A 72,089-nucleotide genomic window follows, 5' to 3' on the forward strand; every position below is an offset into this window, starting at 1 on the left:
TTTTTGCAGGGTATGCTTGTGATGTGATATGGCCAATGATGTGATGTGATATATTGGATGTATGAGATGATCATGTTGTAATAGAAATATCGACTTGCACGTCGATGGTACGGCAACCGGCAGGAGCCATAGGGTTGTCTTTATACTAACGTGTGTGCTTGCAGATGCGTTTACTATTTTGCTAGGATGTAGCTTTAGTAGTAATAGCATGAGTAGCACGACAACCCCGATGGCAACACGTTGATGGAGATCATGGTGTGGCGCCGGTGACAAGAAGATCGTGCCGGTGCTTTGGTGATGGAGATCAAGAAGCACGTGATGATGGCCATATCATGTCACTTATGAATTGCATGTGATGTTAATCCTTTTATGCACCTTATTTTGCTTAGAACGACGATAGCATTATGAGGTGATCTCTCACTAAAATTTCAAGACGAAATTGTGTTCTCCCCGACTGTGCACCGTTGCTACAGTTCGTCGTTTCGAGACACCACGTGATGATCGGGTGTGATAGACTCAACGTTCACATACAACGGGTGCAAAACAGTTGCGCACGCGGAACACTCGGGTTAAGCTTGACGAGCCTAGCATGTGCAGACATGGCCTCAGAACACATGAGACCGAAAGGTCGATCATGAATCATATAGATGATATGATTAGCATAGGGATGCTTACCACTGAAACTATACTCAACTCACGTGATGATCGGACTTGAGCTAGTGTAAGTGGATCATGAACCACTCAAATGACTAGAGAGATGTACTTTTTGAGTGGGAGTTTAGCGAATAATTTGATTAAGTTAAACTCTAATTATCTTGAACATAGTCTAAGTCCACTTTGAATATATTTGTGTTGTAGATCATGGCTCACGCGACAGTCATCCTGAATTTTAATACGTTCCTAGAGAAAGCTAAGTTGAAAGATGATGGAAGCAACTTTGTAGACTGGGCTCGTAATCTTAAGCTAATCTTACAAGCTGGGAAGAAGGATTATGTCCTTAATGCTGCGTTAGGAGATGAACCACCCGCTACGGCTGATCAGGATGTTAATAACGCTTGGTTAGCACGTAAGGAGGACTACTCAATAGTTCAGTGTGCAGTCTTGTATGGCTTAGAACCGGGACTTCAACGTCGCTTTGAGCGTCATGGAGCATTTGAGATGTTCCAGGAGTTGGAGTTTATCTTTCAGAAGAACGCCCGGATCGAGAGGTATGAGACCTCCGATAAATTCTATGCTTGCAAGATGGAGGAAAACTCATCTGTCAGTGAACATGTGCTCAAAATGTCTGGGTACTCAAACCGTCTAGCTGAGCTGGGGATTGAACTCCCGCAAGAAGCTATCACTGACAGAATCCTTCAATCACTGCCACCAAGCTATAAAGGCTTTGTGTTGAACTACAACATGCAAGGGATGAACAAGTCTCCCGGCGAGTTGTTTGCGATGCTGAAAGTCGCAGAGTCTGAACTCCGTAAAGAGCATCAAGTGTTGATGGTGAATAAGACCACTAGTTTCAAGAGAAACGGCAAAGGCAAGAAGGGAAATTCGAAGAAGAGCGGCAAGCCTGTTGCCAATCCGACGAAGAAACCCAAACTTGGACCTAAGCCGGAAACGGAGTGTTACTATTGCAAGGGTATGGGTCACTGGAAGCGCAATTGCCCCAAGTATCTGGCAGATAAGAAGGCGGGCAAAGAAAAATCAGGTATATTTGATATACATGTTATTGATGTGTACTTAACCGGCTCTCGTAGTAGTGCCTGGGTATTCGATACCGGTTCTGTTGCTCATATTTGCAACTCGAAACAGGAACTGCGGAATAGGCGAAGGCTGGCGAAAGATGAAGTGACGATGCGCGTAGGAAATGGTTCCAAGGTTGATGCAGTCGCCGTCGGCACAGTGTCACTTCAGTTACCGTCAGGATTAGTGGTGAACTTAAATCATTGTTATTTAGTGCCTGCGTTAAGCATGAACATTATATCTGGATCTTGTTTATTGCGAGACGGTTACTCTTTTAAGTCAGAGAATAATGGTTGTTCTATTTCTATGAGTAACATCTTTTATGGTCATGCACCGAATGTGAGAGGATTGTTCATATTGAATCTTGATAGCGATACGCATATACATAACATTGAGACCAAAAGAGTTAGAGTTAACAATGATAGCGCCATATTTTTGTGGCACTGTCGCTTAGGTCATATTGGTGTAAAGCGCATGAAGAAACTCCATGCTGATGGACTTTTGGAGTCACTTGACTTTGATTCACTTGACACGTGCGAACCATGCCTCATGGGCAAGATGACTAAGACTCCGTTCTCCGGAACAATGGAGCGTGCAAGTGACTTGTTGGAAATCATACATACCGATGCGTGTGGTCCGATGAGCGTGGAGGCACGCGGCGGATATCGTTATTTTCTCACCTTCACTGACGATTTAAGTAGATATGGTTATGTCTACTTGATGAAACACAAGTCTGAAACATTTGAAAAGTTCAAGCAATTTCAGAGTGAAGTGGAAAATCATCGTAACAAGAAGATCAAGTTCCTACGGTCTGATCGTGGGGGTGAATATCTGAGTTTCGAGTTTGGTACTCACTTAAGACAGTGTGGAATTGTTTCACAGTTAACACCGCCTAGAACACCACAGCGTAATGGTGTGTCCGAACGTCGTAATCGTACTCTATTAGAGATGGTGCGATCTATGATGTCTCTTACTGATTTGCCGTTATCATTTTGGGGCTATGCATTAGAAACAGCTGCATTCACTTTAAATAGGGCACCATCAAAATCCGTTGAGACGACACCATACGAACTGTGGTATGGCAAAAGGCCAAAGTTGTCGTTTCTTAAAGTTTGGGGATGTGATGCCTATGTCAAAAAGCTTCAGCCTGAAAAGCTGGAACCCAAAGCGGAAAAGTGCGTCTTCATAGGTTACCCAAAAGAGACAGTTGGGTACACCTTCTATCTCAAATCCGAGGGCAAAGTGTTTGTTGCTAAAAATGGAGCTTTTCTCGAGAAGGAGTTTCTCTCGAGAGAATTGAGTGGGAGGAAGATAGAACTTGACGAGGTTGTCGAACCTCTCATCCCTCTGGATGGTGGCGCAGGGCAAGGGGAAACCTCTGTCATTGCGACGCCGGTTGAGGAGGAAGTTAATGATGATGATCATGAAACTCCAGTTCAAGTTTCTGTCGAACCATGCAGGTCGACAAGACCACGTGCTGCTCCAGAGTGGTACGGTAATCCCGTCTTATCAATCATGTTGTTAGACAACAATGAACCTGTGAATTATGAAGAAGCAATGGTGGGCCCAGATTCCAACAAATGGCTGGAAGCCATGAAGTCCGAGATAGGATCCATGTATGAGAACAAAGTGTGGACTTTGGAGGTACTGCCTGAGGGCCGCAAGGCCATTCAGAACAAATGGATCTTTAAGAGGAAGACGGACGCTGACGGTAATGTGACCGTTTATAAAGCTCGACTTGTGGCAAAGGGTTTTTCACAAGTTCAAGGAGTTGACTACGATGAGACTTTCTCACCCGTAGCGATGCTTAAGTCCGTCAGAATCATGTTAGCAATAGCTGCATTTTTTGATTATGAAATCTGGCAGATGGATGTCAAAACGGCGTTCCTTAACGGTTTCCTTAAGGAAGAGTTGTATATGATACAACCCGAAGGTTTTGTCGATCCTAAGAATGCTAACAAGGTGTGCAAGCTCCAGCGATCCATTTATGGACTGGTGCAAGCATCTCGGAGTTGGAACAAACGCTTTGATGAGGTGATCAAAGCATTTGGGTTTATACAAGTGGTTGGAGAATCTTGTATTTACAGGAAAGTGAGTGGGAGCTCTGTGGCGTTTCTAATATTATATGTGGATGACATATTACTGATTGGAAACAACGCAGAGTTTTTAGAGAGCATAAAGGATTACTTGAATAAAAGTTTCTCTATGAAGGACCTAGGAGAAGCTGCTTACATTCTAGGCATTAAGATCTATAGGGATAGATCAAAACGCCTGATAGGACTTTCACAAAGCACATACCTTGATAAAGTTTTGAAGAGGTTCAAAATGGAACAGTCGAAGAAAGGGTTCTTGCCAGTTCTACAAGGTACGAGATTGAGTAAGACTCAGTGCCCAGCAACTGATGAAGATAGAGAGCATATGCGCTCCGTCCCCTATGCTTCAGCCATAGGTTCTATCGTGTATGCGATGCTGTGCACTAGACCGGATGTTAGCCTCGCCATAAGTATGGCAGGTAGATTCCAGAGTAATCCAGGAGTGGATCACTGGACAGCGGTCAAGAATATCCTGAAGTACCTGAAAAGGACTAAGGAGATGTTTCTCGTGTATGGAGGTGACGAAGAGCTCGCCGTAAAAGGTTACTCGATGCAAGCTTTGACACAGATCCGGACGACTCTAAGTCGCAAACCGGATACGTATTTATTCTTAATGGGGGTGCAGTAAGCTGGTGCAGTTCCAAGCAAAGCGTCGTAGAAGATTCTACATGTGAAGCGGAGTACATGGCTGCCTCGGAGGCGGCTAAGGAGGGTGTCTGGATGAAGCAATTCATGACGGATCTTGGAGTGGTGCCAAGCGCACTGAATCCAATAACCTTGTTCTGTGACAACACTGGTGTCATTGCCTTAGCAAAGGAACCACGGTTTCACAAGAAGACCAGACACATCAAACGACGCTTCAACCTCATCCGCGACTACGTCGAGGGAGAGGACGTGAATATATGCAAAGTGCACACGGGTCTGAATGACCCGCTGACTAAACCTCTTCCCCGGCCAAAGCATGATCAACACCAGAACTGTATGGGTGTTAGATTTATTACAATGTAATTCACATGGTGATGTGAGGGCTAGATTATTGACTCTAGTGCAAGTGGGAGACTGTTGGAATTATGCCCTAGAGGCAATAATACATATAGTTATTATTATAATTCCTATATCAAGATAATCATTTATTGTCCATGCTATAATTGTATTGAATGAAGACTCATTTACATGTGTGGATACATAGACAAAACACCGTCCCTAGCAAGCCTCTAGTTGGCTAGCCAGTTGATCAAAGATAGTCAGTGTCTTCTGATTATGAACAAGGTGTTGTTGCTTGATAACTGGATCACGTCATTAGGAGAATCACGTGATGGACTAGACCCAAACTAATAGACGTAGCATGTTGATCGTGTCATTTTGTTGTTACTGTTTTCTGCGTGTCAAGTATTTATTCCTATGACCATGAGATCATATAACTCACTGACACCGGAGGAATGCTTTGTGTGTATCAAACGTCGCAACGTAACTGGGTGACTATAAAGATGCTCTACAGGTATCTCCGAAGGTGTTAGTTGAGTTAGTATGGATCAAGACTGGGATTTGTCACTCCGTGTGAACGGAGAGGTATCTCGGGGCCCACTCGGTAATACAACATCACACACAAGCCTTGCAAGCAATGTAACTTAGTGTAAGTTGCGGGATCTTGTATTACAGAACGAGTAAAGAGACTTGCCGGTAAACGAGATTGAAATAGGTATACGGATACTGACGATCGAATCTCGGGTAAGTAACATACCGAAGGACAAAGGGAATGACATACGGGATTATATGAATCCTTGGCACTGAGGTTCAAACGATAAGATCTTCGTAGAATATGTAGGATCCAATATGGGCATCCATGTCCCGCTATTGGATATTGATCGAAGAGTCTCTCGGGTCATGTCTACATAGTTCTCGAACCCGCGGGGTCTGCACACTTAAGGTTCGACGTTGTTTTATGCGTATTTGAGTTATATGGTTGGTTACCGAATGTTGTTCGGAGTCCCGGATGAGATCACGGACGTCACGAGGGTTTCCGGAATAGTCCGGAGACGAAGATTGATATATAGGATGACCTCATTTGATTACCGGAAGGTTTTCGGAGTTACCGGGAATGTACCGGGAATGACGAATGGGTTCCGGGAGTTCACCGGGGGGGCAACCCACCCCGGGGAAGCCCATAGGCCTTGAGGGTGGCACACCAGCCCTTAGTGGGCTGGTGGGACAGCCCAAAAGGGCTCTATGCGCCAAGAAGAGAAAATCAAGAGAAAAGAAAAAAAAAGGAGGAGGTGGGAAGGAAGGGGGACTCCCTCCCACCAAACCAAGTCCAACTCGGTTTAGGGGGGAGTCCTCCCCCCTTGGACTCGACCGACCCCCTTGGGGCTCCTTGAGCCCCAAGGCAAGGTCCCCTCCCTCCCACCTATATATATGGAGGTTTTAGGGCTGATTTGAGACGACTTTTCCACGGCAGCCCGACCACATACCTCCACGGTTTTTCCTCTAGATCGCGTTTCTGCGGAGCTCGGGCGGAGCCCTGCTGAGACAAGGTCATCACCAACCTCCGGAGCGCCGTCACGCTGCCGGAGAACTCTTCTACCTCTCCGTCTCTCTTGCTGGATCAAGAAGGCCGAGATCATCGTCGAGCTGTACGTGTGCTGAAAGCGGAGGTGTCGTCCGTTCGGTACTAGATCGTGGGACTGATCGCGGGATTGTTCGCGGGGCGGATCGAGGGACGTGAGGACGTTCCACTACATCAACCGCGTTCACTAACGCTTCTGCTGTACGATCTACAAGGGTACGTAGATCACTCATCCCCTCTCGTAGATGGACATCATCATGATAGGTCTTCGTGCGTGTAGGAAAATTTTTGTTTCCCATGCGACGTTCCCCAACATTTCCCACATACATGCAACCACTGGCCTCGCTTGCTGTCAGGTTATTTCCTTACAACAAGACTCGGCATATACATATGTGTTTATTTGTAGAACAAAAACATCAATCTGCGTGTGCATGCATGCGCATATGAGCACATTCCTAATAGCCATCATTTCATGTCGAAACCACCGATGATGTAGAGCTAATGACGGTAGTTAGTTGGCTATGACGTTGACCGGTTGCGCCTGCTGGTTTCATATATGTACATAGCTGATATCCTGCTAGCTGTGAGCTATGCATTGATATGCATGTTTTGCATGTAGTTGAGATTCCAGTGTGGGTGCCACAAACCCCGCTCAAACCCTCGGGTGGACGGATCAATAAAACAAGAGTGACTGAGACGAGTAGTATGGACGGACGAAGCTTAATGCATGCAATGATTCAAAAAAGAGCTGAGTACTGCGGAGCTAGTTTAATGAAATGATCTGACGGATACAACAGGAGCGACCGAGACAGGTAGTATGGACCAACGAAACTTAATGAAATGAGTTTGGTATGTACGTAGCTGAAATCCTAGTTGTGAGCTAAGCGCTGATATGTGTCTTGCATGTAGTTGAGATCTCAGTGGGTGCCACAAACCCCACTCGAAACATCGGGTGAACAACCCAATAAAAAAAAGAGTGACCGACACACGGGCAGTATATAGACCAACAATGCTTAATGCAATGATTCAAAAAAGAGTAGAGAACCATAGAGCTTAATGATATGATTCGGCCAATAAAACAAGAGCGAAGGAATCGGGCAGTATGGATTGAAGTAGTCTCATGAAACAAGAGCGACCGAGATGGGTAGTATAGACTGACGAAGCTTAATGCAATGATTCAAAAAAAGAGCCAAACATGATTCGGCTGATAAAAAAAGAGTGATCGAGACGGGCGGTATAGGCCGACGAAGCTTATGCAATGATTAAAAAAGAATCGAGCAACATGGAGCTTAATGAAATGATGTGGATAAAACAAGAGTGATCGAGACGGACAGTGTCAAAAGGGAGCCACGTGGTCAGCAATGCTCCCTTTTATGATGAAAGAAAGTGTCGCTATGAAACGTATATGACCATCATAAGCATATCAGGTCAGCTTATGTTAGGTAGAGAAGCTTCATAAAGACAGTCATATCTTCCACAAAGGGTGCAATGAAGAACGCAACTTACTGCTTCTAGACGAGGCAGCAATTTAACGTGGTCTTGTCATTCCTCAAGTTGCGAGGTGAGACTAAACACAAGTCCAAGATCATAAGTTCGCCGGGTTCTTTCTATCGGGAACTCGCCAAATATATGACCTATTACATTCCAATTATGACAATGAATATAGGAAAATGTTTGCCGAGTTGCCGTTAGTCAAAACCCGGCAAATGAAGGTCACCGTCACGGCTCCTGTCAGACGTGGCCCACATGTTGTTCGTCGAGTTGTTTCTGTCGGGAACTCGGAGAAATGTTTTGTTCATCGAGTTATTTTTGTTTGCCGAGTCATTTTTTGTTGGAACCTGGCAAACGACACTACTCTACCGAGTTACCAATTACCGTCGAGTTTAATTTCGGATCAAACTTGACAGACAAAAATTCGTCGAGTGCCCGACAGAATGCACTCGGTGAAGAATTGAAGCTCGGGACAAAATGTGATTCTTAGTAGTAATGTGTCATGCAAAACATAAGTGAGATAGTATAAAATACTAATTTAGAATATCATGCACTATGAAATATGACACGCTATTATCATATGTATACTATAATATTCGCCATCATGAATGGAGTTTATTTCTTGAAAAGTAATAAAGGGGGTTGACTTTAATTAATGAGTTAAACAAACGGTTCCTATCAAAAAAACGGATAGGTCGATGCCGGCAGAGAAAATAGAACCATCATGTGTACGTGTATGATTGAATCTTTTGTTCATGAGAAATAATTGCACTTGTTAACTCAAGTTGACTTCATCATCATCAGAAAAAGAAAGAAAAAGAGGGCAGTTGACTAAAATGGCCGACCAAGCGGCGCATGCGGTGAGGATTGGCTTTGGCTACCTGATGGCAAACATGACGCGATTTTTTTACATACATTATTTCTTCGCGTGTCATTTTCGATGTCTGAATGTCAACTTATAACTTGGTGTCCCGCAAAAAATGATAAAAATGTCAATTATGAGCATGGTGGCCATGCTTAGAGCTCGGGTACAGTTCAACTTGGCATTCCAGCTCCCGAATAGCCAGCGTCCATACCAAATGTGTCTGTTCGCCGGAAGCGCACGTTGAGGTCCACACTCCACGGTCTACTCTATTGCTGACTAGAAATAAGTGACCGGGAACAAATTAACGGCTCAACGGTAGCACATATCCATCGCATTGAAGTCATATACGGCATCTATACCTAAATATTTGTACTCTAGTTGTAATTGAAGAGAACTATAATTCTCTTTAACTGTAAGCATTGTTGACGAAATCAATATCTGCTCGGTTGCTGGCGAGTAGAGGATTAATAGGTTAATCGGTAAGTTAATAGATCATTTAATTAGTTAATCAGGCGATTTATCAATTAATCGGCTATTCGATGACATAACGAATAGGATTAATCGACAAATTAACTGGTTAGTCGTATAAATTCTTAAACAGGGACTATAAGTACTCCATCTGTCTTAAAATAAGTGTCATAAATTTAATACTAAATTAATGCAAATTTTATACTAAACCAATAATATTTATTTTGGGACGGAAAAGTATTTAGGTACCGAGAGGAAGTAACTGTTTATGTCTCTGTGGAGCGCGTCGGCATCTCGTCGGTCGTCAAGATCTCATGGAGCATGGGACAACGTCTGAGTTGATCTAGATGAGAACACTGGACAGTCGGTTGTCACAAGGGCTTTGTCTTTGCCATTCCGCTCTATCCAGTTGTTGGCAATCCAATTAGTTGGCCATGCATCTCGGGAAGACTTTGGGGCTCGTGGGGCCGTCCATGGATAGAGATGCTACTGCAAAGATTTTGAGTATCTTTTTCCAGCGACTTTATCAACATTTTTGATATTTTTCTGATTTTATATTACATAATATATATCCAACTCATAATTTTACATATTTTATCAAAGCAGTATAGTAATATGGCACGTTTCTCTTATTACCAATGTTGCAAAAAAAAAGACTTCTAGTTCTTCATCAGCAAATCTGAGTTTATTGTTCGGCGCACAAGCAGCCGCCGCGTCTTCCTCCAAAAAAAAAAAGCTAGGACCCCTTTATCTCCTATCAGTGCTGGCGCCGGTCTGTCTCCTCTCTAGTGGCTATAGGACAATGGGGCCAAGATGGATTATGTCCCTTGTCGACGGGAGAGCTATGTTTTTTAGATGTTTCTTTGGTTTTGTTAGAATTTGTGCCATGTTCAGAAAGACAAGACGACGGTGATTTCTGAAGATTAAATAAGATTTCTTCCGCCTAGCCCTCGTTTCAGTGATGTGTCTAGCGTCGTTGAAGAATGTGTGGAGGTGTGTCTTCGGTAGATCTCGCATGATCCAATTGATGGTTTTCTTCAGTGGATCTACTCGGATCCGGTCTATATTCATGTGTCTTCGGGTTCGATCCTTTTGACATAGGTGTCTCTTCAAGAGTGGCGGTTGTTCTGATACCTTTGTCCTATAGGGCATTAGCACGATGACTTTTCGGCTGTCTACTATAACAAATTTTGTCCGGCTGCGATGAGGGACAGAAGATGATGGCGGCCCGTCTTCGATTCACTTCAGTGCTTGCAATTGTCGTTAGATGGTCTAGGAATTTGAATGTAAATTTGATTATTTTGTATGTCCGTTGTACTACCATGAGTAAAGATGATTAGATTGAAGATTTTCCCCAAAACAAAAATCAAGTTTGTTGCTTCTCTTGACAAGATTCAGATTTATGCCCCCTCCATTCACAAATACTAGTAAGCTTGCACGTGCAATGCACGTCTTAACTCCATCGGATAATTATGAAAATAGTTGTGTGGTTTTACATAGTTTTCATATGCACATGTTCACTAAAAAATAGTACTCCCTCTGTTCACCTTTGTAAGTCGTTTTGAACAACTAAGATTAAGCTAATTTGCACATTGTCTGAAATTTCTACAACGCCTTATAAAAATGAACACATGGAGTATTTGTATGGGTGGAATAGAAAATAAATTGCATGGACAAAAAAAACAGGGTGTAAATAATATGCTCACTGCTTGTGGAAGAAGACCATACTTTAAAGGGCGGAGATAACATAAGCTGAAAAATCAATTGTATGAATTACCTAGTTTTATATCTTTGATTTTTATGTCACTGCTTGTGTTCATGTTCTCTTCTCTCCAATTTAATTTATTGAATGTTGTTCTTAAGAGATTTACTTTCTAATCATACTCTAAAGGGCGTAGATTCTTTTTTGTTGTCGTGTACTTAGATATTCTGAGAACACTAACATTGGTATTCATTTTCAGAAATTATATATACCCTATCAACCCAAACTTTATTTTTCTCAAGTAGAAGAAGAATGATAGTGATATGTCATCAAACAATTTGATCAAAGTTCCTATGGAGCAATCTTCATAACACACTCCACAAGTACCTCCAGTTAAACTCCAAACAAGCATAAGAAGGATTCTTCGAAAAATACCTTCATCCATGCAAAGAGAAAACAATACAAAGATAGGATAACCGACCTCTATGAAATAGATTCTACACCCCGAGACTTGACATAAGAACTTGTCCATCATATTTAATAAAATGCACCTGATTTCTACAATGTTCTCTTTTGGGGAAATAATTAATGAAGTGACAACAACAAAAGTACACGGATGGTGGTGACCATCTACAAACAATCATGCTAACCGAAACACGTCTCATCCTAATCAAACTGGAATGAATAATTGGAGGAAAAGAAGGAGCAAAATTTGGCCTTGAATTCATAGTCAAAGAAAGTTTTGCCTTAGCAGCTTTACCAAGTTCTTTGTGTACTAATATATCTCCTTGTACGACTGCTAATGAACCTTCTCGCCACATGTGGGCATGAATGAATGATTGTGCGAGACTCTGTGCTTAGTAATGTGCCACCCCTTGTCTGATGTGTGGAAAGTCGAACCAATGTTGGGTATTCACAGCGGCAAGACATAATGTTCTCCTATGTAGGCCTCTCCTGTGCGGATATAAATTTCCATTATCAGCACCGGTGAACCTGAACTTGATTCTATACCAACCCAGTTAAGATACAGAGCAACCACAAACTTTTTTTGCAAGCATTTCATCTTCTCTGTGTTTAGCTGACTTTTTTCATAGTGAATTATAAAACCATGCTCCCAGAAATACAAGTTATATAAATCATATGGCTCTCCTAATGAATCAAATGGATGAAAAGCTCAAGAACATGGTCACCCAACTTGTCTGTGTACCCTGATTGGCTCTTCTCAAGTGCACAACCCTCTCCGGACATGGGGTCCTATCCGGTGGATGACTCTCCCTACTCCAGTCCTGCACAATCAGTGACGTGTAGAACAATTTACTTCACATCCCACAATGTTTGTCTTGGAATATAATTATACTAACACAGGAAAACAAAAGCTAAGGCACTCTGCCTCATTGAGTCCCTCGTGTTTGCTTTGTGAATCCAGTTTATTGTTAAATGTTCACGTATCTAATCACCTAATCCTAGCCGACGATAAGCATATGCACAAATTTGAACCATTTACCTCTTCATACACCCAGGGGCATGAGGTCCATCTTCCCCATGGACATACAGAACAAGAAGGGCCCAATGCTTCAATATTATTGAGCAAAACAATATAAGAATATGACACTATCCTCACCAGTATGACAAGAATCTCATTGCACGGTTCTCTTGTGATTTACACCCTGGGTTTTTTTAGAAAAGGAGGCATGGCCCCGGCCTCTGCATCGAGTGATGCATGCAGCCTTTTATTAAAACATAACGAAACCAGTCTCAACAAAGTACATATAGGTCTTAGAAAAGAAATAAAAGATGCAAGGCGTCTGTCGCGCCACAACCGGGAATGGTAATAGGCCTAGATGACTATCCAACTATCCTATTAATATGTCGTCATCCAAACCGGTTGAACATACTCTGAGCTACAATCTCCTAGCGAGCACACCCAGTAACCAAAGGCTCCTTGGCTTCCGCAGGAGTGAGTAAGGACCACGTGCGAATCAAGTCAGTAGCCCTGAAGATAACCTGCAAAAAGTGAACATAGCTTTGTCTGTTAAACACTACGTCATTTCTGCAGTTCCATGCAGCCCAAAATAGTGCACAGGTTCCTATACGAGTAAGTTGCGCAGATTCAACATCAACCCCCTTTAACCACGCCCCAAATAACGTGGTTATGCTATTAGGTTGACTGATATTGAAAGCAATGTGAATCGAGCGTCATAAAAGTTTAGCCATAGGACAATCTAGAAAGAGGTGCTTAATAGAAATATATACACAAAGGTAGTTTTAAGGAACCTTGTAATGATGTGTGAACAGATCATATTGTCAAAAATAACTACAGTAGGCAGGCATGATACTCGTGTTCGACTGAATTAATATTGTACAATCTATTTTTCTAGGCGGGATAGACAAAAAAATTGTGAGATAAGCAGCCTCCACAAAGATCAGAAAGACATAGATATCTTTAAATATATTGGGGTTGGGTCAGGATAAAGATTAGGGGGCAGTAAAATATTTAAATCCAGTTTCCTCGGATGTATAGCTTTGCTCTAAATCAAAAGCTTTGCAATGCTGCTAACGGGATATCGCACCAGCGAAGCAAGTCTTTCAATATATCTTGGAATGAAATGAATAAACAAAAAAATCCATTAATGTGCATTATCCAAATTTTTAGACCTTAGTTTTTGTGAAGCCACTCCTAACAGGTTAGTTTTTACATCCTTATATTCTTCTACCCTTTGTTCCCTTGAGCACCTACTCCCTTATTGACTTCATTGCATCGAATTTGTTAGCTTTTCGCTTCAGGAGATAATCTAGCACAACAACACATAAGTAATATTCTATTTTCCATCTTCTATGTGCTTATCTTAAGCTCAACAATTCATAACACTTATCCCTGCCCAGCAAGAACAATAAAAAATAATAGGCATTGTCAAATATATAGTCCCTCCACCCGGAGTTACTTGTCGGTCAAATTGATGTATCTAGCATATTCGTTTGAGCGGCAAGTAATTACGTACTAAGAAATTTGTGTCAATATTTAAGATATTTGATCAGACCAAACTTTTCAAATATTATTTTTGGGGAATTTGGGCTAACCGGAGCGAATTGCTTTCACTATATGGTCAAGAAAAATTAGATATTTGGGCTCCGGTAGCACCACCAGGGAAAGGTGTCCTGAAATAGAATCCCATATATAAGCTATAAGCATAAATCCATCACGTATGTGTAGCACATAATATTTTTAGGAAATCAGAATCACCTCAATAACCAAGAAGCTGATGCTAGATGCATCTTCACTCCACATACCAGACAACCATCTTACAGAACACATTGAGCTCTTCCATTCCGCCGCCGTCGTAGCCATCCATGGTGAAGCGCTACCTTGTTGGATTTGAAGATTAATTCATGCTATTCTCCACCCCATCCATCTGAATCGTAGGCCACTATCACCATCATTATCAGCGTAGAACATATCTGAAGTATCAACCTCTCTTTCCCAATTCATCATAGTGCTTATCCTCTTGTGAATCATGATGACAACCCAGTCATCACAATCTGAAATAATCGTAAAACAAAATGATAAATGCTATGATTTCCAAAAGTAGACTGCCATATAACCTACTTTCATCACATGACTTTCGGCTTCAGTGTTTCATATGTCTACACATGGGTAAGGTAAAATTCAGTTTAAATGTAACATGCACATCTCCTTGTAAAATATACATGATTGATGTGAATGCGAGCATGGATACATCAGTATAAATGTACAATATGAAGGTGCATTCAGCCCTTACACTCCATCGCTCATGCTCCTATTTTAATCAAAAATGGCCTGCAGTTTTCAGAGTTGGAGACAACAATGTAGTTTCAACATGTCTAGTAGAGGCAGCACAAAATGTAGTTGGAGACAACAATGTAGTTTCAACATGTCCAGATGTAAGCTTCACGCGCATTACACAAACTATGGAGAATATCAGTGTGCCGCACCCCAGGTCCTCAAGCAGGATGATCCACACTTCTGAAATAAACGCCTTATATTGTATAAAGCGTTCATGAGTAAGCTTGCAAGTTTGTGATTAAACAGAATTTGTAAGCCGTTCAATATAAGTTATATGGCTTGCAAGTTTTATTTAGCTACCTTAAACAGTCACCATCCAAACATGCATATTATATTTCAAAATTGACATTTTCATTTATGTACGACACAAATTTCACGTCCCATGTGTACACATAGATGCGGGAGGCCACCCGTGTCTACACAACACAAGTCTCTCTGCTGCTTGAGGTACTCAGGCAACAAATTTGATAACATCTCAAGACGACGACAATTGTATGTGATATGAACGAAGTGTTCTACTCACCACCGCAGAGCCTTGTTGGTTACGGTTGTCAAGGGCTGCATTGATGGTCGGTTCTTTGGCTAGCGGTGCTTTCTGCAGTTATACCCACTCCATGATCACGCCCGCCCTATACAGCAGACTCACCACCACAAGTCATATGTAGAGGTCGGTGGCATCTCCCTGTCATGATCATGCTCGATAGTAACTTCTTACAGTATAAATATTGGAGTGATATACATGTTAACGACAAACTGGAACACCATGACAAAAGAACTCTTGATATTCTTACTACATCAGAAAGTTAAATATTCGCAACTATATAAGATTTTAAAGTATGTTGCAGGACATTGGTGTGTGAGCCTTAATTACATACCAGAAGATTTTCAAATCAGTTACAAAAACTACACAGTTGAAAGATAAAAATATGTAGGTGAATTTCATCACCTTGAAAGCTGGTTGTGTGTTTACATCAAAGATTCCATAGATGGATCCCCTTTGTTCTGCGTAGAGCTATAGATGACTTCAATTCCAACACGAATCGATCTTTCTTCCTTACAAAAAAGATTTGATGAAGTTTGGGTGAGCGAGGGGTCGTGTACTGCAACGGGAAAAAATGACTTGAATGGAATTGTAGCACAATACTTGAGCAACATCATCACAACTGTTTTGCATCATCGCAAGTGTTATACTATTATCATACATTCACATTGCATATGTTAATATTAAGAAATTCATTCATAGAGATGGATGCTTTATAAATGAGCATTGAAACATCTCCATGGGTGTACATATCATCAAAAATTCAGATAACAAATAGATGTATCATACCAGGATTCCCTACAAAAAAAGGTATCACTGAACATATTAGATCCGATCTTCACCAAGTGGTAGCTCAAATTGCCTTGTACAGAGTTTGCAGCCAGTAACCGGAAGTCCTATAAAAGTAAAATATATAAGAAATTGCATACCAACACTCGAGTCCAATAGCATTGGACTGTGCCTTGTATGCTGAAGCTTATTGTTTGTGAGTGACTGGAAGTATTACCATCAGCACTGGAGTGTATCCAGATTTAGGCATGTGTATCTATTACACCTCAAATATAAAATTACCTTGCATGCAAAAGAAAATTTGACCTTAAACAAATTGTACTCTACAATACCTAATATTGTATTATTTTGAAGATCTCTAGAGCAGGTTTTTATTCCTTGGTCGTGTGTCTAAGTGTACTGATTAATTAGGTCATACCACTCAATTATAATCGAACAAATTATTGTAATTTGTGGGGTGGGAGAGAAGTACCACTCACCAAAGCATAGGAATAGGCTTGGGTAATGACGTCCTTGACAACTACAAATCATGATGTCAAAGCACATCTGGGATTGCCGCATCTTCCTGCTCACTAATTAAAGTGTGCTCTTTGCTGCAGCATACAATGGCCACCGGGATGTGGAGGGCTATCTCCCCTATCTATATATTGTCATAACATTCTGATATAAAAAAATCCTTGAATAGCATAGAAATGACTTCCAAGAGAATCATTGGAAAAGTCTTACTATCCTCCTTATTTCTGCATGTAAGCCAACACAAACATGAACACCACGTCCAGTGATCCCTCCATCAACTTAAATGGACATTCCCTGTTTCTGACCTCTATTGAAGCCCGCCACAGCCTGTCGATGCATCGGCTGAGACTGGGCTGCTCGTCGATGCTTGATGATGGCGGCTCCATCTTTTTGTTGAATAGAAACCTCTGTCTCTACTTCCTCCAAAAAGCTCACTGTATACCACCTATGCTTCTGCGATGATGGACATTGTGCTGCATCAAGGAGAAGTAAAATAGTTGGATAATCTTTTAGGTACCAGCAAAAGCAGATTGAAATGGAAATCTTAATCATGTGATATGAAAATAGTTGGATAATCTTTTAGGTACCAGCAAAACCAGACCAAAGTCTGAGAATTGTACAGAGTAGACTGCATCATGCCCACAGTACAAAAGATTAGAGACAACTGTGACTAACCAGAATTTGCAAGTTAAACAGAATTTGTAAACTTGTAAATTTGTGATTAAACAGAATTTGTAAGCCGTATAAATAAAACTTGCAAACAGAATTTGTGATTAAACGACTTATATTTGTAAGCCGTTCAAGGTAGCTAATTAAACTTTGATCCACAATTTCAAAACGAAGCACCGATAAGTTACCACCGGTGGGTGATGAAAATACTCGTTGCCGTGGCTGGACGTCGTGGTCATCTTGCAGTCTTGTTCAATGTGGGCGGCGGCCGCTTGCTCGAGGTAGGGCGATGTGGGCTAAGGCCGCTTGCTCGAGGTTCAGCGATCTGGGCGACGACCGCTTGCTCGAAGTTCTTCGAAGGGCGAATGCGGGGCAGGCAGCGAGGGGGGAGGAGGGGGCGGCAGTTGACGGAATGATGGGGTGCGGGGGCGGCATGGGACAGGTGGCGCGGTGGGCGCACGAGGTCGAGGGCGGCGGCGCCGGTTGGAGCCGCTATGCGCCTCGTCGACGTCGTCGTTGTCCATGGCGAGCGGCAAATCAGAGGGCGTCCCGGGTGGGAGGGGTGTGGTTCTGCGGAGACCGGCGCGACGGGGCGAGGGGGCGGAGACCGGCGCGGCGCTGCGAGGGGGCGGCGACCGGCACAGGCGGGGCGAGTCGCCAGTTAACGCGCGGACGAGGTGGGCAGGCGAGACGACGTGCGAGGTGAGCGAGCCATTCGATTAGCTTTAACTATACACGGGCACGTGCGTTAGTATGTCAGTATATACTAATCAAACGTAACATAATACAAGGAAAAATTTAATATCATATTAACCACAACAATGCTCGTCAAGGCCGTCACGCCCCTGCCCTTCCTTCTGTTCTTCTATATATCTCCTCCTCACCTTTGAAGTTGTGTCTCCTTGGAACTGCAGCAGGCCATGGAGAAGCTCAGCAACCGTCGCAGTCCATCCGACTCGCCGGAGCCGTCTGTCGTACATACATCATTTAATGGCAACCAAATCTGCATATAACCCTGCATGATTTAGTACCTTAGCTGTGCTCTATTATAATAGTTGATTAGAGTGATTAAACCCCCAAGAGTATACATAAGCTATACCTGTTCCCGAAGTTGCAATCATTAGGTTGAGAAGGAACAAAATCAAATGAGATGCTTTCACACTGATCATATTAAATAAACAGGTCATGTTAAGCACCATGTTTTCAGTATTTGAGACCCATTGAAGCAAAGGATTATTTGGAGGTTGGCAAATCATTAGTGTTCTAACTTATCTGTTTGCTACATTACCTGGTTTATATTTCCAGGTATGGAGAATAGCCTGTTTCACAATTTGCATCTCCATCAGGATGCCCAGTTGCACGAAGGAGTGGATCAAGCTGATTGTACTCAACATTGATAACCATTGTTCTACCTACATATAAGAACGTATCCAAGTCAAATTTGACAGACAGGAAATACAAAACAGTTGTACAGAAGTCAAAAAATACACGTGAAAATGCATTCTTCCATCAGAATTGATAGGTCAGATGGCACTGGCAGTACAGAACAAGCTGAAGAATAGGGTTCACATAGATCTTTTTAGACAAATAATGATGTTTTTTGTTGATTCCAGCAGTACTGATGTACTCTGTAATCACAATTGATTCATAATATTATTGACCCCACAATCAGAAAAGCATCAAAAGTTCCTGTATGTATACCCATAAATAACTCCCATGGAATGTGATGAAAGTGGCTAATTTACCATCAAGATGAGTAAGCTTGGTTATTACACCAATGGCTTCCTTTGCCTTTCGAGGAACTGCAAGAGAATTAACATTGTAGCCCTTGGTGGCACTGACACCTAATGCCGATGGTATTGCCTATAAAAAGATGGTATAAATAAGTTCTCGGCCCCCTACAGTACTCCTAATTATAATACGTAGAAAAGGTGGTTTACAAACATTAAAGAGCAATCCATTTGTGTCCTGGAAAAAGAGAACCCATCTCCATCCTGTACTCTTTCGGTCAAAAGAATGTGAAGTATTATAAAATATATACCCATAAATATTATTTATGGAGTATATCCTAAGATTTTATGTGCAGAGCTGAAGTTTGATTGATTAATTTACTAAACTATTTCAAATAAATCAATGATAACAGTTAACTGCCTTCAAAAAGGCAAAGTTGTCTGATTCAGGAAGTCAACAAAAAGAATACACCCAGTTCCTTAACCAACAGGCATACCATTGCTCAAGTAATCCACTTGAATAAAGAAGAGAATGAACATTTCCATGCCCATGTGGCTTTGTCTGCCGAAACACAAAACCAGAAGTAAGAGAAGTGCAAACTCAAGAAGATGAAAACAACAATACTTAATACTCCTAGTATAAGCCATCATATGAAATTATCAACCTGGATCTTGTACTTGTCATTTGGATCTAATGCAAGCCTTGCATCGTTGTCAGCCAGACATGCTACTTTTTCCTAAAACAAATAAGCATTAGTCGGCACCAAAAGCAACAACTGTGTATGTTTTTAGCGCCTTAAGAAACACATGGAAAAAGGCAAAATAGAAAGCCACCTGCTTTAGAATTTTCACTTGTGATGGTTTCATCCAAAATAGGAGTTTGATTCCAAAAGCTTGATGGTCAGTGCATTTGTATCATCAGAAGTCATAATAGAAAATGGGATCTTCGTATGGCATTCACCTGCACACTCAAAGAATGAAAATTTGATCAATTAAAGCAATGCCTGGATTTTCTTGAGGCCCTGGATAAGAGAATTTTGACATAATGAAGATAAACAGTTAAAATCATGCTGGATGAGCCATTCATGGGAAACAAAAAATTACGTTTCTATATTCAACATGTTCTCTAAAGTTCTATCAGGTTGGGAAAAGGAGAGGTAGAATTGCACTCTATCAATGTGCAGATTGAATTCAGAAACTGGAGACCAAACAGAACTGGTTTAACTTATCTGATTCAGGCCTTTAATCTGGCCTAAAATCATGTTGGTCTAGTCTATATAAGTAAATAATATCAAATTAATAGTACTAATCCAAAGGTGTACCTCAACCTCACATACTAAGTGATATATATTTGAACGACATCTTTTTTATACATACTAATAATAGCCATTCAAGGTACTTCTACGGGCTGACGGCAGCTCATTCGGGCAGCCACACCAACCAACAGAAACTGTACCAAGAACATCATTGTACAGAATGGTAGTTCATTTCAAGAAAATTTTAAACTAAACTGAAATGATCAACAATGGCAGGTATCATAGGAAGTATACAAATACTGCCATACTGGTGAGAAAACTAATCAATAATGACAAGCATCATAGTCTACATACCCTCTATTTTGCAGCTCGCCTCTTGTAAAGACAAAATAGACTGTATGTAATGTCGAAGAAAACATTTCCCAGTGGTTGTCTCCCTGGGGAGTGCTACCTGCGCGATGAAATAGTTAACAAAATCTGTGACATGGTACTTTCAGAAGTTTTGCTAGATGTCAAGGTCGCCCAACAGAACAATACATTTCCATGGGGAATAGGTTCCGTGTTCATATTGTGAACTACATATGAAATAAGACCTACACAAATTTCCTGCCGTGCAGTCTAAAAAGTTCTGTGTTTGGCATGATGTGTAATACTGCTATCCAACAAGTGTTGAAAATGTATTGTAGCACAGTGTGTGAAAGTGGAAATATTATGATAAAATAACACAAAACAGTACCATAGCTGCATGACAGCAAAAAAATCTGCTAAGAGCATCCACATCCCAATTGTCTCTAAAAATTGAGTGCCAAGGTGGATAAATCAGATTTCTATATATACACTTCTTTAAGTATTTTCTACCACATCCCATAGCGCCAACTATAGATGCTATGTTCTTCAGTTTTGTCATTTAAATTGCAATTTCATATACATAAGCGAATTAAAAGTAATTTATTTGGCGTAGCATTGATGCTAAAAAAAATTCCTAGCATCTATTCTCACATTCCTTAGCACTGGTGCTAGCCAGTTCCTCCGCCCTTAGTGTCTGCTTACCACCTAGGGATATGGATGCTCTAAAGCATGATTTTGTCGAGCAAATTGATGTATATACCTGCTACCATTGCAAATCATGAATACAAAATTTTAACTGTGATACGTCAACACGACAGTCTTTCCAATTCTTGGTTGTAAATACACTATTAGGAACTCGAACCACATTACCTTAATTCCTTTGTAACCAAGTCTTTCACCAAGACCACCAGCTACAAGAACAAATGCAGCATTGCGTGCTTCTTTTACCCCAGCTGCTTTTCTGAATGTCAATGACGCTGATTGTACTCTCCTAGAATCTGATGTTGTCCGGTCGGGATAAGTGAGGGGAGAGGGAGCAGGACATACCTGACCGCGACGCCGTCCGGTCTGGAACCGTCGTCACCGCTGTCCCTTCGTTTAGGGTGGAGGATCAGAGATGGAAGGTTATCATCCAAGGTACACCCTCTAGCAGCTTTACCTATTCATGATTGCACTGACAATAAGACCATGGCAGGAATCTCAAAGAGTAATGGAAAGTGCACATTTCCGCTAGATCTAAACGTGGTGGATGATGCAGATATAAACTCGGTGGATGATGCAGCGACTGGAAATAACATGACCGTTCAGTCTGAAGATTTACCTGAACAGAACACACAGGATCTCAAGCCAGCACTGGGGGACAACACATCTTCTAGAAAACCGATGGTTGAAGAAAAGTGGAATAAAGGAGATACACCGCCTACTGATATGTCAGGCGCTCTGTCTCTCTCCCTTGCTTTTCCAGCATCAAAGGAACAATAGGCTGGTAAAATGCAACCGGAATCGCAAAGAGGCCTCAGATTAGCAGTAGGAATTACTCGTTTTCGATTATCCAGTGATGATAGCTCCTTGCGTTTGCATTCCTGATGTCTTGTAAGATGGATCTTCGTAGCATCAACCCACTGCACAAGGAGTCTGGTGAAGACACAACTATCTTGTCAATGTGCAAATAGATGGCATCTTTTAGAGTGCATTTTGACGACTTTACATGCTCCTGTCGGCACACCCATGTTGAGTATTGAATTGCGACGAACTTGAGAGAGTGGATCATGGCTTGTTTTGGTACAGGAAACATACATATATATTCATCTGCTCTTCCAAACATCGATAGAGATTTGAGCAGAGCTTCAGACTCTGCATTTGAAGTACCATCCAATCTCTGCATGTTAAATAAATCTCATGTCAGTTTTTGTCTTTAGCTTGCAACAGTGCGATATACTCTGGGGGAATGGTGGTGTAAACGCCTAAAATTGGCACATAACACTTAACTTTTCTGTTTCCTTAAAATTGCCTCTGGGATATCTAAATTTACTGATGAAATCGCTAGTTCAGGTAATACCCATTGCAGAAGATAACTCCCTGTCCCAGACTCTTCTGATGGTGAGAAGTGAGGGGAGAGGGAGCAGGACATACCTGACCGCGACGCCGTCCGGTCTGGAACCGTCGTCGCTGTTGTCCCTTCGTTTAGGGTGGAGGAGGAGGTCCGTTGAGCGGCGGGAGGAGGCACGGTGGCGGGGGGAGGCGAGGCTGGCGATGGTGAGGCCGGAGAGGAGGTCGAACTTGAACTTGTCGAGGCCGTAGTGGGGCACCCACTCTAGCGCGGGCACGAAGTACTTGAGCGAGCCCCACGCCACGGGAGGGGCGAGCGGGAGCGGCGCGCGGGGGCCCAGGCGATGGAGGCGAAGGCGGCGAGCTCGGAGACGAGGTGCGGGTTGGGGAGCGCAGTGAGGTACTCGGCGTCGCAGGAGGCGTCCGGCAGGAGGAGGAGGACCTCGAGCAGGCGCGCGGAGAAGCTGACCCAGGAGGCCGTGGCGAAGGAGCAGCCCAGTGGGAAGGCGGCGAGCGCGAGCGGGTTGCGGCCGGAGGCCGGGTGACGGAGGAGGGCGACGAGGAGCTGGTCGCGGAGGATGAAGGCGCCACGGGCGAGCAGGACCATGAGCGCCACCAGGCACTTGAGGGCCACGGCGGCGTCGCCGCTGCCGGAGGCGGCGGCGCGCAGGCGGTCCGTGAACGCCTCCTCGAGCGCCGCGGCGGAGAGGCGCGAGCCGCGGCCGAAGGCGAGGAGCGCGTCCAGGTGGTGCGCGTACAACGGGGCCGCCGACGGGTGGTGCGCCGTCGCCCGCAGGACCGCACTCTGCGCGTCCGCGCGCGGAGGCCCCCGGGGAGAGGAGCGTCGCCGCGAGCCGCAGGAGCTTGAGGCCCATGGCGATTGGCGTCGGCGTGCCGCGCGGGGGCGAGCGCCGGCCGAGCGGGGCGAGCGGGAGCGGGAGCAGCGCGCGGGGGCGAGCTGGAGCGGCGCGGGGCCGGCGGGCGATCGGGGTGAGCGGGGGTTTGCGGGAGCAGTTCCAGAGAGAGATCGATCGGGAGTTTTTGTTAGCCACGAGGAGTTTTCGTTAGCGACGAAGTTTCGTTAATAACATAATTAGATCATTGATTAAGTGATTAGACGGTTGAGATTGTGATTTGAATCTGTCCTCTCGTGCTTTTATTAGTAGAGATAAAGATTCGTTAGTTTTGTTAACCAAGATTTTAGAGCATTAATTTAATGATTAGAGGGTTCAGATTTAGATTTGAATCTGCCCTCTCTTGCTTTTTTAATGATAGTAGATAAGACATTTTGATAGTTTAATTTAAACTGCTAAAACGTTTTACATTTATGAGCAGAGGGAGTAACGGGGTTGCTGGTGTGGAAAGGCATGGCGGACCATAAACCAGAAATTAGGCTTGAGTCGACGAGTATTCTCCAAACGAGAAAATGTTTTTTCCTGCGGTATTTTCCTCTAAGCTTGTTTTATCTTACATTTTATGTTTCTTTTTTCGAAAAAGCTTGAGAACGGCCGGCTGATCCGGCATGGGCGTCCGCCGTCTTCAATGTGTGGTGTGTGTCTTGTGTATGGCCTGTGCATCATCGTATTATTTTAAACTACAACTTATAAAAAAAATTATAATAAAAGTCTTTCCGCAATAATACATATGTTGTAAAAAATGAGACACAAAAAAAAGTTGTGCAACAGACCTATATTGCAAAAAAAATGCAAGAAAACATATATTGCAAAAATAGAATCTGTAGCACAGCCTTTGTTGTAAATGTTTTGCCACTTCAATTGATGTACTCGCAACTCCCAAGTTTAACTCAAATATGATCGGCCCTTCTTATTAATTACTTCCCCCTTGTCTTCATCGCTTTTGTCTCCAATGGATAGCACAAAATTTACACTTTGTCGTTGGAACATTCGTGGTCTAGGCCAAGTCCAAAAATGTAACCATGTTCTGGATGAACTTATTTTCTTTAAACCCCATGCTTGTTTCCTTCAAGAAACAAAACTAAATGCCCCTCATTCTATAAGGCCCTGTTTGATAACAAAGTAGTAAAAAAACTAAAGTATTAAAAACTGCAGTAATTTTACGTGTAGATAGAAAATACCATGGTTTTAATGTAACAACATTTTTTGCAGTATTTACAATGTAGAGAAACTGTTTGATTACGCCACATATTACTGCAGTTTAGATCGAGCAAGTACACGGAAAGAAGATAACGACGTCCCACCCCTTCTTTTCGCCTTCTCTGTTTTTTAAAAAGAGGTCTGGGGTTCTTTTTTTTATGCAGAGAAAAAATCACAGTTTTTTCAATACTGCAGTTTTAAAATCACAATTCTTAGAGGCAACCAAACACCTCATTGTAAATAAAACTATGATAATCTCCAAAACTGCAGTATTCTAAAAATACTACGAAAATTCTTTGTTATCAAACAGGGCCTAAAACTCAAGTCCATTATTCCAAGACAGCTAGACCTCGCCTTCCACAAGGACGCAATTGGTTCATTTGGTGGCCTTCTTGCAGCTCTATCGTCTAAACACTTCACCAATATATCGCATGCATAATCTTGCTTCTTCCACTCTATCACCCTACACTCTCTAGTCCCCCCCCTACCGCTTCTTGTCACTAATGTTTATGTCCCCACTAACCACTCCCTCAAAAAAACTTCCTCAATGAGTTAGCAGCCGATGTGCCATACCCAAACTTTCTCTTGTTGGTATGCAGGGATTTTAACCTAATGAGGTTTCCCACGATAAGTAATGACTCTTTCTGTGAGACCAAAGGTGATATTTTCAACCTTCGTATTAATAATCTTGCCCTCATTGAGCTCCCCCTTCTCAGTCGTCGGTTTACTTGGCCAAACAAGTGAGACAAACCAACTCTGGAACACCTTGATCGGGTATCCGTTAAGGATGTGTGTGATCAAATTTTTCCGGACTCCTCTGTTTCAAGCTTAACCCATTTTGTCTCACACAGCATCCCTCTAATCATCTCTTTAAGCACTACAATTCCATGTCCCACGCTTTTTAGATTCGAACTAGGTTTGGCCCAAACCTCGGTTGCGCCTCCGCTTGGGCCTCGGGCCCCCAACAAACGAACGCGTTGCTCCCTCTAATTCGCGCTCTTAAAATATGTCGCTTCGCTCTCAAGTCTTGGCGTAAACAAACTATAGATATCAACTCACGTGAATCAAACTGTAAAGTTCTTATTCATCTCCTAGATACCATCGAAGAAGGATGTTTTTTCTCTCTCCTTGAGCTTGCCCTTAGACGAGTTATCATTAAACTGCTTCGCTACACTGTTCGTGGAAAGATGATTTATTGGTGCCTCCAGTCAAAAATTAAAATGTCCATCGATGGAGATGAAAATTCTCGTTACTTCCATGCTTCGGCCTCTCAACGTCACCAACACAACAAGATACACTTCATTACCCATAATAACCAGGTGTTCACGACTCATGAGGCTAAAAGTCAGATACCCACCTCAATCTACTTGTAGTTCCCCAGATGTAAACCTTGCCATATTTGAAACCTATTGCATGTGGGTCCACCTTGTCAGTGATTTGATGTATCCAATTGTGCCATGACCTCATGTGGTGTCCCTTGTATTTTCCTTCCTTCCCATGTATGCATGCATAGCATATCATTGCATGTTCTTGTCTTGTGTTGTTGCCATATGATCTTAGCATTTCATGTGGTGGTGGTGATCTTGTGGTTGCACCTTGTGATGCCTTGTGATGATGTGCATGTGATGTATAGTTTATGTGGGGTGTGCATGTGATAGTATATGCTTAGGTTTCAAAACCATCTCCACCCCTCCTCTCTATTTCTCCTATGTCAAGATTCTCTTCTCCCTTCCCTCTTTTAAAAATGCCCATGTATTAGTGTATTTTGTGGAGGATGCCAAGATGTGTTTTTGCTGTTTTGTATCTTAGTTTTAAGGGTGCAAATAAATCCAAAACAGTAAATAAATTGCTGTTTTTCATTTAATCAAATTGCTCCAAATATTTCTTTTCTATTTTATTCAAATAGGTCATATTTTTATATGACCAGGGGGTATTTCCTTTGGAATTTATCCCAGTAGTTTGCCTTGTGTCTTTTTCCTTTCTGTGTTGTTTTCTAAAATAGAAAACCCCCCAGCAATTTATTTCTTTCCCCTGGCGTAGCATGGGCCTTCCCCCTTCGGTGTGGCCCATGTCCCTCCCTGTCCAGCGAGAGCCCAGCTCACTCCTTCTCTTCCACCTGACGCCGTTCCCTCCCAGTGCCTCCTTTCCGTCAGTACCCGTGAGAGAGGAAGTTGACGCCGTGCACGAACGTCGAGGTCCCCCCCATATAACCTGGGCGTCCGAGCCCCCCTCGGCCTAGGGTTCCTCTCCATCCCTCCTGCCGCCGCCACCTCTCCTCTCCCCCATCTCCATCTCTCTTCTTCCTCCTTTCCTGGTAAGTATCTGTAGGGTAGCAGAGAGAACAGAGAGCTCCACGCCGCGTCTACCCCGCCATCGACGACGATCCGCGCCATCCGCCATGTCCAGGAGCTCGGGCCTCGAGCCCGCGCTCCATTCCCATCATCGGTAGGGTCGGGAAGCGTCCACACCGACGAGCTTGACCTCGTCAACGGCGCGCCCGCGGTGCTCCTTCCCCTACCTCGGTTCTGCAGATCAGGGCGTCCTCGTCGCCTCCGGCCGGGCCCTCTTCTCCGATCGGCTCTCCCTCCTTCCTCAAGGTGAGGTTCAACCTCCCCTTCCTCCTAGATCGGTCGGATCCGTCATGTGTTCGCCGTGTCTTCCGTCTGGTGCAGTTCCTTCAGGTCCAGTAGGTTGTCGCCGGCTAGCTAGGCTTAGCGCGCTAGATGTAGTAGCAGCAGGGCTTCTCCCCCTCGTAGTAGCAGTGCCGAGGCTGTGTGGTTCCCCCTTGCCGTCGGTGAGCCGTGGTGGACCAGCACCACGTTTCTCTATCGCCGTAATCTTCTCCCGTAGCGCAGCAGTAGCCCGCTGTAGTTTGCGTGTTCCTCTCTGTCGTTGTGCATGTGTGTAGCAGTAGCAGGGCAACCTTCCCCCGCCCCTCCCCGCGTAGCCGTCGAGCAGCAGCAGCAGGCGCTGTCCTTTTGTGGAGCAGCAGCAGTGGCTCTACCCAGCGACCCTGTCATCGGCGAGCAGCAGAGCACGCGCAGGTGCAAAGCAAGTCCGTTGAGGTGCTAACCTACCTTGGTTTAGCCCTCCTCTCTGTCAGTAGCAGTAGCGTAGCGCAGTGGTTGGCGTCCTGGGGTTGTACCTGAGAGATGCAGGGATCGAATCCCAGATGGTGCTCCCCCTTTTGTTGTTTATTTTCCTGTTTGCTAGTAGTTTAGCTGCAACAGAGGGACATCTCTGTAAGCCCCCCTTCTCTGTCGAATTCAGTGGCAACAGGGTGGTAAGGGAAGCAGAGCATGTCCAGGGGATCTTGGGTTCGAAACCCAGCTCCACCCTTTTTTTGTACTTCCTTTGCTTTATTTCCTGTTTTAGCTTGATGGTTTAAGGCTGGTTTGAAGATCAGATGTTGTAGTATTTTTTTTGTTAAGATCTAAACAGTATGTGTTGCTTGATGAACTAGCTAACTTGTAGTTTCATGAGCTTGTGTAGGTGATGTAGTTTGTGTATGTGAGTAGCTTCCATGTTTAGGAGTTTACTTGTGTACATATGTTCTAGTGGATAAGAGTGCAGGATGTAGGTGTGATGTGGTGGTGTCCTTGTGCAAGCATGTGTATGTGTGTGAAGGGTTCCCCCCCCTCACCACATATCATGTGTGAGTGTGTCCTAACTAGTGTGTGTATGTGATCTTGTGAGAGGTATGTGTGTGTGTGCTCTAGAGGGAGTGCATGTAGGTGCATATGCTAGTATGATCTTGAGCTTGCAAGCATAGCTATTTGTTGTGTGTGATGCACTAGAGTTTCGTATGAAAATGTATCTTATGAGGGTTATGATGTGTGTATGTTTGCCATGTGGTGCAAGCTATGTTTAGCATGTGTAGGTAGATGTGTTGATCTTGAGCTTGATGTGCTTGTGTGTGAAGTGGAGTAGATGTGTGTGTGAGAGGCACTCCACCTTTGCAAACAAGCTTTGCACCTCCACATGACCATATGTGAGAGGGCATGGTATGTTGTTTGTGTGGATAGCTTGGTAGTAGTGTTTATGAAGTTGATGTGCATGACACAACCATGGGGTTCAAACCCCCATGTCATTTTGTCATTGTGCACATGAGCTCAACCTTTGTGGTTGTTGATAGAGTGGGACTACATGAAATAATGCCCTATTCACTAGGAATGATTTGGAGTAGTTTCCTCTTCCTTAATTTGTGGTCACTTGTTCCAAGTAAGTGCCCACATATTATATATGATTTTGGGGTAGAATCTTCCAAGGAATCCAGTGGTGAAGTTAGTTTTGCCATTGGGATACTTTATGGAGTTGACATATTCAGATTTGTTGCAAGTTTGCTCTTTGATTCCATGGAATAGGTGGAGCCCAAGGGCATGAGCTTTTGTGTGATAGTAGTAGGGGTTTTGCTCTACACCATAGTGGTGTCATTTATCACTTGGTGTTATTTGTGTGCAAACTATGCCTAGACAAAGTGGGCATGTGGCTGAAAATTCCAGTTTAGTGAAATCTGGAATTTCACTAAGTCTGGGAATCTGGAAACATTTTCTTCTCCTGTAGATGATGTTGTGCTGGTCATTTTGTTGTGAACTAGCCTTAGTTCAGTGCTAGGAATTTGGACCTGATATGTTTGTGAAGCTCCCTGTCAAATTTCATATCATTTGGAGTCTTGTAGGTTATGTTTTGGTTGCTGTCAAAAAGCTTCAGAACTAAGACAGAAAGTCAGGTGCAGGAATTTTCACCAAGTCCCTGAGATCTGACGGTTTTGGGAAAGTTTGCAGCCTTGTATCTTCTTGTGTGTAATTCCTTTTGCTGTGATTCTTGCTGGTTCTTGTAGTGTTCTTGGTTGGCTACAGCCACATATATTATTTGTCATATTTGGAGGGCTGTAGCTATGTTGCATGTAGCTCACAAAGAGCTAAGATTCAGATTATGGCAGATTGTGTAGTATAGTCATTTTGATGATTGTGTGTGCTTAGTTGATGTTGTCGTGTTCTTCCTTGCTCCAATCCATTCATGTTGGGTTGTTATATGTCTTGGCAACCTGGGAGTTCCAGATTTATGCCATTTGAGTGTGTGGTGTAGATTTTGACACGTAGGACTTCATATCTTGTTCCGTTGATTCCCGTTGATCCGTAGCTCCGATTGTAATGTTATTTATATGGTTTTGCATCGTTTTCACGAGACGCATCTGATCATGTCATCCTAATGTATGTCAAAATAGCTTAGTGTACAGTTCTGTACAGAAACTTATAGTAGATCCTTTTGCTTGTGCTAGTGATAGAAATAGTGATGCATGCTCATTTTTTAGCTCATGCATCATGTGCTTGTTGCATCTTGTGGTGCGGCTGTTCATGGGTTGTTATTCTTATGTTGGGTAGCACCGGGATCGGAGAACGAATACGTGGAGTCTGGAGAGTACGTGCAGGATGAACCAGAACCATTCCAAGGTGAGGATATCACACGCAAGATGATATGACCTTGATTCCATCTCTAGACTTGTTACGCTAGTTTGCCTTTCCATGTCATATTGCTCGCTGCCTACCACTGAATTAAATTTCCTCTTGATATGCCATGAACCCAACCACTAATCCCTTCCTAGCGAAACTTGTGTGGCTAAGTAGGCTTTGCTCAGCTACTAATGTTAGCGTTGCTAGATGCAGGTGTTTTGACTCATGTGATAACATGAGCTTGATATCATTATCTTAAATTCTGTTATTTATTTAATGCACCTATATACTTGGTAAATGATGGAAGGCCTAGCCTTTTGCCGGGTGCTTTGTTCCGTTATTGCCGCCTTACTTACCGGTTACCGGTGTTTGATTCCATAATGATCGCTCCTAACACGTTCGGGGTTGTTATGGGGACCCCCTCGATAAATCACGTAGTGCTAAGGCTTGTCCGGCAGGACCCAACATTGGTGTTAATTTGCTAATCACTTAATAATAAACTGCATAGGGAATAGCTACCCCGAGGATTTTAATCAACAACCCGGGCCAGTGCTCCTCATGAGTGTTGGTCCAAACTAGAGTCGTGTGCGGGGCCAACCTGGGGCAACTCGGGAGATGTCTATCAGGCCACCGTACGCTGTGCTCATCCGGCGTGTCCTGAGACTGAGATACGCGGCTCCTATCGGGGTCGTCGACACGTCGGGAGGTCCTGCTATCCTTGCCTTACCTTAGCGGTATATCTTGCGTATAGGAATCCCAGTGAAGCTTTGGTTTCCCCCAGAGTTGAGGTTTTCCTCTAAGGAATCCGACGAGATCACGAGATTCGTGATAGTGGATGCCTTTGCGGCCTGTGTACGTTTGTGATGGACTAGTTGGAGCACCCCTGCAGGGTTTAATCTTTCGGAAAGCCGTGCCCGCGGTTATGTGGCAACTTGGAATATTTTGTTAACATCCGGTATTAGAGAACTATTAACATAAGCTAATGAAATTGCCAACTGTGTGCGTAACCATGACTGTCCCCCTCGAAGATCTCTCTTCGATCAGGAACACGGTGGGGTTATGAATGCCGTAGGTAGGTGTTCAGGATCACTTAGTGATCAAGTAATCACGACCGCTAGTGTAGACCACCTTCATAATTGCTTTACGTAAGTTAGCCACTAAATCCAGCTTAGGATGCTGCAGCCTTATACACTTCACCCTTACCCTACCTAATAACATGACTAGTTCTGGCACCAAGGTCTTAGATTGCTGAGTCCCCGTGGCTCACGGATTCCTCCGAAACTCCCAATAGGTACAGGTACCCCAGAGACAGATGATCCTGACGGCACTCAGCTGGCATGGCAGTACGACGAGGAGACAGACCGCCTCTACGTGAACTATCCAGAGGACTGAGGCGTGGTCGTGATCGTGGGCCTGCAGGCACGGTAGCATAGCATTTCCATGTTTTGTAGTCCGTAGCAGAACTACCTTGATTGTATCTGTGATGTACTCTGAGTTATTAATGAGAAGACAATTGAATCCCGGATTGTCTACTTTTATTGTTATTTGTGTTGTGTTATCTGCTTGCGAAACGGTTAGATGCGCTTCTTTCCTATTCGGGGCCTCGACCCCCAGATCGGAAAGGACCGCATCTTGGTCGTTACACTACTCCTCCATTCTTGGCACTGCTTTCTTTCGAGTTTGGAATTTATCTCTGAGTGATATTTACCCAACTCTTACCCCACAATTGTTGCATTTGGATGCCCCCTTCTCTAGCCAGGTAATCTATGATGTCTTTGCAGATATAGATATTAATGGTTTTGCCAGCCTCGGTCTAGACGGCTCTGCACCTAGGTTCCATTGTAAGTTTTGGCTAATCCTCAAACATAAGGCCATTGACATCTTTCAATGTTTATTTAACCTCTACACGAACATCTCTTGTCTAAATGGGGCCTTCATTGTCCTCCTACCAAAAGCCCCTTCCACGCCTTTCCCAGATGCGTTTTGACCAATCTCACTTAAACTATCATGCTAAGGCGTTAGCAAAACTCTTGGCAAATCGGCTTAAAAAATTCATCCCCTTGCTCGTCCACCCAGATCAGACGGGCTTCTTACGAGACCATACCATCTTTGGAAATTTCCTCTATGCGGCAGATATCCTTCATGTTTACGCTAGGACTAAAGCTCCTACTATGATTGTTAAGCTAGACTTAACAAAAGTGTTTGACTCGGTTTGTTGGCCTCTTTTCTTACCATTCTTCACTAGTAGGAAAAGGGCATACACTCCCGCTTCCCAACCCCCTTTAGTCCCGTTTTCCCAACCGGAACTATGGATTCTGGACAAAGGCATGATCCTTTAGTCCCGGTTGTCACAACCGGGAGTAAAGGTACTCCAGGCTAGAAAACTAATGCCTCTCACCAATGCAACTCGGGGGATTCGAACTCAAGACATCATGTGTATTGCCATGCGCAGCTTACCACCCCACCTACACGGAACATGTGACTTGGGATGGGATGTTTTCCTTTTGAACTAGCCTATGAAGGACCTTTAGTTTGGATTGGTGTTATCAACCGGGACTAAAGGGTCCTTTAGTCCGGGTTAGTGTTATCAAACCGGGACTAACGGGTCAACCCATTTAGTCCTTGTTGGTGTCACCAACCGGGACTAAAGGTCCCACACCAACCGGGACCAAAGATGGCAGTGACGCACGTCCGCTCCTAGCATTTCGAATGAGACTAATGCTCGTATTAGTCCCGGTTCGTAAAGCGACTCCGACTATTGCTCAATCGGAGCTAGGACGAAACCCTTGTTTTCTACTAGTGGTTGAAGCAAGAGGTTTTTCGCCAACTTGATTAAATCGATAGGCTCGCTCCTCAATACAGCCAAAATGGCTATTCTTCTAAACGGTGTACCTGGACCTTGGGTCCATTGCAAGAATGGTCTCCGACGGGGGGTCACTCTCTCCTTTCCTTTTCATAATCGTTGCACATGTCCTCCAAAGACTGATCATTAAGGCCTCCAATGAAAACCTACTTGCTCATTCGATTTCGCCAAACCTCCCTTGCCATGTCCTCAAGTATGCCAATGATATAAAAGTTGACACCTCTGCCGCCCATAACCTTAAGAAATTTTTAGATGACTTCTCTAGCGCTACCGAGCTTTCTATAAATTTCTTGAAAACTACTCCCTCCGTTCCTAAATATAAGTCTTTAAAGAGGTTTCATTAGTGAACTACATACGGATGCATATAGACATACTTTAGAATGTAGATTCACTCATTTTGCTTCGTATGTGGACTCCTAGTGAAATATCTTAAAAGACTTATATTTAGGAACGGAGGGAGTACTTCCGTACCGCTTAATCTTGATCACGAGTCACAACCGTGATGACCTCATCTCTCGGGACCACAGTTGCCACCTTTCCGCATAAGTACCTAGGCTTTCCCCTTCCCCACACACACTACCACCTTCGGCATTTCAACCAGTCATAGACCTTTGTGATATTTACCTTGCCGTGTGGCATGCACTCCTACTCTCTCATGGTGGTCGCCTCATCCTACTTTTTGTTATACTAGATAGCCTTCCCGCTTATTTTATGATTTGTTTTTCTTTGCCTAAGAGTGTCCTCAAGGATATTGACAAGCATAGATAGATATTTTTGGTCTAATGACGACTCCTTCTCTGGTCTAGGTGTGTTGTTGTGTGGGATCGTGTGTGTATACCAAGGTGGCAGGTGGTCTAGGTGTTAAATACTAAAATTGCCTTATGTTGAAGTTTTCTTTCAAATTCCTCCACTCTCCACTCGTGTCTTGGAAGGACCATTACTAGAAAAAAGCTATTAGTGACGTCCCTATTTTGTCTATTAATGACGCACTATAGGTGCGTCACTATTATCACGCCACTACTAATAAATAGTAATGGCGCACGCCTGGTGCGCCACTGTTAATCTACATAACAGTGGCGCACCACTTGGTGCACCATTACTAGGTCCAGAAGTGTGCCATTGCTGTGGGTTACTAATGTTGCACTTTTAGATGATGCGCCACTACTATGAATATTAGGGAATTTTTTTTTTGCTTTTTTGATATTTGCACAGGTTACAAAATATATTACAACACTGAATATAAGTGATGTAGAAGTAAGTGATACATATTCTATACAATAGTTTCATAAAATATCATCGCATCATCTCGAAAATAGCGATACATAGTGATGTAGAAGTAATCATCATAGTCAATGAGACATCATATAACAAAAGTTGGTCACTAGTCATAATCACAACTCCTCCTTATCATCATCGTCAACTCTAACACATTGTAGCACATCATCACATCATCTCGGAAATAGCTAATAATCATCATAGTCATTACCACCAATACTATTTAATACATTGTAGCACATCATCACATTAACACACTGTAGCACATCATCATATTGTAGCACATAATAACACATTGTACCTAGGACCTACTCCTCTGCTTATGTAGAATATCATAAAACAAGATAGGCCCTGACTCTCCATTATGGAGAATGGAGATCATGTTGTCTCCAATTCTTGGACTACGCACAATGTTGCTTCCAAGTAGCTCTCTAGGATAGACCATATATTTTTTCCAATCTTTGATTGTCATGACTTCATCGGTTTTAGAAATTCGGTATGGACACGAGTAAATCAGATACCTAGGCTGACCTGGCCGTGCTGGTCGTATCATCATAACTTCAATGCAACCTCTTGGTAACATCAGATGAGGCACACAATCTTCCGAGATTTTCTGTTGAAAAACATAGTATTAGCTTTGTAGCTAGCAATGTAGTTTAGTTTTACAAGAATTTATGCAAAAGATGCATGGATGTTGTAATTGTTGGGAAACGTCGCATGGGAAACAAAAAATTTCCTACGCGCACGAAGACCTATCATGGTGATGTCCATCAACGAGAGGGGATGAGTGATCTACGTACCCTTGTAGATCGTACAGCAGAAGCGTTAGAGAACGCGGTTGATGTAGTGGAACGTCCTCACGTCCCTCGATCCGCCCCGCGAACAATCCCGCGATCAGTCCCACGATCTAGTACCGAACGGACGGCACCTCCGCGTTCAGCACACGTACAGCTCGACGATGATCTCGGCCTTCTTGATCCAGCAAGAGAGACGGAGAGGTAGAAGAGTTCTCCGGCAGCGTGACGGCGCTCCGGAGGTTGGTGATGACCTTGTCTCAGCAGGGCTCCGCCCGAGCTCCGCAGAAACGCGATCTAGAGGAAAAACCGTGGAGGTATGTGGTCGGGCAGACGTGAGAAAGTCGTCTCAAATCAGCCCTAAAACCTCCGTATATATAGGTGGGAGGGAGGGGGGCCTTGCCTTGGGGTCCAAGGACCCTCAAGGAGTCGGCCGAGCCAAGGGGGAGGACTCTCCCCCCCAAACCGAGTTGGACTAGGTTTGGTGGGAGGGAGTCCCCCTCCCTTCCCACCTCCTCCCTCTTTTTTTTCTTTTCCTTTGATTTCTTATCCTTGGCGCATAGGCCCCTCTTGGGCTGTCCCACCAGCCCACTAAGGGCTGGTGCGCCACCCTCATAGCCTATGGGCTTCCCCAGGGTGGGTTGCCCCCCCCCCCGGTGAACTCCCGGAACCCATTCGTCATTCCCTGTACATTCCCGGTAACTCCGAAAACTTTCCGGTAATCAAATGAGGTCATCCTATATATCAATCTTCGTTTCCGGACCATTCCGGAAACCCTCGTGACGTCTGTGATCTCATCAGGGACTCCAGACAACATTCGGTAACCAACCATATAACTCAAATACGCATAATACAACGTCGAACCTTAAGTGTGCAGACCCTGCGGGTTCGAGAACTATGTAGACATGACCCGAGAGACTCCTCGGTCAATATCCAATAGCAGGACCTGGATGCCCATATTGGATCCTACATATTCTACGAAGATCTTATCGTTTGAACCTCAGTGCCAAGGATTCGTATAATCCCGTATGTCATTCCCTTTGTCCTTCGGTATGTTACTTGCTCGAGATTCGATCGTCAGTATCCGCATACCTATTTCAATCTCGTTTACCGGCAAGTCTCTTTACTCGTTCCGTAATACAAGATCCCACAACTTACACTAAGTTACATTGCTTGCAAGGCTTGTGTGTGATGTTGCATTACCGAGTGGGCCCCGAGATACCTCTCCGTCACACGGAGTGACAAATCCCAGTCTTGATCCATACTAACTCAACTAACACCTTCGGAGATACCTGTAGAGCATCTTTATAGTCACCCAGTTACGTTGCGACGTTTGATACACACAAAGCATTCCTCCGGTGTCAGTGAGTTATATGATCTCATGGTCATAGGAATAAATACTTGACACGCAGAAAACAGTAGCAACAAAATGACACGATCAGCTACGTCTATTAGTTTGGGTCTAGTCCATCACGTGATTCTCGCAATGACGTGATCCAGTTATCAAGCAACAACACCTTGTTCATAATCAGAAGACACTGACTATCATTGATCAACTGGCTAGCCAACTAGAGGCATGCTAGGGACGGTGTTTTGTCTATGTATCCACACATGTAAATGAGTCTTCATTCAATACAATTATAGCATGGATAATAAACTATTATCTTGATACAGGAATTATAATAATAACTATACATTTATTATTGCCTCTAGGGCATAATTCCAACAGTCTCCCACTTGCACTAGAGTCAATAATCTAGCCCTCACATCACCATGTGAATTACATTGTAATAAATCTAACACCCATACAGTTCTGGTGTCGATCATGTTTTGGCCGTGGAAGAGGTTTAGTCAGCGGGTCTGCTACATTCAGATCCGTGTGCACTTTGCATATATTTACGTCCTCCTCCTCGACGTAGTCGCGGATGAGGTTGAAGCGTCGTTTGATGTGTCTGGTCTTCTTGTGAAACCTTGGTTCCTTTGCTAAGGCAATGGCACCAGTGTTGTCACAGAACAAGGTTATTGGATCCAGTGCACTTGGCACCACTCCAAGATCCGTCATGAACTGCTTCATCCAGACACCCTCCTTAGCCGCCTCCGAGGCAGCCATGTACTCCGCTTCACATGTAGAATCTGCTACGACGCTTTGCTTGGAACTGCACCAGCTTACTGCACCCCCATTAAGAATAAATACGTATCCGGTTTGCGACTTAGAGTCGTCCGGATCTGTGTCAAAGCTTGCATCGAGTAACCTTTTACGGCGAGCTCTTCCTCACCTCCATACACGAGAAACATCTCCTTAGTCCTTTTCAGGTACTTCAGGATATTCTTGACCGCTGTCCAGTGATCCACTCCTGGATTACTCTGGAATCTACCTGCCATACTTATGGCGAGGCTAACATCCGGTCTAGTGCACAGCATCGCATACACGATAGAACCTATGGCTGAAGCATAGGGGACGGAGCGCATATGCTCTCTATCTTCATCAGTTGCTGGGCACTGAGTCTTACTCAATCTCGTACCTTGTAGAACTGGCAAGAACCCTTTCTTCGACTGTTCCATTTTGAACCTCTTCAAAACTTTATCAAGGTATGTGCTTTGTGAAAGTCCTATCAGGCGTTTTGATCTATCCCTATAGATCTTAATGCCTAGAATGTAAGCAGCTTCTCCTAGGTCCTTCATAGAGAAACTTTTATTCAAGTAATCCTTTATGCTCTCTAAAACTCTACGTTGTTTCCAATCAGTAATATGTCATCCACATATAATATTAGAAACGCCACAGAGCTCCCACTCACTTTCCTGTAAATACAAGATTCTCCAACCACTTGTATAAACCCAAATGCTTTGATCACCTCATCAAAGCGTTTGTTCCAACTCCGAGATGCTTGCACCAGTCCATAAATGGATCGCTGGAGCTTGCACACCTTGTTAGCATTCTTAGGATCGACAAAACCTTCGGGTTGTATCATATACAACTCTTCCTTAAGGAAACCGTTAAGGAACGCCGTTTTGACATCCATCTGCCAGATTTCATAATCGAAAAATGCAGCTATTGCTAACATGATTCTGACGGACTTAAGCATCGCTACGGGTGAGAAAGTCTCATCGTAGTCAACTCCTTGAACTTGTGAAAAACCCTTTGCCACAAGTCGAGCTTTATAAACGGTCACATTACCGTCAGCGTCCGTCTTCCTCTTAAAGATCCATTTGTTCTGAATGGCCTTGCGGCCCTCAGGCAGTACCTCCAAAGTCCACACTTTGTTCTCATACATGGATCCTATCTCGGACTTCATGGCTTCCAGCCATTTGTTGGAATCTGGGCCCACCATTGCTTCTTCATAATTCGCAGGTTCATTGTTGTCTAACAACATGATTGATAAGACGGGATTACCGTACCACTCTGGAGCAGCACGTGGTCTCGTCGACCTGTGTGGTTCGACAGAAACTTGAACTGGAGTTTCATGATCATCATCATTAACTTCCTCCTCAACCGGCGTCGCAATGACAGAGGTTTCCCCTTGCCCTACGCCACCATCCAGAGGGATGAGAGGTTCGACAACCTCGTCAAGTTCTATCTTCCTCCCACTCAATTCTCTCGAGAGAAACTCCTTCTCGAGAAAAGCTCCGTTTTTAGCAACAAACACTTTGCCCTCAGATTTGAGATAGAAGGTGTACCCAACTGTCTCTTTTGGGTAACCTATGAAGAAGCACTTTTCCGCTTTGGGTTCCAGCTTTTCAGGCTGAAGCTTTTTGACATAAGCATCACATCCCCAAACTTTAAGAAATGACAACTTTGGCCTTTTGCCATACCACAGTTCGTATGGTGTCGTCTCAACGGATTTTGATGGTGCCCTATTTAAAGTGAATGCAGCTGTTTCTAATGCATAACCCCAAAATGATAACGGCAAATCAGTAAGAGACATCATAGATCGCACCATCTCTAACAAAGTACGATTATGACGTTCGGACACACCATTACGTTGTGGTGTTCCAGGCGGTGTTAACTGCGAAACAATTCCACATTGTCTTAAGTGAGCACCAAACTCAAAACTCAGATATTCACCCCCACGATCAGACCGTAGGAACTTGATCTTCTTGTTACGATGATTTTCCACTTCACTCTGAAATTGCTTGAACTTTTCAAATGTTTCAGACTTGTGCTTCATCAAGTAGACATAACCATATCTACTTAAATCGTCAGTGAAGGTGAGAAAATAACAATATCCGCCGCGTGCCTCTACGCTCATTGGACCACACACATCGGTATGTATGATTTCCAACAAGTCACTTGCACGCTCCATTGTTCCGGAGAACGGAGTCTTAGTCATCTTGCCCATGAGGTATGGTTCGCACGTGTCAAGTGAATCAAAGTCAAGTGACTCCAAAAGTCCATCAGCATGGAGTTTCTTCATGCGCTTTACACCAATATGACCCAAGCGGCAGTGCCACAAAAATATGGTGCTATCATTGTTTACTCTAACTCTTTTGGTCTCGATGTTATGTATATGCGTATCGCTATCAAGATTCAATATGAACAATCCTCTCACATTCGGTGCATGACCATAAAAGATGTTACTCATAGAAATTGAACAACCATTATTCTCAGACTTAAAAGAGTAACCGTCTCGCAATAAACAAGATCCAGATATAATGTTCATGCTCAACGCAGGCACTAAATAACAATGATTTAAGTTCATCACTAATCCCGATGGTAGCTGAAGTGACACTGTGCCGACGGCGATTGCATCAACCTTGGAACCGTTTCCTACGCGCATCGTCACTTCGTCTTTCGCCAGCCTTCGTCTATTTCGCAGTTCCTGCTTCGAGTTGCAAATGTGAGCAATAGAACCGGTATCAAATACCCAGGCACTACTACGAGAGCCGGTTAAGTACACATCAATAACATGTATATCAAATATACCTGATTTTTCTTTGCCCGCCTTCTTATCTGCCAGATACTTGGGGCAATTGCGCTTCCAGTGACCCATACCCTTGCAATAGAAGCACTCTGTTTCAGGCTTAGGTCCAGCCTTGGGTTTCTTCGGCGGATTGGCGACAGGCTTGCCGCTCTTCTTCGAATTGCCCTTATTGCCTTTGCCGTTTCTCTTGAAACTAGTGGTCTTGCTCACCATCAACACTTGATGCTCTTTACGGAGTTCAGACTCTGCGACTTTCAGCATCGCAAACAACTCACCGGGAGACTTGTTCATCCCTTGCATGTTGTAGTTCAACACAAAGCCTTTATAGCTTGGCGGCAGTGATTGAAGGATTCTGTCAGTGATAGCTTCTTGCGGGAGTTCAATCCCCAGTTCAGCTAGACGGTTTGAGTACCCAGACATTTTGAGCACATGTTCACTGACAGACGAGTTTTCCTCCATCTTGCAAGCATAGAATTTATCGGAGGTCTCATACCTCTCGATCCGGGCGTTCTTCTGAAAGATAAACTCCAACTCCTGGAACATCTCAAATGCTCCATGACGCTCAAAGCGACGTTGAAGTCCCGGTTCTAAGCCATACAAGACTGCACATTGAACTATTGAGTAGTCCTCCTTACGTGCTAACCAAGCGTTCTTAACATCCTGATCAGCCGTAGCGGGTGGTTCATCTCCTAGCGCAGCATTAAGGACATAATCCTTCTTCCCAGCTTGTAAGATTAGCTTAAGATTACGAGCCCAGTCTACAAAGTTGCTTCCATCATCTTTCAACTTAGCTTTCTCTAGGAACGTATTAAAATTCAGGATGACTGTCGCGTGTTCCATGATCTACAACACAAATATATTCAAAGTGGACTTAGACTATGTTCAAGATAATTAGAGTTCAACTTAATCAAATTATATGCTAAACTCCCACTCAAAAAGTACATCTCTCTAGTCATTTGAGTGGTTCATGATCCACTTACACTATCCCAAGTCCGATCATCACGTGAGTTGAGTATAGTTTCAGTGGTAAGCATCCCTATGCTAATCATATCAACTATATGATTCATGATCGACCTTTCGGTCTCATGTGTTCCGAGGCCATGTCTGCACATGCTAGGCTCGTCAAGCTTAACCCGAGTGTTCCGCGTGCGCAACTGTTTTGCACCCGTTGTATGTGAACGTTGAGTCTATCACACCCGATCATCACGTGGTGTCTCGAAACGACGAACTGTAGCAACGGTGCACAGTCGGGGAGAACACAATTTCGTCTTGAAATTTTAGTGAGAGATCACCTCATAATTCTACCGTCGTTCTAAGCAAAATAAGGTGCATAAAAGGATTAACATCACATGCAATTCATAAGTGACATGATATGGCCATCATCACGTGCTTCTTGATCTCCATCACCAAAGCACCGGCACGATCTTCTTGTCACCGGCGCCACACCATGATCATCCATCAACGTGTTGCCATCGGGGTTGTCGTGCTACTTATGCTATTACTACTAAAGCTACATCCTAGCAAAATAGTAAACGCATCTGCAAGCACAAACGTTAGTATAAAGACAACCCTATAGCTCCTGCCGGTTGCGGTACCATCGACGTGCAAGTCGATATTTCTATTACAACATGATCATCTCATACATCCAATATATCACATCACATCGTTGGCCATATCACATCACAATCATACCCTGCAAAAACAAGTTAGACGTCCTCTAATTTTGTTGTTGAATGTTTTACGTGGTGACCAAGGGTATCTAGTAGGATCGCATCTTACTTACGCAAAAACCACAACGGAGATATACGAGTTGCTATTTAACCTCATCCAAGGACCTCCTCGGTCAAATCGATTCAACTAAAGTTGGAGAAACCGTCACTTGCCAGTCATCTTTGAGCAAAGGGGGGTTACTCGTAACGATGAAACCAGTCTCTCGTAAGCGTACAAGTAATGTCGGTCCAAGCCGCTTCAATCCAACAATACCGCGGAATCAAGAAAAGACTAAGGAGGGCAGCAAAACGCACATCACCGCCCACAAAAACTTTTGTGTTCTACTCGAGAAGACATCTACGCATGAACCTAGCTCATGATGCCACTGTTGGGAAACGTCGCATGGGAAACAAAATTTTTCCTACGCACACGAAGACCTATCATGGTGATGTCCATCTACGAGAGGGGATGAGTGATCTACGTACCCTTGTAGATCGTACAGCAGAAGCGTTAGAGAACGCGGTTGATGTAGTGGAACGTCCTCACGTCCCTCGATCCGCCCCGCGAACAATCCCGCGATCAGTCCCACGATCTAGTACCGAACGGACGGCACCTCCGCGTTCAGCACACGTACAGCTCGACGATGATCTCGACCTTCTTGATCCAGCAAGAGAGACGGAGAGGTAGAAGAGTTCTCCGGCAGCGTGATGGCGCTCCGGAGGTTGGTGATGACCTTGTCTCAGCAGGGCTCCGCCCGAGCTCCGCAGAAACGCGATCTAGAGGAAAAACCGTGGAGGTATGTGGTCGGGCAGTCGTGAGAAAGTCGTCTCAAATCAGCCCTAAAACCTCCGTATATATAGGTGGGAGGGAGGGGGGCCTTGCCTTGGGGTCCAAGGACCCTCAAGGAGTCGGCCGAGCCAAGGGGGAGGACTCTCCCCCCCCAAACCGAGTTGGACTAGGTTTGGTGGGAGGGAGTCCCCCTCCCTTCCCACCTCCTCCCTCTTTTTTTTTCTTTTCCTTTGATTTCTTATCCTTGGCGCATAGGCCCCTCTTGGGCTGTCCCACCAGCCCACTCAGGGCTGGTGCGCCACCCTCATAGCCTATGGGCTTCCCCGGGGTGGGTTGCCCCCCCCGGTGAACTCCCGGAACCCATTCATCATTCCCGGTACATTCCCGGTAACTCCAAAAACTTTCCGATAATCAAATGAGGTCATCCTATATATCAATCTTCATTTCCGGACCATTCCGGAAACCCTCGTGACGTCCGTGATCTCATCCGGGACTCCGAACAACATTCGGTAACCAACCATATAACTCAAATACGCATAAAACAACGTCGAACCTTAAGTGTGCAGACCCTGCGGGTTCGAGAACTATGTAGACATGACCCGAGAGACTCCTCGGTCAATATCCAATAGCGGGACCTGGATGCCCATATTGGATCCTACATATTCTACGAAGATCTTATCGTTTGAACCTCAGTGCCAAGGATTCGTATAATCCCGTATGTCATTCCCTTTGTCCTTCGGTATGTTACTTGCTCGAGATTCGATCGTCAGTATCCGCATACCTATTTCAATCTCGTTTACTAGCAAGTCTCTTTACTCGTTCCGTAATACAAGATCCCGCAACTTACACTAAGTTACATTGCTTGCAAGGCTTGTGTGTGATGTTGCATTACCGAGTGGGCCCCGAGATACCTCTCCGTCACACGGAGTGACAAATCCCAGTCTTGATCCATACTAACTCAACTAACACCTTCGGAGATACCTGTAGAGCATCTTTATAGTCACCCAGTTACGTTGCGACGTTTGATACACACAAAGCATTCCTCCGGTGTTAGTGAGTTATATGATCTCATGGTCATAGGAATAAATACTTGACACGCAGAAAACAGTAGCAACAAAATGACACGATCAACATGCTACGTCTATTAGTTTGGGTCTAGTCCATCACGTGATTCTCCCAATGACGTGATCCAGTTATCAAGCAACAACACCTTGTTCATAATCAGAAGACACTGACTATCATTGATCAACTGGCTAGCCAACTAGAGGCATGCTAGGGACGGTGTTTTGTCTATGTATCCACACATGTAAATGAGTCTTCATTCAATACAATTATAGCATGGATAATAAACTATTATCTTGATACAGGAATTATAATAATAACTATACATTTATTATTGCCTCTAGGGCATAATTCCAACAGTAATAGTAGAAAATCTTACCATGCAATCTCCATGCATGTTATCGTAGTTCACCACGTGCACTAGTGGCACATATTGACCATAATGTTGGGGAGTTTGGTGATAGGTATTGTAATTCTCAAAATCATTGATAAATTGGACAAGATGATGTTTCTCCTTACAAGTTAATTCTGCTTCATCATTGTAGTAATAGGTTCTGTCTACCATTTTCCGTACATTTGTTGAAGAATGAAAATAAGTTGTCAATGGAAATAAGTTGTCAAGTATTTTTAAGTAAACAATATAAATTACTTAATAAATGTGGTTGAGAAACTCACATAATGGTAGAACTGGAGGCGTCTGCACATCGACCCAGATGTCGATATTACCTTCAATTTCATCTTTCGGACGAATATCAAAGGTGATAAGCATATTAGGCTCAAATGCATAAGCCTTGCATAGTGCTACCCAAGTTTTGCATTTAAAAAAGGAGTAGGTGTGTGCATTGTACAATTTTACGGCAAAAGTATAACCATGCTCGGTCCTCAAGTGAACTATCTTTACCTCCATATTTATTTCAGTACTGAAACCAATCTTATCCAACACATAATGGCTTGCATGGCAGGGGATACGCTAGTAGAATAGTAAAAAATAAAAATTATAAGTTGAAGCAAAAGAAGTCATGCTTAATTACGAAAAAAGACTTGTCGTTGTGACTTACTGTATCCACTTCGAAGTCCTCATCCAGCATGATGCTGAAGCACCTATCATCAACTAGGAAAGGCGTGTCGCAAAGGCCGCGCTTGTCTTGGCAGTATTCGCACATAACGAATTCGTCGTCAGACGACATTTCCTAAAACAGAGAAAATTTGGGCATGGCATTTACTAAAAAGTGGACATATGGAGCGCCTAAAATTTGCCGGAACGGAAATGAATCAACATTCCGGCAAAACATTAAGTTGACCAAACCTCAGAAATACAAGCAAAGCTACCAAACATGAAGAGCACTCTTTCGGTGCAAGGGAAGTATCAAAAAGAAAAACATGAATGAACAAGAATAAAGAACATCAACATTCTACTTTCATCTTTGTCAGATAATAATTGGTTCAGATTTTGTTTCAGCATGGCAAGCACCCTAGGCAGATAATAATTGTAGTCTGTTGGTAGCTAGGGCTAATGAAGCATAAAAGGAGACTGGATCACAAACTATGTCATATTATACTCATTTTTGTTAGCTAGGGAACCATCTGTAACATAGATATGCAGAAGATCCTGAAACACCATAGGTTCCAGCAAAAAAGCTTAAACACCATAGGCTGAAATGAATATCATTATTACTTGTAAACAACGTCCTTATAACCAAGGAAAAGTCCCTAATGCAGCACACACAAGCCCTGCAGGAAGGGTTATATTACATGATAAAAATGATAACCATTGACTCGATAGTGCAACTCCTACGGTGGAGGCAGATCATAAGGACCAGTCCGACTAATCAGTAATCACTGACGAAGGAAAAGACCTTCTAATTAGCAGCACTTCGTATAACTTAACTTTGCTAGCCTTTGATTATTGTAATCTGAATATTTAGTATGCATTGTTAAGTTTTATAGTGCAACTCCTCTAGTGTGAAGTCTTTCAAAGTCAGTCCTTCTTTCCGCATAACTTAACTTTGCTAGCCTCTTCGACACTTGACATTGCATTCCTTCATCAGGATATCACATACCCCGCCGGTGTACATGTACAAATTCCAGAAAACAAACCCTGAGGGACTGGAGCAGCCACATGACGCCGGAGATGGGGAAGATTATGGTGGACCAGGCTCCAAGGGTCTGGTTTTAGCTTGGCCCACTCAACTCCGGCCAACCCCTTAACTTTGCCAAAATGAAAAATGACGATCGTCCCCGGCATGCACCAGGCTCGTCAGCAATCATGATGGTTCTTCGATTTCTTTGCTCATCATCTTCAGCCTGAGCATTCTTTGTTGCAATTAGGAAGCCACAATGCACAATATATACAAATTATGCCTTTAATTGATACTTTGAGTTATCCTAGCAACTCTGGTAGCTATAGGTGAATGCATCACACTTTGCCTTTTTACCTAGTATAGCATGCCTTTGATTCAGCCTAAGTTTGCGACATACCTGTGGAAGCAAACACACAAAACCAAATTGCCCCCTTGTGGTTTCCTGGAACACTTGTTGATTTCAATAAGAGTGGGCGACGAACAATAGACAATATGACACAGCCAAGTGATGCTGAAAAAGACAATCATCAAGGTCGAAGCCGATGATGGTCTCGTCTTCTGATGAACAAATGCTTATCACGTAGACTTGTCAGGAGCATCATCAAAGTGTGGCCCCTCACTCTAGTACCACCACCAGACGTCAGTCGTGTGGAAGAGACTCTAGCTGAAAGCATTGCTTATCACATCCATCATGCACTCAAGATTTAAAGCATGCATTACATGGTAAAAAAAGAGATCAATGACACCAACTTCCTTGTTATTTTTCAGAAAACAACTTTCATGTTGTCGACCTATTTGAGCACCCCGCCTCTCCCACACAAAAATGAAAAAAGGAAATAAAGAAAAATAGAGAGATGCCTCTCCTCAAGCTGTAAGAAATTGTCAGCAATGCTTCCACATTCTTCTGTAGGATGGATAATCAAACTACTACCTACGCAATATCGATAATGGAAGCATCATTCACGTCCTGGGATCACCTTACATTTGCATAGGCATCTCAATCACGTCAATCAATGTTCATACCTACCCTAGTGACAATGGTTCTATGAATGTTTTTGTGAAGGGGAACGAAGGAGGCGTGAAGGGAGGGAGGGGGCGAGAGGGGTGAACCTCGCGGACGAAGGAGGAGAGCGCGGTAGAGGCGGAGGGGGAGGCGGCGGCCTTGTCGTCGCCCATCATCGGGTGTCGGTCCGCGCGCGGTGGCCGGCGCGGGTCGGAGGGAGGAGGAGGCCCTCGCTCGTCGGAGGAAGGAGGCGAGGACCGGGTGGCGGGGGAGGAACCCTAGCGGCGGCGGCGAGGGGGGGGGGAGGAACCCTAGCGGCAAGGCTCGGTCAATCGGCGGGGGTGGACCGGGCGGCGGCGGGAGGTGGTTAGGGCCGGCCTTCGGGGGAGGAGACAGGGGAGGGAAGATGTCGTATAGTGGGGGGAGGGTTACCAATCGCGCACCTCCTAAGAATGCGCCATTGGTAACCAGGATTACTAATGGCGCACCTGGTGTGTGGTGCGCCATTACTAGTTTTGAAAAAAAAATTGTTAGTAGTGGCGCATCGTGGGTGTGGTGCACCATTACTAGTTAAAACTTGTAATGGCGCACTTTCCCCTGGTGCGCCACTGCTAAGTCTGGGAAGGGTGTGGGGCCAGAAAAAAAACTAGTAATGGTGCACCGCACACCAGGTGCGGCATTAGTGGTGCGCCACTGCTATATAGCAGTGGCGCACCACATACATGGTGCGCCATTAATGTCCATATTATTTATAGCCTTTTTTCTAGTAGTGGACTGAATTTTGAACCACTCCCCTCTTCATATAGGTCTAAGGAAAAAAGGCTCCTTCCTTGGCAAAGCTATTTTTCAAATACTTGCATACTTGGCTCCTCAACTTTTTTCTGGCTAGATTGTTGGTTGTTTACACAGTCCCTCTCCACTACTTTCTCTATCTTATTTACACACCATACTAAGCCCAATGATCTTGTTGATAAGATAATGATGGACGGGATTAAACTGGGCTTGCATATCTGGCTAACCTTAATCGCTACCAATGAACTTGCGGCCATGAGATCTTGGTTGCAGGTTGTGCACCTCATTAGAGTCCGTGACGAACAATCCTTTCTTAACAAAGCGGCTTTCTCCTCTTAGGGAGCTTATGATGCTCTTGCTTCCCATCTCTCGGGTCCTAACCTTGCTCACATCTGGGACTCTCATGTCCCTAACAGGATCCAGTTGTTTGGTTGGTTATTCTCTTTGGACAGGTTTAACACAAGGGCTAATCTACATCGCAAGACCATCATGACTCCTCTTCTTGTCCATGTTGTAATGCAGCTCCGGGGACCAAGCTCACATGTTCTTCACATGCCCAGCGACTGCTTGCATTTAGGGTACTATTGGGTTGCACACTTGTTTCGCACCACTAGCGGAGTTATGGAACTCGACGGTTCAGTTCAGGCTTCCTCGGTCAGTTTGGTCCTTTATTTTATTGCTCATGCTCTCAAAATTTTGGGGTGCTCGAAACACCAAAACTTTTAAGAATATGTCTCTCTTTCCAAATGATGTAATTAGGGCCCTAACCTCACTCTCTGGTCACACCGCCTTAAAAAGACGAAACAAAAAAATCACCGCGAATTGTGGCTGGATTTTTTCATCTATGGTCTTTCTTGAACCTTTATTTTGATTAAAATATATTCAAGTGGGGAGCCTATCTCAATACGGGTTAGAGGAGCCCTGATTACATCATTTGGAAAAATACATGTTGATATATTTGGGTAATATGTATTAGTGTATACGAGCAGAATATATTGATGATGAATGTGGAAAAGTACACACACAATATATTAGTAATACACATTGACATGGAAAGTACAAACATATGAAGACATGAAATACAAACAGATACTATCATTGAAAGTGAACACACATTAGGATATGAAGTACAAGCACGCTAGTGTGGAAAGTACACAAAACAAAACATAAAACACATGTTACCATGGAAAGTACACACGAATACGAGAAGTACAAGTATAATACTATGAGAAGTACACATTAATATAGGAAGTATAATTATACTACTATGGGAAGTACAACACTTTGTAAAACAAGTTCGTTGAAACCTATTAATATGAGGTCACGTTTCGCATCTATCGATGTGAGAAATGCAATGGTGAAAATGATACGTAAGTGGAATGCTTGATTAAAATAGAAGCTAAAAATACACTTATAGGGGCTCCACACATCGGCAACCGGGTACAAAAAGCAACCAAAATAGTCAAGTAACAAGACATGTTGAGCATGCATTATTCCATGTGTCGCCACTAGGCGCGACAGGAGGTTCTGCATGGGGCACCTCTAACCCGTGACTATATTGTATCTTTTATAGAGGTGACTCATATTATAGTTAACTAGCAAAAGTGCGTTGCAACGGAAGAGAAAATAACACACGCTCCGAACGTAATATATTTTCACATGGCATACAAAAAGCAACCAAAACAGTCAAGTAACAAGACATGTTGAGCATGCATTGTTCCATGTGTCGCCACTAGGCGCGACAGGAGGTTCTGCATGGGGCACCTCTAACCCGTGACTATATTGTATCTTTTATAGAGGTGACTCATATTATAGTTAACTAGCAAAAGAGCATGTGCGTTGCAACGGAAGAGAAAATAACACACGCTCCGAACGTAATATATTTTCACATGGCATCACATCTGTGTTGCCCACGATGGCCTTAGTGCTCACACAATGAAACCGCATTTGAATGTACAATCACTCGGAATAAGATGAGAAATATGTTGTTTCTCCCCACGAGGTTTTCCAAAGGTGTGCATGTGTGGTTAACGATGGTTTTCTTTCCTCTCAATTTGGTTTTAATTTAATGGATGTTTATTGCAATTCGTATCGTCGTCAGAAAGAGAGAAAAAAAAGGATCGTGCACTACAGATTAAGTTTGCACCAAAAATAATATTTAAAAGGTATTCAACAGCTAAAAATAACATCCTATTTAGATTCTACATATTTTTTAATCAAATTTCATATATAACATGTTAAAATCGGAGTTCCGGTTTGAAAGATATGGATAATTTTGTTTTAGATAAAATGTGGATTGATTAACTGAAAAGTTAGGGTTTATTTTGTTAAAACAGATAAAATGTTTCTGCTGACTTAAATACGGAGGGCGGGTTAATTACGTGAAACATTGGTTTTTTTTTGAAAAGGCAAAAACGATTCGTTTTCTGACTTAAATCCGGACTGCGGGTTGATTACCTCAAACATCACGGGGTTTTCTGAAAAATGCAAAAAAAGATTCATTTTCTGACTTAAAACAGGACCGCGGGTTGATTTCAGCAAACATCAGGGGCTTTTCTGCAAAATAGCCACGACGGACGACAGAAGCCGTCAGCACTTTATTATTAGGGAGAGATACCATCAATGTAGAACGATAGAGAGGAGAGAAGGATTGGCAGAATGTGATGTGTGTTGCATTGAGACTCTCGGGCAGTTTATATGGAGTACATGGCTTGGAGGGCAAGAAGCCTCTCCTAGAGATAAGGTAGAAGATGACTACAAAGCATAGTCTACCAAATACAAGAGATGTGCATATATAATCTAACATCCCCCCATGGTTGTAGCGGTAGCATCGCGGACAACAGGATCGTCATGAACGGTCAGACTGGAGAGAAACCGACGAGCTGACCCCACCCCCACCCAACGCAGACGCTGTAGTAGCGTCATTCCTAATGTCGCTTCGAGGATGCGTTGACGGGAGAGGAAGCCGCTGAGGTGCTCAAGTGAGGTTATAGCCATTTATGCCGAAGTCGAGGTTGCCAAGAGCGTTGGTGGTGGAGCCATGATCGAGGTAGCCGTGCGAGGGGTCGTCGTGGTCGATGTCGCACGAGCGCATAGTGCGCGAAGAGAGTGATGGTGATGCATCGAGGCAGTCGTCGAGGAATACAATGTTGAATGGGACATAGTTCGAGCCGTCGAGGATGAGGTGCGACCATAGTTTTCCACAACCATGCGCACATCAAGGACGAAGTCATACTCTGGTTTTGCCAGAACTGGATAGTTAAAGAAGAACGCAATGATGATGCAGTCATAGAGGAGGGTGTTACTGCCAAAGAATATGTTGGCGGTATCGATGAAGACAAGGCACATATCCGGGCTTACCAAACTTGAGAACACGCCGGGGGCAAAGGCATGGATCGATGTTGTCAGTATCAGGCGTGTGAAGGCAGGGGCATCATGACTTGTGCGCCATTGTCGTAGGCGACTAGCATAGGAGGCCTCTGTGACGGTTCTGAGGCGAAGAGAGAGAATTGCATGTGCATTCTGCGGTTGTTGGAGTAGACGAAGTAGTCGGGGACGAGATAACATTGGCAACGAAGTCGTGGTGGACGAAGACGAAGGCGGCGAAAATAGCAGCCACCTGAAGTGGTTATGTTGGACGCCTAGAATGGAGAAGACGTAGTAGATGGGGCCTGCGATGACGAGGAGTCGCCATGCAGGTTCCATGTATAAGTGCGACGCCAATGCTCGAAGTAGGCGTGGAAGAGACCAACACGTGGCAAAGATCATGCACGGACGATGGTGATACTGCACCAAGGGACACGACGTGATGGGAACCGGGTATGTCAGGTACATGGGAACGATGAAGATGACCGCGTGCAGCATCACTATGACCTAAGGGGGCGGCAGAGCTGCTGGTCGCGAGTCGGTGTGACGGCGGGGAAGACCTCAAGGCGATGGGGTGAACCGCATGACGCGACCCTACGCCCCGAAGGGGCGACACAGCGGCATCATGCGAGCCATTGCGTCCATTGGGAAGGCCTTATGGCAGCCGCATGGACCATTGTTGCAGTGCCACGACCCAAAGAGGCGATGGCGGGGATGGCGCACGGGTCAAGGCAGCCATGACGAGGACCTCCGAGCGGCAACGATGTGGTCCGAAGGGACGACATGGAGGCAACATGTGGCTCGATCAGTGGCGCGCAATATGGGCGTTCTTGGCAAAGATGTGTGCGTGGTCGATTGGTGAAACCGACAATGACACCATACGCGCCATGGCATGGCTAACACACAAATCTGAGTTGATGGCGACATTTTCAATGATGTCCCGGGTGATGGCGACGAAGATGGGTCGATGATAGAGACCATGCGGACGAGAGCAGCCGGTAGTGATGCATGAAAGCATCCCTCATGCGATGTGTCCAGCCTTGTCATGAGATTGATGACAATCTGGACGGTGCGGAGTCGACGCCGGTGTCGGAGTAGAGGCACATGAGGACAAGATATGGTGGCGATGCAATCCTGAACACAGAAAGAATAACGACCAAGTGACCGGCAGAGATAAAACCGATGTAAGGATAAAAACTCTCTAGGGCGGTCGATCAACGTGATCGACGGACGAACCCTAGGTATGGGTCGCATGGCCCCATCGGTGATCATGGAGATTGACCGCCCTGAGGGCAGCGCGGTGGGGAAGAGGGGGTGGCTATGTCTTAAGATCGAAGTAAGTGTGATACCATGTAGAAGGATAGAGAGAGGAGAGAAGAATCGACAGAATATGATGTGTGTTGTCTTGAGCCTCTTGGACGGTTTATATAAAGTATATGGCTTGAAGGGTAAGAAGCCCCTTCTAAAGATAAGATAGGAGATGATTACAACTCACAATCTATCATACCAAATACAAGAGATATGCTCATATACTCTAACAATGTGTCACGCCCAAGATGCGACCCTATCCTCAATTTGGCACGAAGGCCTCGCCAGGGATAGAAGCGCATCTCGTCGTGTCGCAAGAATGGATATTGTTACAAGTACATGTACTAAAAAGAAGAGATATATATATATATATATATATATATATATATATATATATATATATATATATATATATATATATATATATATATAATTGGCTTACACTCGCCACAAGCTACATCAGAGTCACAACAGTACAATACATATACATCAAGAGTAAGAGCAGGGTCCGACTACGGACGAAAACAAACGAGAAAAATAAGAACGACGTCCATCCTTGCTATCCCAGGCTGCCGGTCTGGAACCCATCCTAGATCGAAGACGAATAAGAAGAAGAAGCAACTCCAAATGAACAATCAACGCGCTCGCATCAAGTAACCTTTACATGTACCTGCAACTGGTGTTGTAGTAATCTGTGAGCCACAGGGGACTCAGCAATCTCATTTCCAAAGGTATCAAGACTAGCAAAGCTTAATGGGTGAGGTATGGTTAAGTGGTGAGGTTGCAGCAGCGGCTAAGCCTATATTTGGTGGCTAAACTTACGAGTACAAGAAATAAGAGGGGGAAGATCTACGCACAGCGAACGTGAACTACTGATGATCAAATGAATGATCCTGAACACCTACCTACGTCAGACATAACCCCACCGTGTCCTCGATCGGAGGAAGATCTCACGAAAGAGACAGTCACGGTTACGCACACAGTTGGCAAGTTTTAATTAACTTAACTTCAAGTTATCTAGAACCAGTGTTAAACAAAGCTTCCACGTTGCCACATAACCGCGGGCACGGCTTTCCGAAAGATTTAACCCTGCAGGATAAATAGCTATGACCTAAATCGTTTATATTACGTCGACACGCAAACCGATGCAAACAGCACGCTAATAGTTTTAAACGTGTATGAGAGTTGGAAAATCTTAATCTACGCAAAAATTTAGCCAAGTTACATATATAAATTATTCCGAACCGATGCACGGTTTGAAATCTACGGGGGTTTGAAAAATAAAGCTTTTCCTGAAATTAGCAAAGTCCTTGGAAAATGGATAAAATCACATGACATTGAAAAAAAGAACAATGGACCGAATTGCACTATTGTGCAGGGGACCAGGGCTGAAATCGGCCCAAGTGGTGCTCTGGTGCGTGGAGTGGCTACGTGGAGCAATTGGATCTGGAGAGAAAATGGAGGCTGCAGGTTGGCTCGGCATTGATTCCAAGGGGGAAACGAGTGGCGGCGCCGCACGAGGGAGGATGGGACAGCTCCCTAAAAACTAGGGTTGGGGTTTATTTATAACATGTGGGATTGGGGTAGGGGTATTTGCACCCTTCCGATTTAGATCGGACGGGCGGGATAAATAGGTTAGGGCGTCCAATGGACAAACCGATGATGGTTTGCGGTATAACGGGGTTGATCCGGACCCAACGGTTACGACCGTGTGTTTCGCGTACCGGGAGGTTTTCGGACTGGGTTGCGCGTAGGGTCGGTGCACCGTGTAGAGGGGCTAGGCGGGGATGAGATGGAAAACGGGCGGCGCGGCAACACGATTTAAAACACCGGGACACGTCCGACGATAGACCGAATACGGTGCCGCTACGGTCGGCCGTTCGGTTACCAGACGGACTCCAATCGCAACGAAATTTGACAGGCGGCCTACCTATATTAAAATAAGACCGCACGTCAAATCTCAACCCAAATAGAGAAAGTTTTACGCACACCTTTAAATACAAGGAATTGACGAAGCCGCGGGCGCGTGCGTGTGCGTGTGCGGATGGGCTCAGAACGAACAACGACGAGAACCGGCAACTAACAACGGATGCAAGTTTTGAAACTGGCGGCAACGGAGATGCCGATGCAATGCTGATGATGCGCATGATGCGATGATGATGCGACAAAAGAAAATAGACACATGACGAAAATGGAATAGAAGGGAAATCTTCTGGAACGTCGGCATCGGGCTGTCACAACTCTCCTACACTACAAGAGGATCTCGCCCCGAGATCCAAGAATGAAAGGGGGGAGAGGATGAGAAAGAACAAAAGGTAAAAATTTAGTCGCTTTGACAAACGAGTGAAACCAATGATCCTTGAAGGTTGCAAAGAGATGAGGAATGTTATGAGAAAGAAGCAAGAATTGACGGAAAATTTTGGCAGTACTTCGGTGGGAAAATGGGACAAAAACAATTTGATAAGAAGAGAGAATTAGACAAGATTCACAATCAACTAATTATAACAAGGGAACACCATGATCTTGATAGAGCAACTTGATAGACCCAAAAGAGAAACAACACAATTCCTCCGGAACAATAGAATAGGAACTAGCTCATACGGAAGAAGAGAATGAAGAAAAGAATGACAACTATTATCGCAAATGAACTTGGCAAGCACCCTTGCGAGAAGAATTGGACGGAGTTGTTGGAAAACAACAACGAAAGAACAAGATAGTAGTGGGCTTATGGAAATCATCTCACACTTATAAGGTGACAACCAACCACCAAAAGAAACAAGGAAGATTGGGAGATACAAGATATGAACAATTCTTACACCAAGAGGATACATTGAGAACTTGGATTAGTGACAAACACCATGATAGCAACCAACCATAGGAAAAGCTTTAGGTGAAATCCAAACCAAGATAGCTCAATGAAGAAATCATTGGTTGCAAACATCTCATGATCATGGAATTGGTGGGTTTAATTATCTCATTCTTGAAAGGAAATCTCTTCGAGGCTCCTACACTAACAAGAATGCTATAATACCACCTCAAAGGAAAAGGAAGAACAAATGCACTTGGAAATGCAAGAGAAATGATATTTGAGGTTCTCCAACAAGAATCTTGAAGAACACTTGGGAATGAATTGAAACCTTGATGAAACATCATGAAGGACCTCCGTATACAAATGAATGATGCAACGATATGAAGGTAGAAAAGAATAAGATTATGACCTTGCCAAGATTTAGATGAAGCCTCACCAAGAGATACTAAAAGAAATTGGAACTCCGGAAAAGAAAGATAAGCGCTTGAGAAAAGAATTGATATCATGAGCCACTCCGGAAGAAGAATTCAGATTACTACGAACAAGAATAAGAATTATGTTATGCTTATCCTTCATCAAAGTTAATTGATGACAAGCAACGGATTTAGCATACCACTTAATCTTCTTGAAATGATTGAGCAGAGATATGAGCACAAACTAGAAGAAATCTTGAAAGAGACACCGGTGAGAATTGAAACGAATGAGGCAACCATGAATGACTGGAGATACATGAGAAAGAAGAGATCATGAGCCGCGTGAGAGAAAACTAGAACAAAGCACCGGATAATCGAGAGACGAACAAAGAGACAACAATTGAGAAGAATCGAGGATGAAAGTTGAAAGCTGTGAACGAAGAATCTTCTGAAATGATGGCCTTCGGAGGATCGAGAATGAAAACAACTCAGAAAAGCACCGGCTAGCAAGAAAGGGATTACTCATGATTAGGAACAATTCAAGATGATAGCACAAGGCTGAAATGACGAATATCCAAGAGAATAGACCAAGATTTGAGAGAAACACTCCTTCTGTCTTCAAAGGAGAGAATAATGAGAAGAACACCACCAAGAATAACTAAGACACTCCGGAATAGTGAAGAATCCAAGGTTGAGCCAAATATGAGAATTAATTCGAATAGGCCTTGGAGAAGGGATATGACTGATAAAATTCATACTTATGCCATAGTTGAAAAGAATTAAAGATCTCCGGAAAGATTACAGAGCTATATAAGATCATGGGAAAAACCTGTGGGTTATGGGCCCACTCGAAGAAACCACCGTTGAAACAATTACTAACAAAGAAAGATACTGCGCCGGTAGAAATGAAAACTTGATGAGGTTGAGCACCTCAAAATAATTAAGGAACTGAAAGCAAGAAACTCTGAGACATCTTCAATGCTTCGGATAGAATAGAGATAACTGAATAAACAAGATAGACTGATATGAATCTCCAACATAGGAAAGAATTACAAGGACGAAAAGGATATGATGAACACGGACAACTGAATTGAGTTCACCGGAAAAGATAACACGACTGAATAAAGATGAACACGAAGCTCCTGAGAATGTTCACAATGAATCAACGACTACGAAAGGAAGACGAAATAGCGGAAGCATCACTGGAATGAAATGCACTTGGATGAAATCCAATCACTGAAGAAAAAGGGCGGGAGGGCAGGGAAAAACAAAGACAACTTGGGACGGATGAGATGAACTCCGGAATAAATGAGAAAATGATCTTGCAAATTTTTTTGGAGAGGATTGAATCCACTTGGAGAGAAACACACCGGTTGGAAAGAATTGACAAGACGACTCCGATTGACAAGAACTGATAAGACAACTGATTGAGCAAAGAATTTGCATTCTCACATAAATATATGAGAACACAGATTAGGAAAGATCTCAAATCACCACTTGACATCGAAGCAACACGAATTACCACATTCCAACAAAACAAAGGGTGAGGCTTAAGAAACAAGCCAGAACAAACTCATGAGAAAGATTTCGTCCGATATTTTCGTGGACAGGATCGCACGGGCTCGATCCTTACAGTAGCCATCAAGTGCAAGACAGTGCACTCGACATATGAAGCGTCCCCGAGTCGTAGCAAGCTACAAGGACTCTTTAAGACACAACGTGTACCGCTGTAAGTAGACCGTCAACAAACGAATCCACTAGATGTCGAACCCCAACCTAACATCATGCATTTGTTGGAAGATAGTCCTATAAGCAACTACTTGAATTCCCACCTATGAATTCCCGGAATATCTGGTCATGCAATCTGGTACACGGATACAAGGAGTAATAATCACACAACTCCTATACTAACCCGTCACCTGTATCACATCCGTCAACACACGACCAGAATCTCGGGCCTTCATCTACTACAGGCCCTCGTGATCACAACGATACAAAGTATGGCAGTACTCCCGAACAATCTGCACCTGTACTGGGGACATCGGGGTAATCTCGCCACTACTAGTATTGAAGAAATTGCGAACATCCTTTGTTCTGAGATACTAAGCAATCTGAATGATAACAATGTGCTCAAGAATCCCCTGGAGCTCAACTCCCCTGAAACTCAAAGCAGATAGGAGGCACCAAGACAAAACTCCGTCACATCGGCATCATATAGATTCCGCGTGATCCTAAAAAATTTTGAGTGAGAAGAGGAGTAGAATAAATTATTACGTCAAGATTCCTCACCAGAGCATAGAAGAGGAGAAAAAAGAATCCTACTCTCCGATATATAACTAGACTCAAAGCAGTTTTTCACTAGACTCGACTCGGCCAAGTTCGATCAATCAAGGGGGCTCCTAGGTCGGTACTGGTCTGATACCAACTTGTCACGCCCAAGATGCGACCCTATCCTCAATTTGGCACGAAGGCCTCGTTACGGATAGAAGCGCATCTCGTCGTGTCGCAAGAATGGATATCGTTACAAGTACATGTACTGAAAATAAGAGATATATATATATAATTGGCTTACACACGCCACAAGCTACATTAGAGTCACAGCAGTACAATACATATACATCAAGAGTAAGAGCAGGGTCCGACTACGGACAAAAACAAACGAGAAAAATAAGAACGATGTCCATCCTTGCTATCCCAGGCTGCCGGCCTGGAACCCATCCTAGATCAAAGACGAAGAAGAAGAAGAAGCAACTCCAAATGAACAATCAACGCGCTCGCGTCAAGTAACCTTTACATGTACCTGCAACTGGTGTTGTAGTAATCTGTGAGCCACACGGGACTCAGCAATCTCATTTCCAAAGGTATCAAGACTAGCAAAGCTTAATGGGTGAGGTATGGTAAAGTGATGAGGTTGCAGCAGCGGCTAAGCATATATTTGGTGGCTAAACTTACGAGTACAAGAAATAAGAGGGGGAAGATCTACGCACAGCGGACGTGAACTACTGATGGTCAAATGAATGATCCTGAACACCTACCTACGTCAGACATAACCCCACCATGTCCTCGATCGGAGGAAGATCTCACGAAAGAGACAGTCACGGTTACACACATAGTTGGCAAGTTTTAATTAACTTAACTTCAAGTTATCTAGAACCAGTGTTAAACAAAGCTTCCATGTTGCCACATAACGGCGGGCACGGCTTTCCGAAAGATTTAACCCTGCAGGGGTGTTCCAACTAGTCCATCACAAATTACCACAAGCCGCATAGAAATCCTCGATCATGAAGCTCGCGATCTCGTCGAATTCCTTAGTGGAAAACCTCAACTCTTAGTTTACCCAAAGCATCACCGGAATCCCGATGCACAAGATATCTCGTCAAAGGTAAAACTAATCCAGCAAGGCCGCCCGACGTGTCGACGTACCCGATAGGAGCCGCGTATCTCGTTCTCAGGACACGACGGATGGAACTAGCTACGAGTGCCAAACCTCGAGTTTCCTCGTGGTGGCCCCGCACGCAGACCGTTTGGGACCAACACCATCAGCATTGGCCCCTCCTGTTTATGTAAAATTACTCCTCGGGTAGCGCTAACTCCCTATGCATTTTAGTATTATCAAATTATTATGTTGGGCAAATGTAAAACCAATGTTGGGCCTTGCCAGACCAACTTTAATCTAAAACGAATTATCAAGGGGGTCCCCATAACAACCCCGATCATGTTAGGAGCGCTCAATTATGGAACATAACACCGGTAGCCGAAACTAAGGGGGCAAAGTTGGAACAAAACACCAGGCTAGAAAGGCCGAGCCTTCCACCTTTTACCGAGTATATAGGTGCATTAAATTAAATAGCATTAAATAGGGTGATATAACAAGGAACCCATGTTTTCACATGGAAGCAACTGCACCTGCAACTAGCAACGCTAACACAGGGTTAAGCAAGCAGTAACATAGCCAATCAGTGGTTTGCTAGGTCGAACAGGTTGAAGGTTTTCATGGCATTGTTGAGAGGCTAATATTTAACATGTGGTAGGCAACAAGACATAATCGATAGAAGCGAATAAACTAGCATGGCAATGATAGTAATGGTATCTGGGGAAATGGTCATCTTGCCTGAGATCCCGCTTGGAAGAAGAATGACTCCGTGAAGCAGACGAACCGAAGTAGTCGAACGGGTCCTCACTTTCCGACACGCTTGCGGAACTCTATCGAGACGAAGCAAACCAGAAACACAAATCAACACACGATATTCACCACACGATGCAAGACACATATGATGCATGAACGGTCTAATGCAAGAAACGGCATGGCAATTCACAACACTCAAACACTACACATTAAGTGAAGTTCAATATGCAACGAGTTGCATATTGACGAAACTCCACGTTTTTTATTTAGTTCTATCCCGATTAGATACACGACAATATTAAATATGGTTAAACATGGCAAGAGGTGAAGCGCAATTAATCTACCTATCTAGGCATTTTAAATGAGACCGGAAACGACATATAGCATCTCCGAAATGACCCCACGCGTTAAATTCTAATTCTGTCCAGATTTGTCCTAATCACATTTTAAGTTTGTTAAACATCGAAACAAAGTGGTTCACGTGAAACTACATGTCGTTCTAGCCCATTTATATACATGGCTCATCTCCAACGGAGCTACGGATAAATAGCTATGACCTAAATCGTTTATATTACGTCGACACGCAAACCGATGCAAACAACATGCTAACAGTTTTAAACGTGTATGAGAGTTGGAAAATCTTAATCTACGCAAAAATTTAGCCAAGTTACACATATAAATTATTCCGAACCGATGCACGGTTTGAAATCTACGGGGGTTTGAAAAATAAAGCTTTTCCTGAAATTAGCAAAGTCCTTGGAAAATGGAAAAAATCACACGACGTTAAAAAAAAGAACAATGGACCGAATTGCACTATTGTGCAGTGGCCCAAGGCTGAAATCGACCCAAGTGGTGCTCTGGTGCGTGGAGTGGCTACGTGGAGCAATTGGATCTAGAGAGAAAATGGAGGCTGCAGGTTGGCTCGGCGTTGATTTCAAGGGGGAAACGAGTGGCGGCGCCGCACGAGGAAGGATGGGACAACTCCCTAAAAACTAGGGTTGGGTTTATTTATAACATGTGGGATTGGGGTAGGGGTATTTGCACCCTTTTGATTTAGATCGGACGGGCGGGATAAATAGGTTAGGGCGTCCAATGGACAAACCGATGATGGTTTGCGGTATAACGGGGTTGATCCGGACCCAACGGTTACGACCGTGTGTTTCGCGTACCGGGAGGTTTTCGGACTGGGTTGCGCGTAGGGTCGGTGCACCATGTAGAGGGGCTAGGCGGGGATGAGAGGGAAAACGGGTGGCGCGGCAACACGATTTAAAGCACCGGGACACGTCCGACGATAGACCGAATACGATGCCGCTACGGTCGACCGTTCGGTTACCAGACGGACTCCGATCGCGACGAAATTTGACAGGCGGCCTATCTATATTAAAATAAGACCGCACGTCAAATCTGAACCCAAACAGAGAAAGTTTTACACACACCTTTAAAAACAAGGAATTGACAAAGCCGCGGGCGCGTGCGTGTGCGGACGGGCTCAGAACGAACAACGACGAGAACCGACAACTAACAAGGATGCTAGTTTTGAAACTGGTGGCAACGGAGATGCCGATGCAATGCTGATGATGCTTATAATGCGATGATGATGCGACAAAAGAAAATAGACACACGACGAAAACGGAATAGAAAGGAAACCTTCTGAAACATCGGCATCGGGCTGCCACACAATCACAACTCAATATCTAAGCTATAAAAATGAGACATGAAAGCCCATTTAGGTCTATATAAAAATAAATAATGAAAGCTCATTCCAAATTTCAAATTTCTTAACAAATCTGAATTGGTATCTTTGGTCGAAGAGAATTTAAATCTATAGCACATTTAGTCTATAAAAATTGAAGAGACAAACCTATCAATATAGTTTTTTTAGTGGAACCTATCGTTATAGATACTACGACGCGCCTGCTTCTTAAGCCTAGTCACACATGAGGCCCACAAACAAAAAAAGATCTAAAAGCACTGACCCACGCGTGTAATTTTATTGGACGCTCATTGCCTCATGTTGTCGAGAAAATATAGTTGAAAATGTAGTTACGACACATGAACATAAACTAATACATGCATAAGATTAAAAAAATCTATGACCTTCTTCTTTAAAGAGCATGATATTTTATATATGAATAATTTTGTTTGTACATGTATACATTTTTCAAAACAGATATGGAAATTTTATTTCGTACATACAAACATTTATACATGTGCATACAAATATTTTATTTTTGGTTATTTTTTTATTTTTTGACAAAATGTTAATCAACATCATTTTTTCAGAAGCAAAGAAGAAATGGGGACATCGATTGGTGCGCGAGGATATTGGTCGTTGGATGAAGCCAATCCGACGGTGTAGAGGTGGAAAATCCAAGAACTGTTGGACGTTGAATATCATCTTTACTCCACCAGATTCTACCATATGTACTATCTAGAAGATTTCATGGTTGAACCTAAACACATGGCACAAATTTCAGAAGCACGTCTCCTCTATTTTATAGTCTTTCATATTTTAATTATCCAAACCTTTTAATTCTACATGAGTTACCATTCTTTTATCTGTTATGATCTACAATGCACAATTTATACAAGTCCCAAAACACAGCCACTTCTTCCACTTGTTTTAGGGTCTTCCCTGCTTTAAATAATCTAACTCTTTTATTCTAAATTAATTACCATTTTTCTTAACTTTATGATTTATAATGCACAATATGGACAAACCACAAAACACAATCACTTCTCTTTGTTCTAGAATACTTCATACTTTATTATCCAGACTTTTTCTTATAAATAATTCCATTTCCTTTGTTACTTTATGATTTACAATGCTCAACTTGCATAAACCTTGCATCATAGATACGTCACATATCTTCTAGGCTCTTCCATACTTTATTTCTCCTAGGGTATTTTCAATCATTTTTCCTTCGTGATTTATTTTTGTTCAAGGCTTAGAAAACAAGTTCATAAATTCTATTTATCTTTGGAGATGCAATACTAGCTAGTTAAAATTGTAATATGAGACACCAAAAGACATATGTGTTGGATATCTTTCACATGAGTTTCGTGTTGTATTATGCCATGTAGTCTTTACATATTTTATAGCTATAATTTGATATATATTTTTAATAGGATGCACTGCGAGAATTAACTATACATCCACATGAATGTATGATTCCAAATTACATCGTAAACTTCTATAATGTGTGATGTCGATGTCAATTCATACTTCGTTTATCTAAATTACATGCAATGCATGTGTAAGGTGTTTTGGATATTGTGCTAGTCCTGTAGAGCATAATAAACATGTTTTATTCATATGCTTGAAGGCTAGGAAGGTGTGGAAAGAGCTTTTGATTAACAGGATGGCTAGACGACTCTTGCTCGAGGTATTTTGGGGGCCAACAAAATTTTGAGTATGTGTTATCTGCGGAAACTAGCCTCGAACTGACGATTGGTTTTCGGTTTACTCCAGAGTTAAAGATTGTTGTTTGTTGGTACCTAACATGGGAATGGAGACAACATTGCAATGATGAGAATTCCTAGACACCAAAACTATTTGCAATGACAATCTGAACAATTACAAAAATTTACGTGGCAATGTCTAACCCTTGGCTGAAACTGAGAGAAAGTACGTGGGCTCCTCTGCCTAAAGATTGTGTAGAAGTCAATGTTGATGCTTTTTTTGATAAGGACAATCCCTTTGGGACTACAAGTTTCATAATCAGGGACAATAAGGGTTGATTTGTTGTTGCTATACAAATTGTCAATGGTGTGTGATGTCGTTTCTACAAAAGTGATGGCCTTGGAGGATGGATTGTTGTTTGCTAGCTCAATTGGGTGCGATAGATTTATTATTAGCATAGATAGTAGTGAATTCATTGAAGACATGAATAATGATATGCACGCAGTTGGTAGTGCAACAACAGTGCACAATGCTTGATATTTCATATCTTTAGAGTTTGTCAAACTGGTGTTTGAGTATGAGTATCGAGAGGTGAATTCGGTTGCTCATGAGCTTCGTGGCTAGCAAAGTTTAACAAAGCTAGTTCTAATGAACCGCTACCACCCTCAATTGTATATCATTTAATAAACGATGTATACAAACGAAAAAATAATAGAAACTTTTGTTTCTACAAAAGGTGTTGTGGATGTTTGTTGGACTATTCAATAATAAATATCTGACGCAACGCGTGTCGGATAGAAGCTCTGTAACACGCTATAGCACATGGGCCCTTTATTGCCCAATTACCCACTCGGCTTTATACGAGCTTCGACGCTACATTCAAGTGGAGGCTTTAGAGAAATTTTGAATCACATACCTCTACTACAATCAATTCTCGCATCTATGACCAACTAGCTTGATTGTGCATTGTATTAACATCCTTATTTTGGTAATGTTAAGAAAATGTTTTCCTAAAAAGTAAGGAGAGAAAAAATCATTTTTTATTAGTTAATAAAAACTTAAAGCATTTTTTCACAAATTTGAAGGACTTAATTTAGACTTATGCCAAACAAACAATAACCTTTTAGTATTTTGCTTTCTTTTAGTTGAGTTTTATTTTTCCTCATGTCCAGCATATGCGCCTATGGATTTTATTTGGTGTTTTAGAATTTGTTTTCATTTCTATTCTGAGTTTCTTCATTTTATGGACTTAATTTGGTGATTTTTTGAAATTCATAAAATTTTATTCAAATTCGTTAACTTTTAAAAAAACATAAATATGTGAAAATTCATGCACAATTCTAAAATTTGTGGATTTTTAAAATTCTTTTACATTATAGTATTGTGTACTTTTTTCAAATTCATGAACATTTTAAAATTCATGGAATTTTTCAAATTTGAAAACTTTCTCACATTCATGAACTTTTTCATATTTATGAACCTTTTTCAAATCCATGAACTTTGTGAAAAAATTCCAAATTCATGGTTTTTATGATTAAAAATTACATGTGAACATTTCTTTATTTCCGCATTTTCTAAAAACAAAATGCAAACACATGAACATTTCTTGATTTCACCAATAGTTTTGAAACTATATTCTTTTTTCTCCTCACGCTATTGACTAGCAGCTTTTTGAGAACGAGCGACAAAAATACAACTAGCATATGTCCTGAGATGCGGCCTAGCGTGTGAGTAACTAGGTTGGCCCATGTCGGGCGAACCCTATGGGCATAGCATCGACTATTTCTCGCATTAAGCGAGATAGTTGGAACTCTCACTGCGAGCATTAATAGTAAGGGGCCAGCCCACTTGTGCATTTTAAAAGAAAAATAGTGAAAAGGAGCATGGGATGGGGTGGGGGGATTCGGCAATATGCTATTTGCTGCATCCTAGGCAAATCCTATTTAGTGTTGCATGTTTTGGTGTCGGCAATGCTAGGTCGACACCTATGGAAATCAACGTGAAATCCTTGTGATCGTAGGGCGGAAAAGGTGACATCAAGAGCAGAACTAAGGATCGGCACCCGGCAAGCCTTTTTACCCAGGTTCGGGCCGCTTACGCATAAAACCCTACGTCCTGCTTGTGTGGTCGTATTAAGCGTTTTGTTGTTGATTGTTACTGGACCAATGTCCAAAGAGTCTAACCCCTTGTGAATGAGCTAAGGGCCTCCTTTTATAAGCAAAGGGGTCACCTACAGTGCTCGGTGGTAGGTTCACGAGAAGTTACAGTGAACCTAGGGCGACGCTTATCCATCTACCGCTGTCAGGTGCATTAAATGCACGTCTTGTCCTTGTCAGCAATGTGATTGTGAAGACACGTGCCCAGTTGTTTCGAAACCTGGACGTTGCGCTGGCGCATGCGGTATGCGCTGGAACTTGCGGGCGGTGGCATTGTGGCGAGGGCGGTCGACCTCCAGTGCCTAGCCCCGTCATCCTGGCAAGGGAGCTTGCGGGGGCCTCGGGTCTTCGTTCCGGGAAGGAAGCTTGCTGGGGGCTTCGGTTATCATCCCGGTAAGGGAGGCTTGCTGAGGTCCTGTACTTGGTGAGCTCATCACACCCACCAAATGGGCGTGGCCTTGGTCATCTTCCCGGCAAGGCAGGCTTGCCGAGGCCTTGATTATCTTGGGGGATGCATCTTTTCTGGGTCTAGCCATGCCCTACCGACAGGGGCTCTTTGCGCCAGTGCACCGACAGGAACCCCCGGGCCTCGGCCACACACGCGTGCGAAGCGTTGTTGGGCCAGGCCCAAAGAGGTGCACGAGCCTTCATGGCTGGATCTGCTGGCGGTTGCTTTTCCCACGCCGCGCATCGGATGCGCAAAGTGGATGGTCGCGCGCGGAGTGGCCTCTCCGCCTCCTAAAACGCCTCTGCCACGCGCGTGGCGTGTGCAGTTATGAATGGACAGGTGGCAGACATGGCCTTGAAAAGCGCAGTAGTGGCTAGGCCCGCCCGTGCATGCATTGGTGGAGGAGGGCGGTTCTCTGTTTGCCCGTAAACTCGAGCTATTGGGCGAGAGGGTTGGTGGTTTTTTGAGCAAGGGAGGCTAGCCCCCGCGCACCTTCTATAAATTGGGAGGGTTTTGTGAGGGTTTTTGCTCACTCAGCTACCTCTGAATCCACCAACTCCTCAGCCTTGGTCTTCAGGATCTCCTTCTATTTGTAGGTGGCACATGGTTAGGGGATGGGGTCGGCCACCGTCGGCCGCCAGGGCGGCGAGAGGATCCCGTTTGGATCATGCCACAGCTTCTGGGGGCACCGCGGCGGAAGACGTCCCGAGCGCATGTGTTGGAGGAAGGCCGACCGGTCGCGGCCGCCGCGGAGGTCGAGGCCGGGGGAGGCGGAGCGCTACTCCAACGTCGCCGCCTTCCCCAGGGCTTGCTCTTGAGGCGGTCCTCCATGTTGCTTTAGGGCCCTCCACGTGCGCTTTTCGGCTGCTACAAAGGTCGCTCGAGTGGCATTGAGAGCTCCGCTTTGAGCCACGGTGACGAGGGAGACGGCGGCGGTTACGGTGTCGGGCCTAGTCACAAGCCCGGGGGAATTGAATCGGATGGCGATTCCCCCGGCTGGGACTGAGTGCTTCATGCACTAACGTGGCCCGGCCACGCCCCTCCCTCGCCTCGGAGGGGGGATCTCAACCGGATCCGTTGCCCCCTTCTCGCGGCTTGACGAGGCCGAACCCGCTTCCGTCGGTACAACGCTGGGGGGCAACGTGGATGTACCGCAGGCCTTGTCGAGCCTTGTATTCATGAACTCCAATTCCTCTGCGTAGGTTGATCCTCATCAAAAGACAGAGTCTTTAGGTTAGGATAACGAGCTTTGTAAGTGAAACCAAATGTATCCATTCAAATGAATGAAAAGATTGTTTTCCCCTTTTCCGATTCTGTTCCTTGTATGATTCGCCTTTGCATAATCTGGAAGCTTGTCGGCAACTACCGGCAAGGCTCCTTGCCGCGTTCAGTGCAACCATGGAAATTGCCAAGTGCAGCTTGGACGAAATCGGGTGTTACGTAGCCGCTTGCTCTGTTGATCAGGCTCGCAACTGTTTGAAGACGCTGTGTGGCCATTCAGGTCATTTGAACGAGTTCGAAATAAAGACAAGGTGCACTGATCTTTGAAAAGGTCCCAGTATGCGCAAACTCCACACACAAAGATTGGAAACTTTCAAAAGGTAAGCAGAGAATCTTAAACTTAAAAACTTATGTGCTCACGCCACGGTTGCACGGCGCTTGAATCTTTTGCCGGGGCGTCAAAGCCCTCGGCAAGCAGGGAATCACCACTCCCGGTGGCTTTTTCCTCCAGCAAAGTCTTCTTGCCGACGGTCCGCGACCGTCGTTTGGAGGAAAAGTTGGCCAGGGTGAAACCCCTTTGCTTTTCTCTTGCTAGGCTGTGCTTGCGGAGCCTCCAAGCGCGTCTTTGGGTGACAATGCGACGCTCTTAGGGGCGCAACACTCGCACTGAAGTGCACGCCGGGGCTTCGGGGCTGTGTGGCGCATCCTCAACGACTATGCATCGCTCCGCAAAGGTGCGTCCGCTGGAGTATGCGCCGGGGCCTCTGTGAAGCGCCCAAGCGCCCTCGACAGCTGCGCGTTGGCCCCCGAGCGACGCATCGGCCTGACAGCGCTGCTCTTGGAGCCTTCGCCTCCCTGTCTTGCGCATGCACGTAGCAACACGCTCGCTCGGGCCTTGGGAAGCCGCAGCAGAACAGAGTGCCCGCCGCGGTACCCCGTTTCCGGGGGAACGTGGCGTAGCGCCCAAACTTCGAAGAATCCGGTAGTGAGCTTGCTCTGATTCCCGCACAACTCCACACCCCCTACCTGGCACGCTGAATATATCGGCAATGCTAGGTCGACACCAATGGGAATCAACGTGAAACCCTTGTGATCGTAGGGCGGGAAAGGTGATGTTAAGAGCTGAACTAACGATCAGCACCCGACAAGCCTTTTTACCCAGGTTCGGGCCGCTTACGCGTAAAACCCTACGTCATGCTTGTGTGGTCGTATTAAGCGTTTTGTTGTTGATTGTTACAGAGACAGTAGATGGCCTTCTTCTGGGCCAATGTCCAAAGAGTATAACTCCTTGTGAATGAGCTAAGGGCCTCCTTTTATAGGCAAAGGGGTCACCAACAGTGCTCGGTGGTAGGTTCACGAGAAGTTACAGTGAACCTAGGGTGGTGCTTATCCATCTACCGCTGTCACGTGCATTAAATGCACATCTTGTCCTTGTCAGCAATGTGCTCGTGAAGACACGTGCCCAGGTGTTTCGCCACCTGGACGCTGCGCTGGCGCATGCGGAATGCGCTGGAACTTGGGGAGTGGTGGCATTGTGGCGAGGGCGGTCGCCCTCTTGTGCCTAGCCCCGTCATCCCGGCAAGGGAGCTTGCCGGGGCCTTGGGTTTTCGCCCCGACAAGGAAGCTTGCTGGGGGGCTTCGGTTATCATCCCGGCAAGGGAGGCTTGCCGAGGTCCTGTACTTGGTGAGCTCATCACGCCCACCAAATGGGCGTGGCCTTGGTCATCTTCCCGGCAAGGCAGGCTTGCCGAGGCCTTGATTATCTTGGGGGATGCATCTTGTCTTGGTCCAGCCATGCCCTGCCGGCACGGGCTCTTTGCGCTCGTGCACAAGTCTGGGGCACTGGGGACCCCGGTCTTTAGTGCAACGACATTTGGTTTCTTCGGTTTTCTATAAACCGACGTGTGCAACCGCCTTAGTGGGCTCGGACCATGTATTTCTTTCTGATATTGCAAACAAAAAATTGAGCGTGTACTGTAGGGACTCAAACCGGTGACCTACTGATCAAGGGCGAGCCGCACTAACCAACAGCCGTCGCGAACTAGCACACCATCACCTCATTTGTTTAGTTTTGTTTCTTCCCAATTTCTTCTGATGCCCTTTATCTTTTTTCTATTTCCTTATTTGTTCTACTTTTTTTGAATTATTTTTTTCTTAGCTTTTTTCATTTTCTAGTCTTTTCTCAAGTTTGCGATTTTTTATTTTTTTCATGAACGTTTTTCTTGAATATTTTTAAACTTGTGAACTTTTGTCAAATCCCACAAATTATTAAAGCACGAACATTTTTTGAATCTTGAGAACAAATTTTGTAACTAAGAACAATTTTTCAAAATCCTGAACAAATTTAGAAGTACAAACATTTTTTGAATTTTGAGAAAAAAATTGAAATAGGGAACAAATTTGAAAAAACACTAACAAATTTGGAAGCACGGATTATTTTTTAAAGCATGGACATATTTTGAATCTTGAGAACAAATTTTGAAATAGAGAACAATTTTAAAAAATACTTAGCAAATTTAGAAGCATGAACAATTTTTTAAAGTACTAACATTGTCTGAATTTTGAGAACAAAATTTTGAAATGGAGAACAATTTTGATAAACCCCAAACAAATTTGGAAGTGTAAACAATTTTCAACATTTTTTAAAACAGAATACAAATTTGAAAGCGTGAACAAATTTTTAACGCACGAACATTTTTTGAATCTTGAGAACAAATTTGGAAACCAAGAACAATTTTGAAAAAACGTGAACAAATTTGGAAGCGCGAACATATTTTTAAATCACAAGCATTTGTTAAATCTTGAGAACAAAATTGTGAAATTGTGAACAATTTTGAAATATCCCAAACAATTTGGTAGCGTTAACAATTTTGAACATTTTTTATAACAAAGAACAAATTTTTAAAGCACGAACAGTTTTTGAATCTTGAGAACATATTTTGAAAATGAGAACAATTTTGAAAAAATGTGAACAAATTTGGAAACGCGAACATCATTTTAAACATTTTTAAAATATTTTGAGATCGAGAACAAGTTTTTAGATCAAGAACAATTTTTAAATATTTTTCGAATTTGAGGAATAGTTTTTGAAAATCCGATACTCTTTTTAAATATCCTGAACATTTTATGAAATCGAGAACATTTTCTAAAAATCTAGAACATTTTCTAAAAGCAAAATTATTTTTCCAATTTGAAGAACAATTTTTGAAAATTCCGAGCATTTTTTAAAAGTATAGAAAAAGAATTGAAAATCCTAAACATTTTTCAAAATCCATAATATTTTTTTATACAACAAGAACATTTTTCGAATTTGGTTGCTTGCGTGTGCGAAGCGCCAACCAACTTGATGCAATGAGCCGCAAATAGCATATTTGCCGCATCCCGCGGCACGGAGTCAAGGCTTTGCACACCCTCAAACGATATATGGGTCGGCCCAGTACGAATAGCCACCGGTTTTGGGAACTTTCTAGGGGTTCCCTAAACCGGTCTTTTTACTGTTTTTTTTTCTTTTGTTTTTTTTTCTTTTTTTGTTGTTTCTTTTTTCTTTTCTGTTTCCTTTTTTATTCTTTTCCAAGTTTTTTTTAAATAAGTTCATGTTTGAAAATTCAACAACTCTAACATCAGCTCCTCGTCCGAATAATAATTATCATGCAAGGAACAACGAATTCACTTACCTCCCATGGGTCATGTGTTTTTTTCGTGGAGAAGAAGGACATTATGCGAGAGAGTGCCCAAACTCTGGAAATACGACGCCAAAGCCGAACAACCCCAATAACAACACAACTCCAAAGCGCAACAATTTCAACCCCAACAACAACCACAGGAAGGGTCATGTGAATCATGTGGCCAAGGAAGAGGTTGTGAACGCACGAGACATTGTACTCGGTAACTTTCCTCACAACACAATTCCTGCCACAGTTTTATTTGATTCTGAAGCTTCCCTTCATTCATTTCAAAGAGATTTGCCTTGAAACACAATTTTTTGGTTCTCCCTTTGGAAACTTCAATGACCATCCAGAGTTACTGCAAAACCGTGGAAAGGTGTTACTGCAAACGGAGAATTTTCCTAAGGGAGAGAAACCCCAGGAGTACAGCAAGTCATTGAGGGTTACTGCAAAGGTGTTACCATTGAAATTAAAGATTTGAAAGATTGGGCAAACCTTATTGTGATAGAAAGCAATAGTCTGGACATTATTTTGGGAATGGATTTGTTGAATACAAACAAAGGCTTTATTGACTGTTTCAACCGGACTGTGACTCCCACCCATCATCATGGAAATAAAGTAAGAGTTACAGCCATGGAGAGACCCGCACCACCTCAAGCCCGACTAAATAAAGTAGATATTTCGGAATTGAGAAAAGTTCCGGTAGTGTGTGAATTTCCATACGTATTTCCGGAAGAATTGCGAGGTATGCCGCCAGATCGAAAAATAGAGTTCGTCATCGAACTTGCAATCAGCACATCTCCAATTTACAAGAAACCTTACCGAGTGGCACCAACTGAATTGGTGGAATTAAAGTAGCAAATAAATGAATTATTGGACAAAGGATATATCAGGCCCACCTCCTCACTATGGGGATCGCCAGTATTGTTTGCAACAAAGAGAGATGGAACACTGAGGCTATGCATTGATTATCGAGCCCTCAACATGGCCACTATCAAGAATAACTATCCTCTACCTCGAATAAATTATTTATTCGAGCAACTCGCGAAAGCTAAAGTTTTCTCCAAGGTTGATCTAAGGTCGGGATATCATCAGTTAAAAATACGACCAGAGGATACACCCAAGACAACTTTTACCTCCATATACATATTGTATGAATTTACAGTGATACCGTTCGGGCTAACAAATGCCCCAACACATTTTGTGCATCTAATGAACAAAGTATTCATGAACTATATGGGCAAGTTCGTCGTGGTGTTCATTGGTAATATATTGGTCTATTCCAAGACACCAGAAGAACGTGCACAACACCTAAGAATTGTACTAGGCAAGCTGCGGAAACATCACTTGTACGCCAAGTTCAGCAAGTGTGAATTTTGGCTGAAAGAAGTCAGATTCTTGGGCCACGTATTGACACGAGTAGGGATTGTCATGGACCCTGATAAAGTCAAATTCGTAATTGGATGGCAACAACCCACCAACGTGACAGACGTAAGGAGTTTCCTTGGGATGGCTGGGTATTACAAAAGATTTATTGAAGGCTTTTCCACAATAGCCAAACCGATGACTCAGTTAGTCAAGAAAAATAAGAAGTTCGAGTAGACTGAAGTGTGCGACAATAGTTTTCAAGAATTGAAGAAGAGATTAACCACAAAACCAGTATTAATCGTCCCTAACTTACACAA

The 72,089-nt window shown here is 43.7% G+C and overlaps 1 protein-coding gene and 1 pseudogene across 20 annotated transcripts; both read right to left on the minus strand.

Annotated features, from left to right (window-relative positions):
• Window positions 1-11,323: 11,323 nt before the first annotated feature.
• LOC123443975 lies at window positions 11,324-22,606 on the minus strand. 20 transcript variants are annotated; one of them, XR_006630911.1, is made up of 17 exons: window positions 19,816-19,843; window positions 19,647-19,718; window positions 19,479-19,543; window positions 19,196-19,252; window positions 18,997-19,114; window positions 18,540-18,663; window positions 18,351-18,412; window positions 18,136-18,254; window positions 16,888-17,055; window positions 16,546-16,806; window positions 16,067-16,173; window positions 15,683-15,789; window positions 15,260-15,418; window positions 14,158-14,453; window positions 13,995-14,072; window positions 12,421-12,920; window positions 11,324-12,202 (listed from the first exon to the last, which is right to left on the minus strand). XR_006630911.1 is itself a non-coding variant. In XM_045120559.1 (6 exons), exons 1-6 carry the CDS (start codon window positions 22,468-22,470, stop codon window positions 19,845-19,847), a joined length of 876 nt encoding a protein of 291 aa, XP_044976494.1. In that variant the 5' UTR covers window positions 22,471-22,606; the 3' UTR covers window positions 19,815-19,844. The 20 variants fall into 20 exon arrangements, 1 of the variants encoding a protein (XP_044976494.1); XR_006630913.1 differs by having other exon boundaries at window positions 18,136-18,266; XR_006630908.1 differs by lacking the exon at window positions 18,351-18,412.
• A 118-nt stretch (window positions 22,607-22,724) lies between these two features.
• LOC123443977 lies at window positions 22,725-23,509 on the minus strand (annotated as a pseudogene).
• Window positions 23,510-72,089: the final 48,580 nt, after the last annotated feature.

The sequence above is a fragment of the Hordeum vulgare genome, chromosome 3H (genome assembly GCF_904849725.1).
Source record: "Hordeum vulgare subsp. vulgare chromosome 3H, MorexV3_pseudomolecules_assembly, whole genome shotgun sequence".
Classification (NCBI taxonomy): Eukaryota; Viridiplantae; Streptophyta; class Magnoliopsida; order Poales; family Poaceae; genus Hordeum; species Hordeum vulgare.

Coding starts and splice junctions, on each gene's coding strand:
- LOC123443975 (XM_045120559.1), bottom strand. CDS start 22,470: ATGCAGAGATTGGATGGTACTTCAAATGCAGAGTCTGAAGCTCTGCTC. Junction 20,689..21,455: donor TTGGTTACAAAGGAATTAAG/GTAATGTGGTTC, acceptor TTCATCGCGCAG/GTAGCACTCCCCAGGGAGAC. Junction 19,943..20,591: donor GGCGAGCTGCAAAATAGAGG/GTATGTAGACTA, acceptor TTGAGTGTGCAG/GTGAATGCCATACGAAGATC.